Source organism: Oncorhynchus clarkii, chromosome 24 (assembly GCF_045791955.1).
Source record: "Oncorhynchus clarkii lewisi isolate Uvic-CL-2024 chromosome 24, UVic_Ocla_1.0, whole genome shotgun sequence".
Taxonomy (NCBI): Eukaryota; Metazoa; Chordata; class Actinopteri; order Salmoniformes; family Salmonidae; genus Oncorhynchus; species Oncorhynchus clarkii.
Genome location: NC_092170.1, coordinates 13,864,796 through 13,934,090, shown reverse-complemented (window position 1 = coordinate 13,934,090; position 69,295 = coordinate 13,864,796). Strand labels below are relative to the sequence as shown.

The window sequence follows — 69,295 nt, the reverse complement described above, 5'->3', positions numbered from 1 at the left end:
ACACAGTATTGCACTGAAACTACACTGAACGAAAATATAAACTCAAACATCTAAAGTCTTGATCCCATCTTTCATGAGCTGAAATAAAAGTTCCCAGTAATTTCCATATGCACAAAACCTTATTTCTCTCAAATGTGTATGCATACATTTGTTACATCCCTTTTAGTGAGCATTTCTCCTTTGCCCAGATAATCCATCCACTTGACATGTGTGGAATATCAAGAAGCTGATTAAACAGCATGATCATTACACAGGTGCACCTTGTGCTGGGGACAATAAAAGGCCGCTCTAAAATGTGCAGTTTTGTCACACAACACAATGCTAACGAGTTGTCAAGTTTTGAGTGTTCGCGAAATTGGCATGCTGACTGCATGTCCAACAGAGCTATTGCTACATTGTTGAGGAAAAATGTACTTACTATGACTGTGATATGTGGTTGTCCCACCCACCACTGAGATGAATGCGCTAAGTGTCTGCTAAATTACTAAAATGTAATTTAAATGGAAAATGTGAAAACCATCAACTTCAGTTGACAGAGCTGAGCCTAAACAATATTAAAGGCAATCTTCAAAGACCTTAATCAGACCTTAAACAATCTTCAAAGACCTTAATCAGTGTTGCTGCACAACAATAAATGACTGTATCATCAGCATAAAAATTAAAACTAGCATTTGACACCTTGCCATGAAACTGAGTTCTGGCTGACAGGTAACTCTTGAACCATAAGCTACCATACTGTTTTTTTTAAACCTGATTGAAACTTCGATAAAATGTAATTGATACATCAAAACTTATTTAATTGATTAGACACTAGGGTCTCCAAGATTTTATCTAGAATTGATGGCTTAGAAATTGGCCTGCAGTTATTTAGGTTACAGGGTTCACCTGCCTTTAACAGGAGCAGAACACAAGCTGACTTCCAAGCACTGGGGATGACATTTAGCTCAAGGGTGAGATAAAAGAGGTAGGTAAGGGGCTCAGTGATGTAGTCAGCATTAAGTTTCAATAGATATGGATCAAGAGTTTTAGGACCAGCTTTTTTGTTGAGTCTTTTAGAGCTGTAAGTGTCTGTCTGTCGGTCGGTCGGTCGGTCGGTCTATCTGTCTGTCTGTCTATTGTGGTGTCCATAATTATTGACATCCTTGATAAAGATTAGCTAAAATATGGTGGTGGATCTTTGATGTTTTGGGGATATTTTGTTTCCACTGGTCCTGGGGCCCTTGTTAAGGTCAACGGCATCAATAACTTTACCAACTACCAGGACATTTTTTTGCAGGCTGACAATAGGCCGCAAGTGGATCTTCCAGTAAGACATTAACCCCAAGTACTAATCTGTCTGTCTGGGGATTGGGAACACCTGTAACACAATGGGTCTGTTTTGTCTGGGAACACCTTAACCTTGACTGTAGTGGACACTGAGGAATTTGTTTGGACCTAGTGTAAATGTCGTTACGCTGCTTGTTTAGCCAGTGCCTCTTCCTCCCGATACGGCCCATATCTGCCTGGCTCAAACTCGGAACCTATGTCTTACAAAGACACGTGACCTCTCTCCACAAGCATCTTAGCTGATCGCGCCACCTCAAAAGCTAGCTAATGCAAGCGGGACATAAAAGACTGAGGAGTAGGTGTTACTCATGCACTACATTCACCCCTCAAACTCACTCAACAGAGACCCCAGCATTGAGCTGAGCATAACTGTAGATCCAAGTCACTAGGCACCACTGTATAGGACATTGCACTGCACTGCACGCTTAGCAACAACCACTTCCTCCCATAAATGGTTTGAAATCAGGACCTCTGCCTTGCAAACACATGTGAGCACCCCCCTCAAGCGTCTTAGCCGATCGCGCCACCTCAGAAGCTAGCTAATGAGATGAAGCAAGCGAGACACTTAACGCTGAGGAGTACATTTCACATATCCCAATGCGCTACACTAGCACAGGAAGATGAGGAGTTGGCAAGAGTCAATGCATCATCCTATCATCTGTCAAAGAATGCAGTCCCTTGTTTGACCTTCCAATCAGACCTAATTTTGTACAAATTTGAAGTGTTTTCCGAAGCCATCAGCCCGTTTTGGCCATCAGGGTGTTTACATTATCTCTGGAAGTTGAATCAGGACTAATTACTATGTACAGTAACTGGCTAGAAAGTAGCGGTTATACAGTGTTTACATCTCTTTTTGGTATTTTCTTGATAAACAGAAATAACTACTTGTACTGACACAGGTTACCCTCTAGTCGTTTTTCTCTGTCCCCTTACCCTGAAATAATGGCTATGTAATTGACTGTTTTGTCGATGCTGCTTTACTAATTGACACCAACCACTCAGAAGTACTGTCATATTTGTACTTGTGAAAATGTTGGCCTATTATACTATGCAAACCTGTACATTTCTTCACAACAGCAATCCTCAATCAGGGAAATGGTGACCACTAGAGGGCCTCAATGAGTTTTACTGTAATTGACCCTGCGTCACAATTCCTACCTTGCTACTAGCACTGGCATTCCTTTCTTTCTCCCACACATTTAAACCCACTGGATTTGTGTAAGTTCCACTTTAACAGGCCTTTCCTTTTACTGTAAATCAATGAAGGGAAGTGAACAAGTGCACACTTGGGGCAGAAAAGGACACACAATTGGGAAGTGTTGAGTTCAATAGGGCTCAGAAAGGAGAGGGTTGAGAAAAACCCTTGGTGTATAGCAGTAAAACACTGCCATCTACAGGATTTGAACAAGTAGTCTAGAGATATAGTATCACGTCTCCAAGAAACTGTAGGCTGGGTTCTTTGAGTAAATCTCAATTGTATTTCATTGATTCCGCTTGTCCTCCTCGCTGGCTAACAATGCATTTAGCCTACTAAACTACTTCATCATTTGAGTTCTACTATGATGTTTTTGTAAGTGTACATTTGTAAGTGTATATTGTTTTGATTTTACATAATTGTTTCAAATCCCATTGCACCCTCTGCTGTTTGTGATACAGTATAGCCTGCCCTATAGTTACTGTATTACAGTGTGGGACCTTGGTGTATTGTGGTAATTCGTCCATTTCTACACTAGGTGGCAGTAGTGTATTGGAATGTAGCATAATAGGAGAGGGAATACCAATTCATACATTTTTATTTTAGTGAGTAAGGTACTGAAGTTTGAAGACTAAACCATGGTATTTTAGCAGACTTTGCCTGAGCAAGTCGAAGATTGGTGGTTCAGCTTATGTTACTGTTTCAGCTTATAAGAACAATGTCCAATGAAATATTATAGGGATGGGCAACGTTGATCGGGGTGGGGAGCCACGAAACAAATCTGAACTCATGATGAGGGGCTGTGTACCCACATCCAAGACCCACACATGCAGTCAGAGCCGGCCCTAGCCTTTTGGGGTCCCTTGATGTTATATGGGGTTATGTTCAACTTTCATACTAAAATCTACTATGCAGGGATTTAAATAGGCCAAGGCATGTGTAACCAATAAACTGTACTCAGACCATTTACTCAGAACTTGTGGTTGTATTCCTTTCCATTAGGAATGCGGAATTATCATCCCATCACTTCAGAAAACTTCCCAGAAAACTGTTTATGAATGTAACAGTTAAACTGGTTGGTTGAGTGTAGGGAAAACCTACAAGACATATTTCAGCACCTACTGTACCACTACTCATCCATAATTTGCAGAAAGTTCTCCTTGAAATAACACATTCAGATTTACAGTTTGTGTTCCTTGAGCAAATATGTACGTTAGCATTTGACTCGCATTAGCAGGGATATGAATCACATTTCATTGATACTTGGAGCACCGTGAATGTGTTGGGTGGGTCTGTTGGAGAGTGACTTTCTATAGGCACTATGAAACAGGCCTCTACACGCTCTGTTGGGGCTGTAAGTCATCTTTATATTTGTTTCAATAGATCATGTCAAAATGCTTTCATCGAGGATCATACTTTTCTAAAGATGTTTGTCATTGAGTTAACCCTTACAGAAAAACCACATGATTTCACATGACATTTCACATGTGAAAATGTGTTTTTGGAACACTTTATATGTGACATTTCACATGTGAATACAAAAAACAGGTAACATACAGTGTGTTCAACATTGAATAACATTGAGCAGAATAATATACCCCACCAACATTAGACTATACAGAAAACCCTTAAATGGCTGAAATAAGTCAATTAAATCAATGATGAGAGCAGTCAGATTAACTGAAATAGTAGCAAAGATCACGCTCTTTTGCTAAGTGCAAAGATGTATTATAGGTAGGTGATTGCTACAGACTTACTGATGCAACAGAAAGATCAGTGCACCTTCAATCCAGAGGTTGTGAGTTCAAATCCCAGATAGTGTAGTATTTTAGCTGAACAGCGTACCACTTACTTTAACCAACCATACCATTATTTGGATTATAATGGTTTGGGGCCTTAAGGAACATCATGCGATGTCTTGACGACTGGTAAAACAAATGTCTTGAGAACATCTTACAACAATCATAACACAGTCCTCAGCCTTATGGAGAAAACACATGCATTTCAAGTGATCACGTTTTCACGTGTCAAATGTCACCTGAATTGTTCCAAAAACACGTTTTCACATGTGAAGTGTTACATGTGAAGTGTTCCAAAAACAAATGTTTTCACATATGAAATGTCACATGTGAAGTGTTCCATGTGAAGTGTTCCAAAAACAAATGTTTTCACATATGAAATGTCACATGTGAAGTGTTACATGTGAAGTGTTCCAAAAACAAATGTTTTCACATATGAAATGTCACATGTGAAGTGTTACATGTGAAGTGTTCCAAAAAAAAAATGTTTTCACATGTGAAGTGTTACATGTGAAGTGTTCCAAAAAAACACATGTTTTCACATGTAAAGTGTTACATGTGAAGCGTTCCAAAAAACAAATGTTTTCACATATGAAATGTCACATGTGAAGTGTTACATGTGAAGTGTTCCAAAAAAAAAATGTTTTCACATGTAAAGTGTTACATGTGAAGTGTTCCAAAAAACAAATGTTTTCACATATGAAATGTCACATGTGAAGTGTTCCAAAAACATATGTTTTCACATATGAAATGTCACATGTGAAATGTCACATGTGAAGTGTTACATGTGAAGTGTTCCAAAAACAAATGTTTTCACATATGAAATGTCACATGTGAAATGTCACATGTGAAGTGTTCCAAAAACAAATGTTTTCACATATGAAATGTCACATGTGAAATGTCACATGTGAAGTGTTACATGTGAAGTGTTCCAAAAACAAATGTTTTCACATATGAAATGTCACATGTGAAGTGTTACATGTGAAGTGTTCCAAAAACAAATGTTTTCACATATGAAATGTCACATGTGAAGTGTTCCAAAAACATATGTTTTAGAAATGGTGGGGATACAGTAGCATGTTTAGGGCCACGGTCTAAAATACGCTGTATTTGTGGCAACCATTAGTGGAAATGGTGTTCTAGTTTATCGTTATATTGTAGAAGGTTGAGCACCTCTTTTGACAGTGTCAGTTCTGCCATCAGTTCTGCAATCGCTGTACTGTTAAGAGGTTACTCTGCATTTTCCAGTAGCTTAATGGCAGCTGGTTGACAGAAAGTTAATGTTTAATTTTCAATGACTTACTTTCAACCAGTTGCAATTAGATTATTGAATAATTCACAGTAATTTACTGTAGCTTATCTGTCACACTCACTAACCTGATGGTGTAGCAGGGAAGTGAATATTACAATGACATGGTGACTAGCCATATATTAAATATTATATGGCTCTTTGTTATCACATACACTTGATCACTAATAATCAGAATAATTTGATCATCTTCTTGATCATTGATGGCCTGATAAATCCTACCCCCACAAACCGATGTGAACTTTCCTCCACATCTAAATGTGATGAGCTTGCAGCATATTTCAGAGATAAGATAAACATTAGGCTAGGTATCAGTCAAGCAAGACATGATGAGAAGTTTAATGATATGTGCCCTGTAGCTTGCCACGCAAAGGCACTATGAATGTATTTTCCCTGGTTGACACAGACATGCTCAGGAAAGTGAAATCACAACTTAAGCCTTCTACTTGCCTTCTCGATCCTATCCCCATCCTATCTCGATCCTATCCCCATCCTATCCCCCCACCACCTTCTTCAAAACAGTTTTTAATTGCATACAGTTGAAGTAGGAAGCTTACACATAGGCTGGAGTCATTAAAACTCGATTTTCAACCACTCCACAAATTTCTTGTTAACAAACTAAATCAAAAGAAATCCGCCAAGACCTCAGAAAAAACATTGTAGACCTCCACATGTCTGGTTCATCCTTGGGAGCAATTTCCAAATGCCTGAAGGTACCACGTTCATCTGTACAAACAATAGTACGCAAGTATAAACACCATGGGACCACGCAGCCACCATACTGCTCAGGAAGGAGACGTGTTCTGTCTCCTAGAGATGAACGTACTTTGGTGCGAAAAGTGCAAATCAATCCCAGAACAACAACAGAGGACCTTGTGAAGATGCTGAAGGAAACCGGTACAAACGTATCTATATTTATCTTGAAACGTGTCCCATATCGACATAACCTGAAAGGCTGCTCAGCGAGGAAGAAGCAACTGCTCCAAAACTGACTAAGGTTTGCAACTGCACATGGGGTCAAAGATCGTACTTTTTGGAGAAATGTCCTCTGGTCTGATGAAACAAAAATAGAACTGTTTGACCATAATGACCATTGTTATGTTTGGAGGAAAAAGGGGGAGGCTTGCAAGCCGAAGAACACCATCCCAACTGTGAAGCACAGGGGTGGCAGCATCATGTTGTTTGGGTGCTTTGCTGCAGGAGGGACTCGTGCACTTCACAAAATAGATGGCAACACGGGGAAGGAAAATGATGTGGATATATTGAAGCAACATCTCAAGACATCAGTCAGGAAGTTAGAGCTTGGTCACAAATGTGTCTTCCAAATGGACAATGACCCCAAGCATACTTCCAAAGTTGTGGCAAAATGGATTAAGGACAACAAAGTCAAGGTATTGGAGTGGCAATCACAAAGCCCTGACCTCAATCCTATAGAACATTTGTGGGCAGAACTGAAAAAGCGTGTGCGAGCAAGGAGGCCTACAAAGCTAACTCAGTTACACCAGCTCTGTCAGGAGGAATGGGCCAAAACTCGCCCAGCTTATTGTGGGAAGCTTGTGGAAGGCTACCTGAAACATTTGAACCAAGTTAAACAATTTAAAGGCAGTGCTACCAAATACTAATTGAGTGTATGTATACTTGTGACCCACTGGGAATGTGATGAAAGAAATTAAAGCTGAAATAAATCATTATCGCTACTATTATTCTGGCATTTCATATTCGTTAAAATAAAGTGGTGATCCTAACTGACCAAAGACATGGAATTTTTACTCCGATTAGATTTCAGGAATTGTGAAAAACTGAGTTTAAATGTATTTGGCTAAGATATATGTAAAATTCTGACTTCAACTGTATCTGCAGTGGGGAAAGTGCCTGTGAACTGGTAGCTATTGTTAATCACTACCAGTTCACAGGCACTTTCCCCACTGCACTGCTATGGTGAAACCACTTCTGAAGAAAAGTCATCTAGATTCTTCAGTTCTTAGAAATGTTCAGCCAATCTCTAACCTTCCATTCTTAAGAAAAATTCTGGATTAAATGGTTTTCAAACAGCTACGTTCTTTTTTTCAATTCCGATCTGGTTTTCAGGCCCACCACAGCAGAGAGAAAGCCTTAGTTAAAGTGGTACATTATTTTTGTGCCCACACAGATGCCAAACAGCTCTCTCTCCTTGGAGTACTGCATTCAACACTATTGAGCATGGTGTCCGGTACTATTCCGTTTATATATGTCACCCCCTTGGCAGCATTATCAGAAAGCACAGCGTTTATTTCCACTGCTATTCAGACGACACACAACGTTACATTTTTATGTCACCAGAGAGTTTTAGCTCCACGGATAAAATATTAGACTGTATTCGTGATTGAAGAACTTTGATGACTCACAGCTGAACCAACTAAATCAAGACAAGACTGAGGCAGTTATTGTTGGAGCCAAAGCACAGAGAGAGAATCTGGCTACACATTTCACCACCTGAGGAACATTGAGACCTGAGACTCATCCATGCTTTTATTACAAACAGGTTTGACTACTGTAATGCTCTCCTGTCTGGTCTACCCAAGAAAGCCATTGGTCAACTGCAAAACAAACAGAATGCTGCAGCACGGGTACTGACCAAGGCCAGACGGAGAGCACACATCACACTGGTTTTAAGGTCTCTGCACTAGCTGCTTGTGAGTTTTAGAATTTATTGTAAGATTCTTCTGTTGGTTTTTAAATCAATTTACGATTGTGCACCCCAATACATGTCTGCATTATGTACCCAGTATGTCCCTCAGGTCCTCTGGCAGTGGCCTTTTAACTATCCCAAAGCCTAGGACCAAAAGGCATGGAGAGGCAGCCTTTAGTTATTATGCCCCCAGACCGCCAGAGATCTTAAAACAGACCTGTTTACCTTTGCTTTTCCTTAGGGTGCTTTTTAGTAGTTCAGTTTTTATTGTTATTATTTTGTTTTTTATCCTCTTATGTTTGTTGTGTAGTACATATTTAAGTTTTTATTTTCATTTTTATTTTTTCCTGTGAAGCACATTGTATTGCATTCCATTCTATAAAGTTTGATTTGATGTCAGCTTTTAACAACGCTTTTAGCAAAGTGCAGAAATGCACTCTTGCTAATAAGTCTATGGTCATGTCTCTTTTATGCTCACAGACCTGGTGGTGTAGCAGGACATTACCGTTACTAGTGACCGAGAGGTTATACGTCCAATCCCATTTAAGGTTGAGTCCTAAGTGTGGTCACAGTACAAAATGGCACATTATTTTTTACACTAATAAAAGTCAGAATAGAGCGGCATACTGCCATTTTATAGAAATAACACCTTCAAGTTGTTGTATTTACTTTAGACAAAGTGTAAAAATATAGTCTTGGCAATATATGTATAGCCAATCTCAGTTATGTCCACAGAACTAGGAGAGTAGCAGGAACTTGAGGTAACTAGCAATCAAGGGGTTGCGAGTTCAATTCACAAGTGAGGTTCAGTCCCAAGTAATCAGTGTACAGCAGCATACTGTCTTCTAACGTTAGCGCCTTAATTTAGCTGTAAAAATACAGTAACTTGTAGATTTACTGTATTTTCACCGCAACTACACAAAAGCATCCAGGGGACCATGACACAACGTTCTACAAATGTTCTTGGAGACGTTCCTGGAACAAGCCGGGAACAAGACAAAACCTGCAGGGGACCATGACCGTTTAAATTGAATTAATGTCAATTATGCATTTTAAAGTAAAGTAACATATTCTTAAAATAATGACAGTTAAAATGGGTTTTCACATGTTGTTTCATAGTATACCATGTTAAAATATTGCATCCATATGTTGTCACATTTATTTCACATGAGATCATGTTCCCTCATGTGCTCAAATGTTGTCACATGTAGTTTCATGTTATCATATGTTGCACATGTTACCACATTAACTTCACATAAAATCATATTAAAATCATTGGTTTTTAATGGATTTTCAAGCATAGTTTGTATTCAAGGTCAAATCTGCTGCTGTGGGTTATTGTTTCCTAGTTTTGCCAATACTGTCACACCCTGACCATAGTTTGCTTTGTATGTTTCTATGTTTTGTTTGGTCAGGGTGTGATCTGAGTGGGCATTCTATGTTATATGTCTAGTTTGTCTATTTCTATGTTTGGCCTGATATGGTTCTCAATCAGAGGCAGGTGTTAGTCATTGTCTCTGATTGGGAACCATATTTAGGTAGCCTGGTTTGTGTTGAGGTTTGTGGGTGGTTGTCTCCTGTGTCAGTGCTTGTGTCACACGGGACTGTTTTGGGTTTGCACGTTTCTTGTTTTGTAGTTTATTCATGTATGGTTTCATTATTAAAGAACCATGAATTATAACCATGCTGCATTTTGGTCTGCCTCTCCTTCACCAGAAGAAAACCGTTACAAATACTATCTATGTGTGGTAGTATGAATTTCTACTGAAAAGGGCAAGCCCATTTCCATAGTATTTTGCTATTTAAATAAAACAACTCAACTTAAAGACCTGCTCCTGATTTCGACTCCAGCTTGGCCAGCCCCTGCCTCCTGCCTATTTCATAACTTATAATTTCGCTGGCATGCCTGTGAGAAGTTTCCAGTAAATCGGCAGTTTCATGATTCTGTAATACATTAAAATGTTGCTGGTTGAAACCAGCCAATGCTAGCTTGGTGGTGTTGTATCGTTGCAATATTACAGTTAATTATTTATTGTGGCCTTACAGTAGTTCACTTTAGTTGGCCTATGAGCTGTTCTTCTCCCCACTTTCATTGTGTTTTCATTAGTAGCTGTAGGACACATAATACACTCTTTAAAAAAATGGGTTCCAAAAGGGTTCTTTGGCTGTCCCCATGAGATAACCCTTTTTGGTTCCAGGTAGAACACATTTGGGTTCCATGAAGAACCCTTTCCACAGAGGGTTCTACATGGAACCCAAAAGGTTTCTGCTGTACCTGAAACCAAAAAGGGTTCTACCTGGAACCAAAAAGGGTTATCTCATGGAGACAGCCGAAGAACCCTTTTTGGAACCCTGTTACCTAAGTGTCACACCCTGATCTGTTTCACCTGCCTTTGTGATTGTCTCCACCCCCTCCACATGTCGCCCATCTTCCCCATTATCCCCTGTGTATTTATACCTTGTTTGTCAAGTCAACCAGCATTTTTTTCAGCTCCTGCTTTTCCTAGTCTCTCTTTTTCTCGCCCTCCTGGTTTTGACCCTTGCCTTGTCTGTCCTGACTCTGAGCCCGCCTGCCTGACCACTCTGCCTGCCCCTGACCCTGAGCCTGCCTGCCGTCTGGTACCGTTGCACCACCTCTGGGTTACTGACCACTGCCTGCCTTGACCTGTCTATTGCCTGCCCCTGACCCTGAGCCTGCCTGCCGTCTGGTACTGTTGCACCACCTCTGGGTTACTGACCACTGCCTGCCTTGACCTGTCTATTGCCTGCCCCTGACCCTGAGCCTGCCTGCCGTCTGGTACCGTTGCACCACCTCTGGTTTACTGACCCCTGCCTGCCTTGACCTGTCTATTGCCTGCCCCTGTTGGATTATTAAACCATTGTTAATTCGACATTGTCTGTATCTGGGTCTTACCTGATAAAGAGTGCATTTCGAGAGAGAAAATCTTCAGATCTCCTGTCTCCAAGAAAATGTACCTTTTAGGCAGTTCTCTGATGTTGTTGTAATAATGTGACAAATGCAACCTAGATAGGCTATTTTGCTTCAGATGTTTATTGGAAGAAAAATAACAGTGTGAGTGGTCCACTGACTGACTGCTCGCCTGGCTGCATGGCTGGCTGCTTGATTATACAGTAGGCACTCTTCAGTGGAAAGCTGTTGTTTAACCAATATTAACAGAGAAAGTCCCTCTCATGGCACCATTTATCATTGTTCAGCCACAGAATGAGGGAGTGAGGCACTGAAAGGCACTGAAGGGTTTCAATCCAACTTGATCAATAGTTCATTTATGAAAATGAATTCAGAGCGTGTATGCAAACGTGTGTCCATTTTACAGTATCCCAAAATTGCTCAAGTTTCACAGGTGATGTCTTGTTCACAACGTAGAAACCATCATAAGTTGTACAGTACATTGTCATCCTCACAGAGTTAATCTAGTGAATAATCTAGAATAATCTAGTGATTCACAAATCTGTGGCTAGGAGGTGGAGGTCTTGCCTAAGTGTTGTCCGCGTGTGTTTGAGGCCCATGGCTGATGTCTATGAGTGAGAAGATGACAGAGGATTATCAGGGAGAGTGTACTCTACAGCATACTCTGCCAAGGGTATTATGGTACTTGGGAAACTGTGTAGTATTGTAGCATTTTTCAGTGTGTCCAACGGCAGATGCTGCTCAGGTGCATTACAAATGATAGTTAGCTCTGTGAAGGAAATTATCCCCATAGGCATCACACACTTGCTGTACATTTGTGAAATCCTCTGTGACATGACATGCATTAGCCTACAGAGTCACTCGTACAGTAACTGATTTGCCATAACTTGTTTTTAAGAAATTTGTCATCCGTGAGATTTCATCTTTCTTGGGTAGAAAGAGGGGATTTCCCAACGGTTGTACCTTCTAAACTATCAATATGAACATCCTCCTCAGTGTCCTCTAGTTGTCCGTCATGACCATATTAAACATTACAGAACACCTATGATTGACATTTGATCAAAAAGAATGCATCACTCAGACAGACGCACAGAAAATCTGGTTTATCTAGAGATGAAATAAAACATAAAGTCAATGTCTAAAAACTGCTGTCACTTTTAAGTAATCAAGGGCAAAAGGTAGTGCGTTACAGTGAATAGCAAGACGTAGTGGAAAACGTCAATTATTAGCAGTTAAAGTATTTGGCATAGTGTGGGGCAATTTATGTCATTTATGTAATTCGGTTCAAGTCCACCGTTACCTGTGTTGTATACACAATATGCACAAAGGTATGTGGACACCGCTTCAGGTTAGTGGATTTGGCTATTTCAGCAACGTGTATATAATTGAGCACACAGCCATGCAATCTCCATAGGCGAACATTGACCTGTACTGAAGAGCTCAGTGACTTTCAACGTGGCACCGTCATAGGATGCCACCTTTCCAACAAGTCAGTTCTTCAAATTTCTAGCTGCCCCGGTCAACTGTAAGTGCTGTTATTGTGACGTGGAAATGTCTAGGAGCACCAACGGCTCAGCCGCGAAGTGGTAGGCAAGACAAGTTCACAGAACGGGACTGCGAGTGCTGAAGCGCGTAAAAATCGTCAGTCCTCGGTTGCAACCCTCACTACGAGTTCCAAACTGCCTCTGGAAGCAACGTCAGCACAAGAACTGTTTGTCGGGAGCTTCATGAAATGGGTTTCCATGACTGAGCAGCCGCACACAAGCCTAAGATTACCATGCGCAATGCCAATTAATCACGCTTCACCATCTGGCAGGATCTGGGTTTGAGAGATGCCAGATTTTGTGGCAACAGTTTATTTAACCATTATTTAACTGGGCAAGTCAGTTAAGAACAAATTCTTATTTACAATGACAGCCTAGGAACAGTGGGTTAACTGCCATGTTCAGGGGCAGAACAACAGATGTTTTACCTTGTCAGCTCGGGGATTCAATCTAGCAATCTTTCGGTTACTGGCCCGTACACAATGTGAGGTCCATACAGAAACAGTTTGTCGAGATTGGTGTGGAAGAACTTGACTGGCCTGCACAGAGCCCTGACCTCAACCCCATCAAATACCTTTTGGATGAATTGGAACACCAACTGCGAGCCAGGCCTAATCGCCCAACATCAGTGCCCGACTTCACTAATGCTCTTGTGGCTGAATCGAAGTCCCCGCAGAAATGTTCCTACATCTAGTGGAAAGCCTTCCCAGAATAGTGGAGGCTGTTATAGCAGCAAAGGGGGTACCAACTCCATATTGATGCATGGTTTTGGAATTAGATGTTTGACGAGCAGGTTTCCACATACTTTTGGTCATGTGGTGTAGATACTTGTAGGAATAGTTTTACAGCTGTGTTTCTTAACTAAATTGTACAGATAACTATCAGAATATGTACTGTATATTGATTGATATCAACTTACTTCCTGCAGAACAGGTTCCTTAGAACCCTTTTTTCTGTATTTGCTACTCATTTACTCACTCAGACCTGAAGTATATCCTTCCCACACCGGGAAGAACCAGGAAAGTTGATGACCAAAACTACAAATCTATTGACATATTCCATCCCAAATCTCCTGTTGTTGACCATTATATGAAGACTATCAGCTGTGCAAGCATTTCTATAAACTTTACTAAGTGATTCTTTCAAGACGTCCGAAGTCACCCACATTTTGCTCCTGGAGATATGCGAGGGGCTATGTAGTGCCTTATATCCTCACCTGTGTTAGACCCTAGACTTGTTGATCCCATGGCAGTGGGGTTGAGTGGCGAGTAGAAGTGTAAGGTAAATGCACAGCCCCTGGAGCAGACAGATTGTGTTTGTTTTAGCAGGTCCTGGCCTGCTGCAGCTCTCTGGAGAGGTGGCATGTACACACAGGCCGTAAGAACTAGCACAGCCCTCACTTGGCCTGGCACACACACACACACACACACACACACACACACACACACACACACACACACACACACACACACACACACAAACACTGCTCTGGGTAATCTCATCGATACTGCCCTCACACTTCACAAACATGTGCACACACACACACACACAGTACATGCATACATACACACATACACTTCGTTCCATCTACAAAAATCTGTTAGTATTATCTCATTCATTGCCTCCTGAGTAGACAGATGTACTATCTTGATCAGATATGTTCATCAATACACATCGTACACATTGAATCCTGATGCCACTGAATTTGGGAATGTATCCTCATACAGTACTTAAATTCAGTATATAAATATATATATTAATATTATATGGTAGAGACAGTCACTCATTTTTATTCCAAGATTGATCGTTAATTTTGGTGCTTTTGTTGCCTCCTTGTGGTCGTATGGAGAAAAGAGATCATACCGATGTTGCTTACCAAATTTAGATTGGCTCAACTACCTGTTATTATATGTTTAAAGCCCCTAATACAGTTTACACTTCCACCAATGACTTTGACTATAACCTTTGGGCTGAAACAGATACATTAGCTTTACCTTGTGGGCATCCTGAGGAAATTCCCTCTCAGCTCAGCAACATCATGTTACCCCCTCACTGCTCTCCAGCAAGTGAGTGCATGTGACATGGAGACAGGGGCTGAACCGGGGATTAAGATGGTGGGTAAGAGAGAGAGAGAGAGAGAGAGACATACAGAGGAGGTGTGTGTGTGTTCATGTCTGTGTAATTAAGATGTTACGAGTTCCATTTTCCTCTCGGTTCATACTTTTCCCATGTCATCTTCATTTCTGATACCATCAAAACAAAATAAAAACTCAGTGCTGTCCAAGTTTCATTCATATTTCTCTCTCAGAATGTATATTAATCCATTGTTCATATAATGAACCATCAGTTCCAGTAAACTCCTCTGCTTTGTTGAGGGTGTAAGCACTTCTAAATCTAGACTTTACATGTGAGAGAGGAGTAAGTACATTGTCCTAGGCCTACAGAGTGTAAACCCCAGTGTTAAATGGACTTGACATTGACTAATAGAGATACAGAAAGATAAGTATCACTTTCTCAGTTTTTTTTTTTATCCCTACACAGGAGCAATAGCTACAGTGCCTTCAGAAAGTATTCATACCCCTTAACTTACAGTATTTCACATTTTGTTGTGTTACAGCCTGAATTCAAAATATATTAAATATATTTGGTTTTCACCCATCAACACACAATACCCCATAATGACGAAGTGAAAACATGTTTTTTGACATTTTAGAAAATATATTGAAAAATGAATGAAGAAATATCACATTTTCATCAGTATTCACATCCCTGAGTACATTTTTTGTAAAAGCCCCTTTGGCAGTGATTACAGCTGTAAGTATTTCTGGGTAAGTATCTAAGAGCTTTAAACACCTGGGATTGTGCAACATTTGCCCATTATTCTTTGAAAAAATGTTTCAAGCTCTGTCAAATTGGTTGTTGATCATTGCCATAGATTTTCAAGTAGATTTAAGTCAAAGCTGTAACTCGGCCACTCAGGAACATTCACTGTCTTCTTGGTAAGAAAGTCCATTGTAGATTTGTTCTTGTGTTTTAGGTTATTGTCCTGCTGAAAGGTGAATTAATCTACCAGTGTCTGGTGGAAAGCAGACTGAACCAGGTTTTCCTCTAGGATTTTGCCTGTGCTTAACTCCATTCCCTTTATTTTGTATCCTGAAAACTCTCCAGTCCTTAATGATTTCAAGCATACCCATAACATGATGCAGCCACCACTATGCTTTAAAATCCGGAGACTGGTACTCGGTAGTGTATTGTATTGGATTTGCCTTTTTTTTGGTATTACTTTAGTGCCTTGTTGCAAACAGGATGCATGTTTTGGAATAGTTTTATTCTGATCAGGCTCCCTTATCACTCTGTCAGTTAGTTTAGTATTGTGGAGTAACTACAATGTTGTTGATCCATCCTCAGTTTTCTCCTATCACAGCCATTAAACCCTGTAACTGTTTTAAAGTCACCATTGGCCTAATGGTGAAATCCCTGAACGGTTTCCTTCCTCTCTGGAAACTAAGTTAGGAAGGACGCCCGTATCTTTGTAGTGACTGGGTGTATTGATACACCATCCAAAGTGTAATTACAGTTTTTTTCCAACTGCTTACACACAAAATCTTTTCATGTCACACGATTTTTGAAACCTCTCACTCAAAGTGCAAAACTACACACCATATATCCAAAACCATAAGCTATTTCTCAGTCTTTGACTCAGTTGTCAATTGCATAAAACACTTTTTTCAAAACACTACACACAATTCTCTACCTAAAACACCAAAATCTAACAGGAAGTGGCTTGCTTTCCTTTTCCAAACACAACCAATCAAAATGCTACACTTATTCACCAGGTCACACACACACACTCCTCACATGTGCAAACACTAATATCTTAACTGATCACTAACCAATCACTGCTTTACTGTAGTATAGGCCTATAAATAGGTCAAAGGTCAGATTACCTGTTTTGAACAATGGATGCCAACAATGGACAGAGAGCAAGAGGAGTAGGAGGGAGAGGAAGAGGAAGAAGAAGACGGGGGCAAAGAAGAGAATGAAGGAGAGCCATCTATGATGAGATTAGGGCAACACTTGTTGATCATGTGATCAAGCACAGTTTGACCATGAGAGAGGCTGGATTTACAGTGTCGTCCATAATTCGAACCTTCAGAAATGAGAACAGGTATGCAACTATAGCCATCCACTTACTGCACTGCAATGAATGAATGAGGTTGGTTATCATGCTGTACTACATTTTTTTGTACATTGTTTACAGTTCCTATGCTGAACACATACTGTGTTTGAATTCTGTACAGAGTGGAAAGGCAAAGACATATTGGAGGACGAGGACGCTTGTTTACGTATGTACAAGAAACTGTAATTATAAATATGGTTTTGGCCAACAATGCAATTAGAATTCGGGAGATAAAACAGCATATCTTGAATAATGATACCATATTTAACAACATCAATGCTGTAAGACTGTCGACCATACAACGCATCCCCCAACGGCACCGAGTGACGATGAAACAACTTTACAACTCTGACAGAGTCAAGAATATGCGACATGACTTTGTAGAGGTATGTATGCAACACTACTTCCAGTACTTCAGACATACCATATTTACTCATCTGTATATCCTTTTGTCTGTTACAGAGAGTATTGGAGCTGGGTGCCCATGTAATTCGCCATTAATTTATTTATGTGGATGAGGTTGGCTTCAACCTCACCAAAACCAGGCGCCACGGAATAAATGTAATAGGACAGAGGGCAATTACCAATGTCCCTGGACAGCGTGGGGGTAATATAACTATGTGTGCTGCCATCACTCAAAACGGGGTTCTCCATCACAAGGTACAACACCAAAGTACAACACCGGCCATATGCTCACTTTTCTGGATGCAATTTACACAATGCTTGTCCCTGATCCAGATCAGGAGCCTGCTAGATTTGTGGTTTTATGGGACAATGTTAGTTTTCACCGGGCTGTTCTGGTCCAAAACTGGTTTGCCACCCATCCACAATTTGTAGTTTTGTACCTACCCCCATATTCACCTTTTCTAAATCCCATAGAGGAATTCTTCTCAGCCTGGCGCTGGAAAGTGTATGATTGCCAACCCTATGCCCGCATGCCGCTAATCCAGGCAATGGAGGACGCATGTGGGGACATAGAGGTTGCCTCTGTCCAAGGTTGGATACGCCATGCTAGGAGATACTTCCCTCGATGTTTGGCAAGAGAAAACGTATCTTGTATTGTATTGTGGCCAGACCCAGGCCGGAGAAGAGATGAAGCGTAACTTAGCACTGGTGACTGCCCCCCCACCAATTCCTGGACTACCCCCCCAGGACCCCACACACACAATTGTGATCTTTACTGTATTCTAAAGAATATACTTTTGGTTTACATATGTTTATGGTTTTGTTGTATGCTACTGTATACAGCAGTAATGTTTGGCCTAATAAATATTTTTTGTTTCTACATTGCATTGGTGTTTACAGTGTACTTGTTACCCCTCTCAGCAGATTACTTTCACTGTAGAACATTGTATTGAAATGTAGATATAAGCCTATGAAATACCAAAGAGCTTTAGATTTAGAACAACAGTGGTGTTTACATGGTATATCCAAAAATCTACTATTATGAAAGCAATGAAGAAAAGGAGACAGTTTTGAAAATGTGTGTAAGCAGTTGGAAAAAACTGTAATAACTTCACCATGCTCAAAGGGGCATTCAATGTCTGCTTTTTATTTTATTTTCACCCATCTACAAATAGGTGCCCTTCTTTGCAAGGTATTGGAAAACCTCCCTGGTCTTTGTGGTTGAATCTGTGTTTGAAATTCACTTCTCGACTCAGGGACCTTACAGATAATTGCATGTGTGGGGTACAGAGATGAGGTAGACATAAACAAATGATGTTAAACACTATTATTGCACACAGAGTCCATGCAACTTATTGTGTGACTTGTTAAGCAAATGTTTACTCCTAAACTTATTTAGGCTCGCCATAACAAAGGGGTTTCATACTTATCGACTCAAGACATTTCAGCTCTTAGATTGTTAGTGTGTGCGTGTGTGTGTGTGTGTGTGTGTGTGTGTGTGTGTGTGTGTGTGTGTGTGTGTGTGCCCGTGTGTGCACGTGTCTGGGTAGGTAACTGCACGTGTCAGTCTAAGAGGCCAATGAGCATCTTCCTTTGTGAAAAAAGAAAGCAACTTCTGAGAGATACAATGTCAGTGCTACAACTCAGTAATCCTCAAAATACATCATGGTGAATATAAATGTTTATTGTAATCAAAACACTCATTTTGCTTAAAGCCACAGAACACCTCTGTGATCATTTGAAAACCCCTATATAACAGCTTCTTTGCATCAGCTATCTAAATGAAGCCATACTTTGCATCAGTCAGTGCACTCATTCAAAAGCCATGGGAAGAAAATAGAATGAACAGTGATAACTCCTAGACAAGTATGTAGGACCAGCTGGAACTACAGAATTATCCCACCATGACAATGTAAGTTACAATCTATTGATTATGTTCTGGTCAAAATTATAGCAACTGGTAACATGTCATGAAGGTTACAATGGATATGTCAAAGCCTGGAAATGTTGATTATATGTGTCTTTTGGACAACATTGTGTGTGTAGCCTATTGATCTATCAGTTTTTGATGGCTGTAAGGCAAAGTGTTGCATTGTAACTTTCTACTACGAATTAGAGATGATTGAAAATCGGTTTACGCCATTGTTTTCACTAGTCTAGCATAGAGCAATTGAATTGTCTTATTTTTTCCATGACTTTAAATAGAAAAAATAAGAACTCCCAAATTAAGATAATGCTGATGGGTGCAGACATTGTAAGATTAATCATCACATTTTTGAGAGAACAAACTGCTAAGAAAGGGAACATGAGGTCTCGTACTGCGTTGGTGGTCAGTCAACCTCTAAGTATTTGCAGGTGTTTCCTATGCATTTCCTGATATATCATGTAGACTTGCTTAGTTCAGTTTCAGGGTTGGTTTTGAAAGGCTTAATTTAGGCATCAGATTTGTGCAGATGTGCTCTATGCTAATTTGGTGTGACGGCTACAAAGAAGAAATCTTTACTCGTCAGTGTTCCAAACGGGACATTATTTGTCTTTTTACCTAAACATGCAAACACCATCAGATAGAATTCATAGCAAGCAGAGCACTGGATTAACCAGATTTGATGAAATATAGCAGAACAGATGAACTTGAATGACATTCACTCTCACAGGATGGGTTGCCAATAAGAACTAACTTAAAGCCACACCCCTAATAAACCACTAATCTGAGGCACATTTCACTGCTTCTATGGCTTTATACACTACTGCCATTGTATTTGCTCAATTAGCAAATGAGACAGCTCATGTATGACGGACCCTTTAAATTAGCTTTAAAAATGCTACATTTTCTCTCAGCCTCATGGATGGTTAAATGTGTAGAATTGCAGGAAATTAGCTTTAAAACAGCAACATTTTCTCTCAGCCTCATGGCAAAATGTGTAGAATAGCATGAGATTAGCTATAAAACTGCAAATCTTTCTCTTTGTCCCATGCATCAACATTTCTGAAGGCTTTACGAGGGGGAAAGCTGATTCATGTACAAGACTGTGCAGCAACACTTACTCTGTTGTAATCTGAATTTGAATTTAAAGTATGTAAAGAAAGTAGTAACTATCAATAGTCACTATTTGAATTGTGTGGATAATAAAAAAATGTAGCGCAAATTCCTTAGTCCTTATATCGGTACCATTCAAGTCATTTACTGGATCTTTGTGGACACTGACAGCCGTGTTTAGAGTGTAAAAGAGTGTAGTAGTCAAGCTCTCAGTCAATGTCAGTGGAACGTTGGTGACACTGGGACCACTCAGGGAAACCTGTGGTTGGAAGAGATGTGACATCACTTGAGGTTTTGTAGCGGCTGTTATAAAGCAAGTCACTGAAGCCCATCACTCACTATGATTCTGTGTCAAACTCACATCCTATTAAGAAAAGTCAACCAATTCAACAAATTACTCAGAGCTTGAGATATCTGAAAGCCATAGAGCATGCACTGGAAGAAATGTAAGTACATGATCCTTTTAAAAATTGAATCGAAATAGAAATTAGAAACGTTGACACAAACGTTGTGCTATGTTCCAAAACATTATATTTTTACCTCATCAATGTGATCAAACATTGCCAAACAGAATCATTTACATTTTTGACTATGGTATGCCAACATCTTATTGCAGGGACAGTAATAGCAGATGACTCAGTGTCAAGTAGCCTACCTCCTCCAACTAACCAGTCATTCTACAATATGTACTGTAAGGGGGTGCTGTGGAAATGTCCAAATGATTACTACAAGACAACAACACTGAAAACTATGGCACGTGAATTAGTATTTTGCACATTGTCATTGAGGGTCAAAAGTTGGGGTCAGAGGTTGAGGGTCGTAATTGATACATCATCCCTTACAGAAAAAGGATTTACTATTCGGTATTCAGTAAACCGTTCAAGTTGTGTGGCGACATGTTTCAGGCCAGTGTTGATGGATAGTTTCCTCCAAGCCTCGTCACCTTTTTTCACCCTAGTGTCATGGTTAAGATGATTTACAGTGTTTTTTTTTAACTTAGAAAGTTGTTATAAAGCAACAACGCACGAGGAGCCATAAGACTTAAAAGGAATAGAAGATTAGGTCATTGTTTGGACAGAGAGATTTTTACATTCATTAATCTGCGACAGGGATGGTGTTAAAGTAGCTCTTTGAACCAAATCCTAACTTGCAATCCACAATTTTAACTAGAGTAACTTTCTACTTCAGCATATAGACATGCAGTGAAAGGGCTAAAAGCAATGTTGTCATCACTGGAGAAAGTTTTATGTTTGGAAAGAGGAAGACAATCATTTGGAGGTTGGCTATAATCTTGATATGCAAAACGGCCCAAACACCACACCACTGTAAAACATCACAGCTGCATGGCTTCCTCTTTTGTACAGCTTGGAATCTTGTGTGTGTCTAAGTGCGTTCGGCGTGCGCGTGTGCGTGTCATTGTGTTCATGAAGACGAGGACTGAATTCATCATTCTTTTTCAAGTTCTCTTAGATCTTCATGTGTTTCATGTCAATTAAATACGGAGTTTTAACTGCTCGTTTTCATACTAAATGTGGACACCGCCTTCAACATAATTCCCTCACACTCGCTCAAATGAATTTCCATTTGTACAGCTTCTGGTTGCTCCAGTTACATTGAGAGTTTATATTCACCCATAGGTAGTGGAATATAATAATGCATTATAGAAAATAAAAATACTGAGGTCCTCCAAAAAAAAGAAACATTTTATTCAGTTTCATAGTGTTATGCTTTACCTTCCATTGACTGGTTGTAACGGTATGACCTCTGAGTAATCCTTTTGTGCTGTAGCTTCCTTTCCCACTGACATGCATGTTATACATGTGGTTACTGCTTGTCAGAGCCTACAGCTTTCTCAGAGGCTGCACGAGGGCTGCCTGCCTGCAGTACAGACACACTTAGTGTAATTAAAGGGATAGTTGACATTTTAAGATTGTGCTCATCTTTTGACTTGCCTAAAGTTTTACTGTAAGTTCATTAGCTGGTTATTTAATAAAGTGTAATTGTTTGGATGAAACAACAACTTCTTACTGTAGTTAAGTTGAAAAAAAGATACAATTCAGAAATATGACGTTGTTTCTGAATATTTAGGAACGTTAGCTGGCTAACTCATTGATCCTGCTCCAGGTGAAATAACACATTCAGAAGAAACTACTACACTGGGAGGAGTTACAGTCTTTTGCACCACAGTAATTGAAGTGTAAATGTAGGAGGACATTTAGTGCAGCGTTGATGGGCTCATTGAGTGATATGTAGGAATGGGGGCTGTACTGTACATTACAGGGGGGAAAGCATTCTTTGCTTGTTCAAGGATAAGAAGTCAAGCGGCACTACCTTATTTTCAATGAAGCTTTGTGAAATATAGTACAATCTATTTGCTAGAAATAAGACGAAAGGAGCATTTACTGTAAGAACAGACAATGGCGCCGTTTTTCAAATCCTTTACGACGAAACCGTTTTCCACCCAATTAATTTTGTCTGGTTGATTTTAAAAGTCATTTAAAAAAGGCTCATTTGTGATCAACAAAGGGAAAAGCAGGCTGTTTTCCCCCCACAGCGGTACACTTCAAGGTGAATTTCCAGTACATTTTTGATCGAGTGAGCCAGAGTGGCTGCTGACATTAATTACAAGGCCACAACATTCCACACCTCAGTATGCAAACAATGGTCCAGCCACCCCGGTTTTCCTTGGAAGTCCCTTATCTCAGTTGTTGGCCATGTGACAACATATTAGTTACTCTCGATGGCTCAGGAGCGCACATACGCACACACACATGCACACACACTTTTACCTAAGGGCTGTAATGTCTGCTAGTAATTGGGCCTCATAGAGTTGAATAATAATGTGAAGGTCATTTAAAGTTGTTATTTGGGTAGAAAGTTCAATCAGCTGACTGTTCCATTGCTGGGGGGGAGGGGGGAGGGGGTAAATCAATCTGATATAGATTTAGATCTGGAGAGGAAAGTGGCAGGACTCACTCCAGCTAACAACACCGCCAGATCTGAGCCAGAATGGCAGTATCTGAAACCATAGGGCCTCCACCTCTGCATTGTAGATCATCATCAGTCTCTAGACACCTGACAACAGAAACCGGTTCCCACGATTTCACACACCTTGGTCACACACATGTGCACAGACAATCAGTGTCTTATTGTATGTGACAGTCATTTTTAAAGAGAGTTTTTTTAATAAAAATATTAAAACCTGGTGAAATGGATAAGTCAAATACACAATATGATATTCCTTTCCTTAGTCAACCAAATTTGTATTAAATAAGGAACATTTCTATGGACCAATTTCATGAGCCTAAAGACCATGATTTTTCCCTCACTAAAATATAAGCAATTGAGTTCATCTGCAGATGCCTTACCTTAGTTGAGTGATTAATTGATTCATTCAGTCACTGAGAAAGAACTTGGAGTTTGTCCGATAGTGAGTCAAGGTTATAATCAATGTGCATTAAATATCTACTGGCACATATCATTAAGAGAAGATGATTCATTCAAAAACAAATTCATTAAGTGGGAGTTGACAAAGGTAATAGAAGTGAACTGGTAGCAATTCAACTTCCAAAATATCCTTTTCAACAATGACAACAAAGCTGCTCAAAATGTACGTCTCGCAAGTATTTTTCATTCACGCTTAGTTATAAACTTCTGAATGCGTTGTCATTAACGACATGTCTATGGTAAAATGCCTCCCTCTATTTGAATGTATCAACATGAAATTATCTATAGCCTACTCTAGTCTATCAAATTGACAAATACTTTGTCTGTAAAAAGATGACAGTTTATATAGCATGTGAGAAGTGCTGTTCTCATGTTGTTGAAAAGATTTGTTTCACAATAGAGGTGCGTTTCAAATTCCAACTTGGCCTACTTAAAGAGGTCCCCACACTCAGGTCCAGTTTCATTTCAAGCTAGAACTTGCAGAATGTCCGAGGTGTTTCGGTGTCTCTTAGTGCCTACAGACATAAGATTGCTGGGTGTAGCACACTTGAGCTTGAGCTTCTTCTTTTGTTTCTATTATGTTCCTTCCTGTCCACATATGCAATCAGAACCACTATCGGTGGTGCAAATCACATCTATGACACCTCTTCTTAAAGAGTTTTCACTGAACTTTTGCTTCTGTGGATGCTCTCTAACCAAAAGGTGTCTCCTAAATGGACAGAAATATTGTCTTGAAATGACCTCAGGACAGAAAGGGACACACCTCCCTACCACAACCATGAGGCAAACAATAAGCAACGGAACCTCCTTGTTACATCTTTAAAGAGCAATCAATGAATAATAGAGTTCTGTAGTTGCAGACCTAACCCTTACGAACACAGATATAAGCTAACTGCCAGTTTCTCCTTTCTGTGATTGGCTCTATAGCTCCTTCCTCAGGGCAGCCTGATGAAAAGCCATACCAAGGAGTGCGAGTCCGAGACCCAGTCAAAGAGTTGCTGAGGAGGAAACGAGGACTGCTTCTCCACAATGCCAAAACAGTGCCCCCTAGAGCGGTGAGGGAAATATAACAAGAACTATGAAATGAGTGTGAGCCTGTCATCCTATAATAGAGAATTGAACAAGACAGAGTAGGAGACAAAAGAGAACAGAGACCAAGTCAGCGAAGCCACAGGAATGCCATTTGAAACATTTTCGATAAGTGTCAACCTAAATTGTCAACCTGTCAACCTAAGGCGTCAACCAGAATCTTTAGCATTTTTTCTTGTCTTTACAAAATGCCCTAAAAATGAGAGAGAAGACCTTTCGTTGGGCTGGACATGCACAACGTAAACTGAAAGGAGCCTAGAGAAGATTAGATCAGATTCCACGGCAGGGTAGATAAAGGGGATTTTGTCCTTATTTAATACAGGTGTTTTTCCATGACAGTTACAACATGGCTGCAGGGCTGGGCACAGGGCCTATGCAAATCAACTCAGCCCAGCCGTGCCAAGGAGCCCTCTTACCAACCTATGAATTACCTCTGACAACACACAACACACACACAGTAAGGCATTCTCAACACTACACTCCAAACACACAGGCCCTGATGAGATGGAAAGGTAGAGGGCCTGTTAAAAAAATAAGGGATAGCCAACTAAATGGACTGTATTACTTGATAGTCTGTAATCTCAGAGGTACTTGATAGTCTAAAAACAGAGGTTCTCAGAGGTTCAGGGAAAGGTTCAGCAGATCAGTAGAAGAAGTTGGACTGAGTTCAGTTTTTTTGACTAAATGTGTAGTATTTGTCTTTAAAATAAGATAAACGCAAAATTAGGTTAAAGATGAATATGTCATAGAAAATATGACACACCTTTTGCAACAACAATTAAGCAGTAATTCACAAGGGGGTGTGGTATATCAGCCAATCAGCATTCAGGTCTCTAACCACCCAGTTTATAATATACAGTATACAATGTAGTTCTCCAGCTTGGCAATTGAATGTGCATGCCTGGATTCAATTTAAATGTCTCCTGTTCTAGAACTCTCCTGCCATTCTACTGTTTCCTTCCAGCTTCCATATAAGTCTCACACGCAGGCATACACACACGCACACGCACACACACACACACACACACACACACACACACACACACACACACACACACACACACACACACACACACACACACACACACACACACACACACACACACCAATGGATATAATTGACTCATTATTGGAGTGTGAAGTAATAAAAGTTAATACATTGTTCTACACACACAGAGTTTAGGAACATGACCTTATAAGCCAGTGGATTTGTAGCTACTGTTTAAGTGACGTTGGCATTTAAAAATATTCATATCACTTTCCTTCAGGTAGATTTATCATTATATATTTTTCACAGGTTGGGGTACTAAACAACAACTTGCCTTCATATGCACAGCTTGGTAAGTGAATTAGAGTATATATTCCCATCATTACTTTGGATGATCAGTTTAAAGCTGTACGTTACTATTGGCTACTAGTGCTAACCCATTATGATATCCACATAGGGACTTCCGGGTTTGAAGTGGCTAGTAGCCTATCCAGTGACTCCTCCACAGTCAATGATGTCGGCCTCTGTGCAGGTTGGATAGCCCAGCCTGCAGCTACTGCTCTCCAGCCCATGAACCATTGGTCTTACCCAGAGTACCTCCAGCAGCATGACCCCACCACCTCAACCACCACCACCCTGCCCCTCACCACTGACACGTACATGCAGCCCATGTGTCCCAGCTACACCGTGGTGGGCCCATCCTCCATGCTCACCTACACACACACGCCTCTCTTTACCAACTTCGGGGTGAGTGAAAGAGCAACAAATCTTGATCATGTGCCAACTGAATAAAGTGTAAACTCTGTAAACATTGCATCTTGTCCACAGAGCATAGGGCAATACACATTTACCTGTACAAACAATTTGTAACACAACTGGGTTTTGACTACTAACACATCCACTGTTGTTGGTCCAGACCCTAGCACCAACATCCACAGCCCTACCACAAGTGGACCTCCAGGACTCGGTGCTGACTTATATCCCGTGGGCCCAGCCGCTAACCACCATCCCTTCATCGGGTGTGCAGTTTGCCTCTCACCCTGCCACTCTGGCTGGGTCTCAGCTGCTTCCGATGTCCATGCCAGTGACCCCCACCATGCCCCAGCAGGACCCTCAGCCCCAGCCCCTGGAGCAGCACCCTGCTGGGGCTGAAGAACCCAACCCTCTGGAAAAACTTCTGGAGGACCAAGATCAGGATGACAAATACACATATGTGAACAGTTCCTCAATCTTCATCCCCGGTGTCTAAGATATATCAGTGTTGCAGCCAGTCGTAAGCATTAATGAAATGCTTACACAATGCTTATGAATGTGTTATGTAGGTACCCATTATATTTCTATTGCTCAGAATTCAGGTTAATATAGAGTATGTTTGTAGTTATACTATCCTTTATGTTGTAATGTACATTTAAGTACTGTGAATTGCTTTTTTCATGATGAAAAAGGGGACAGTGTAGTTTTACTAGTTCTAATATTTACTGAACAAATGTTTTGCTGAAAAATAACTGCTGTAATGTATTATAGATGCTTTAACTGAAAGACAGGCCTTGATTGATATGTCCCGAATCATGCTAAAAGTTTAAATGTATTTTTTATTTAAATGACTTGTAAGGTATTTATTTATTTTAAGTACCTCATTTCTGACAGCCATAATCGAATACAGTTGTTTTAAAAGTAGTTACTCTTGAGATGTGTATTCAAATATTTGAAATCATTTCCTAAAGTCATTCAATTGTTAAATCAACCCGTGATGAAAAAGGGAACAGTTTTGTAGTTTTACTAGTTCTAATGTTTACTAAACAAATACTTTCCTGAAAAATAACTGCTGTCATAAAATAACTGCTGTCATGTACTATAGATACTATAACTGAAAGGCAGTTAAATCAACCCATATCTGTAATTATCCAGGGTCTGCTTTGAAGAGTATTTGGCATAAAACATGAAAACCTCCTCTCATTTCCTGTTGCCTTGCTCTCTCTTGCTGTTATTTTTTGAAGCAGAAGTTGGAAGTTATGGCTGTCAGTTAACTATGGTACAGGAGTGGGAAAGCCCATGGTTCTCTGTTTATCTGGCTGTCCCATCAGTGTCTCCCCTGTAGGGTCCCCTCCTCCGAAACCGACAAAGACTGGGCTCTGCAACCCACCTGCCACACCCACCTGAAGCACACCAACTACTGCAGGTTTGAGGTCCAGCAAGACTGTGCGCTTGTGTTCTTTCAGTTTATTGGTTTATGTTTGGAGAAATGTTGCATACAAAAGTGTTATGTGTGGTATGTTCAATGTAAAAAATAAATGAAAAAGCCATGTAACATTACAGTATTTAGAAATCCTGAAGCGTGTGAGGCTTCAAAATGTATTATGTCAAACATATAATGTCAATAATTGTCAAACCTCTACTGTTTCTGTTTATTTTTAATTAAAGTTCACTTATAAATTCATTTTAATGCCATGACTCAATATATCTTTAATAGGATACAAATACCTCTCAGAGTGGACAGAGCTGACAGTTCTAAGGCCTCATAGGATAGGCACTGAATACAACTATTACAGAACATTATGATTTTCAGTTGAGGATAAAACAGAAAATGATATCTTTATCTTATCCAAATTATGTACGAAATGAAACACAGCTAGCAGTGGGGCATAATAAAAGTGTTTGAAACTTGAACTAAATCATCAAGGGAACCACAATCAGTCGTATCTGTCAAAGGAAAAATATATTTTGCACATCTTGAAAATCGATCGCCAATGACAACGTGCTCCATCAGGCCATCAACCTCTTATATCTGTTATAACATGTGTTAACGCCCTTAGGATGATGTAGTGGATCTGAGGAGACAGGGTCGTGACCTACCTTGTAGCCTCTTTCTGTTTGTGTTTGCATTGCTTTATAGTACTTCAGAAAAAAGATGACATCAATGTTAGGACGATATGGCATTATTGCTGAACTATTTGATTCTTATCATGACTCTCAACTAATGCTGCCAGTGTATATCCTGTACCCTCTTAAGAATACTGCACCTTTAATGTGAGATGCTCCAACATGCCTGCACAGCTGCCCTGAGACTGAGGCCGGGACATGAGCTATGGCTGCCAGTTTAAAAGAAACGGCACAGTGCCAGTCATGAAGATGAAACCTCAGAACAATTTCACAAGAAGTATTGAGTTAGTTGTAGGCTGGAAGAGAAAATGTTGAGAATGTGATTTGTGTATTTGCTCCTTGAAAAATATTAGACAAAAGGTTTCTAAAGGGGTTCTTTGAGGACAGGTAGGATTGCTTAAATGAAAAGGTTCTACCTGCAGCCAAAAAGGGTTATGCTACAGGGACAAGTCAAACAACCCTTTATGGCTTTAGGTAACAACTTTTTTCTAAGAGTGTATGTTTGCTTTTCTCTAGCTTTGGTTGATATCCTCAACTTCTCATACTGGATGATCTATCCATGTTATGTTCTATCCATGTTATAATGGTTGGGATCTCTCTCTCTTGCTCCATTAGATACGGTTTACCATATCGCACCACATTTTACTACAGGTGAAAGGTTCAGTACACACCACTGCATTCTTTACCAGAATGTAGGCCGGCCCTCTTTGAAATCACATTGGTCGATCCATTGCTGTCTTTTACCTATAAATCCTAACACCATGAATAACCGTATGAGTACGAGTTACCATACCCGTTCTCAGGAATGCCTAACTCTGGAAACCCTTTCGGCCTCCTCAGAGTTAGGTACATCTGCTTTTAGCTTACTTGCACACCATGTATGGAACAATCAGAGTTCCCTACAAATGCAGATTCTGGTGCCTCCTGGGCAGTTCAAAATCTTGTTTAGGGACCTCCTTGCTGAGGAATGTGATTGTTTTCCTTGAATATTTGTATTATATTCTATTTTATTTTAATTTTATTTTGTGTGTATTTTATTTATTTATTTATTTTTATTTATTTTACCTTTATTTAACCAGGTAGGCAAGTTGAGAACAAGTTCTCATTTACAATTGCGACCTGGCCAAGATAAAGCAAAGCAGTTTGACAGATACAACAACACAGAGTTACACATGGAGTAAAACAAACATACAGTCAATAATAAAGTATAAACAAGTCTATATACAATGTGAGCAAATGAGGTGAGAAGGGAGGTAAAGGCAAAAAAGGCCTTGGTGGCAAGGTAAATACAATATAGCAATTAAAACACTGGAATGGTAGTTTTGCAATGGAAGAATGTGCAAAGTAGAAATAAAAATAATGGGGTGCAAAGGAGCAAAATAAATAAATAAATTAAATACAGTTGGGAAAGAGGTAGTTGATAGGGCTAAATTATAGGTGGGCTATGTACAGGTGCAGTAATCTGTGAGCTGCTCTGACAGTTGGTGCTTAAAGCTAGTGAGGGAGATAAGTGTTTCCAGTTTCAGAGATTTTTGTAGTTCATTCCAGTCATTGGCAGCAGAGAACTGGAAAGAGAGGCGGCCAAAGAAAGAATTGGTTTTGGGGGTGACTAGAGAGATATACCTGCTGGAGCGTGTGCTACAGGTGTATGCAGGGTTCCGTTTTAAAATAGATATTGGTCTCAATGGTGACTCATTGGTGATAATTGTATTGTTATGACCTCAGAAGCGAGATAAATGGTAAATGGACCTGTATGAATAAACAGGTATATTTCTCCTCTTATAGCTTTGAGAGATGGGGGAAAACCCAAATCCATTCTCTGCCATGGAACGTGCCATGGATGGGATTACTATTAGCCTGAGATCAGGTAAATCCATCATCCCCTTCAGTTAGTGCTTTTATGGTTGGCCCCTTAGGGCCATCGTAGGCTTACAGAGTAACGTTTTGTGGTTTTACTATGACATTGAACTTGCTGTGAAACCTTGTTTAATAAATCATTTTACTGAAGTGGGCTAAATCAAGGTCACACGGAGTGTTTCAAGGTCATCTTAAACAAATGTACTTTGAAACAAAAGTATACACCCCACACACATGGTTGTGGGCTTAGAAAAAAGAAGAAGACACCTGTACCATGTCAGATATAGAGTTGAAATGTATAAAATGTTGAGTTTGCATCCCAATATTACACTTTATATACAGTGCCTTGCGAAAGTATTCGGCCCCCTTGAACTTTGCGACCTTTTGCCACATTTCAGGCTTCAAACATAAAGATATAAAACTGTATTTTTTTGTGAAGAATCAACAACAAGTGGGACACAATCATGAAGTGGAACGACATTTATTGGATATTTCAAACTTTTTTAACAAATCAAAAACTGAAAAATTGGGCGTGCAAAATTATTCAGCCCCTTTTACTTTCAGTGCAGCAAACTCTCTCCAGAAGTTCAGTGAGGATCTCTGAATGATCCAATGTTGACCTAAATGACTAATCATGATAAATACAATCCACCTGTGTGTAATCAAGTCTCCGTATAAATGCACCTGCACTGTGATAGTCTCAGAGGTCCGTTAAAAGCGCAGAGAGCATCATGAAGAACAAGGAACACACCAGGCAGGGCCGAGATACTGTTGTGAAGAAGTTTAAAGGCGGAATTGGATACAAAGAGATTTCCCAAGCTTTAAACATCCCAAGGAGCACTGTGCAAGCGATAATATTGAAATGGAAGGAGTATCAGACCACTGCAAATCTACCAAGACCTGGCCGTCCCTCTAAACTTTCAGCTCATACAAGGAGAAGACTGATCCGAGATGCAGCCAAGAGGCCCATGATCACTCTGGATGAACTGCAGAGATCTACAGCTGAGGTGGGAGACTCTGTCCATAGGCCAACAATCAGTCGCATATTGCACAAATCTGGCCTTTATGGAAGAGTGGCAAGAAGAAAGCCATTTCTTAAAGATATCCATAAAAAGTGTTGTTTAAAGTTTGCCACAAGCCACCTGGGAGACACACCAAACATGTGGAAGAAGGTGCTCTGGTCAGATGAAACCAAAATTGAACTTTTTGGCAACAATGCAAAACGTTATGTTTGGCGTAAAAGCAACACAGCTCATCACCCTGACCACACCATCCCCACTGTCAAACATGGTGGTGGCAGCATCATGGTTTGGGCCTGCTTTTCTTCAGCAGGGACAGGGAAGATGGTTAAAATTGATGGGAAGATGGATGGAGCCAAATACAGGACCATTCTGGAAGAAAACCTGATGGAGTCTGCAAAAGACCTGAGACTGGGACGGAGATTTGTCTTCCAACAAGACAATGATCCAAAACATAAAGCAAAATCTACAATGGAATGGTTCAAAAATAAACATATCCAGGTGTTAGAATGGCCAAGTCAAAGTCCAGACCTGAATCCAATCGAGAATCTGTGGAAAGAACTGAAAACTACTGTTCACAAATGCTCTCCATCCAACCTCACTGAGCTCGAGCTGTTTTGCAAGGAGGAATGGGAAAAAATTTCAGTCTCTCGATGTGCAAAACTGATAGAGACATACCCCAAGCGACTTACAGCTGTAATCGCAGCAAAAGGTGGCGCTACAAAGTATTAACTTACGGGGGCTGAATAATTTTGCACGCCCAATTTTTCAGTTTTTGATTTGTTAAAAAAGTTTGAAATATCCAATAAATGTCGTTCCACTTCATGATTGTGTCCCACTTGTTGTTGATTCTTCACAAAAAAATACAGTTTTATATCTTTATGTTTGAAGCCTGAAATGTGGCAAAAGGTCGCAAAGTTCAAGGGGGCCGAATACTTTCGCAAGGCACTGTACATCACAGAAGACTGAAATATAACAAAACTGTTTGACATAGAAACACTGGATCAAAAAAAATATTCTTAATTGTATAATAAATAATGACAAATATTAATAACATTCCACCCATGAGAACAAAGAGGGTGATTTTGGTCAATGACTGCAGGAAAACTATCTTACATTCGCCACTCTTTTTTAAGGAGTAATTTTTTACAAGTGATCTTGGAAGTAACAATTCTATAATGCAAAGTCTCCGGTGTAGCAAATGTAATTCTATGCATTGGATTTCATATGCTTGAAATAAATGACTGTATAGTTGTGGAGTAATAAATGAGGATTTTCTGCAGGTGTAAAAGCATACATTTTGGAGGGTGTGTTGTGCATTAATAAAAGTTGTCAGGCCATCTTCTTTAACTCATTTGGGCCTGAAAAAAGCTGATGCATTAACACATTTTAAAACTCTAGTAATGAACAAAGTGAAAGGGGATGGTTGAGAAAGCAACTTGAAAGAGTTTATCTCCTATCTCTTCCTATTTCATATTGATGAGGCCGCAGGTAGCCTAGTGGTTAGAGCATTGGGCCAATAACCAAAAGGTTGCTAGATCAAATCCCTTAGCTGACAAGGTAAAAAAAATATGTTGTTCTGCCCCTGAACAAATCAAATAACCTACTGTTCGCAGGCTGTCATTCTAATTAAAATGTTTTTCTTAACTGATTTGCCTAGTTAAATGAATTAGGTTCTTCAAGAATCAATATGAACATTTCATTAATAAGGAAGTCCAAAAATGGACGATGCGACTGCAGATTACCCCTTTAAGGTCAACTGTATCATGAACTTTACCAAGTACCAGGACATTTTTACCAAAAACCTGGTTGCTTCTGCCAGGAAGCTGACACCTGACTGCAAGTGGACATTCCAGCAAGACAATAACCCCAAGCAATAATCAAAATCTACAAAGAAATGGTTAACTGACCACTAAATCAACATTTTGCAATGGCCATCTCAGTCTCCGGACTTGAACCCCATTGAAAACCTGTGGTTTGAACTGAAGAGGGCAGTCCATAAGCACAGATGAAGGATATCAAGGCTCTGGAAAGAGTCTGTATGGAGGAATGGTCTAAGACCCCTCCCAATATGTTCTCCAATCTCATTTAATATTTTATGTTTATTTTATAGTATTTTTTTACTCACCTTTATCAAGGGTGCCAATAATTATGGACCTGACTGTATATCATTGAGGTACAAATGGACAGGCGATCAACCTTCGAGGGATAATGTCTTTACAATGATAAAATAAAAAAGAGATACATTCAGACAGGTTCAGACCAACCCGCATATTCATCTACTGGGAGAAATGATCTGTGAAAAAAATCTTACATCAACACATTATATTGGTAATGCAATAGCTATGAGCACATCTCATGCTCAGACTTGCCCTCTTGCAACACTGGGAATGTAAAAGTTGCCCTCAAACATCCCTAGTCTTCAAAGAGCAATATGTCATGACACAATTATACTGGGACTTGTTGGGAAAATATGTACTGTGGATGATTAGGCATAATGGCAAATGGAAAAGACCTCTACTGGACACATGAGCTTACAGGGGAACACATACAGCAACAAACACCTCATCACTGCAAAGATCAGACTTCAAATTAGAAAAATCCAAGCTTGAAAAACAGGATAAAAATTTTTTAACACCACATACCCAAAAACCTAGGAGTAAAATATAAATGACACTTGGAACAGGCCAAAAATAAAATCAGCTTGTTTAAAGGAGAAGGGACAAGCCACATAAAAAATAATTGCACAAAGTAGTGAAGATTTGCATCACTATGACACCAAGACCAAGCAAGTTATTGGCCTGAGGCTTAAAAGGTCTGTAAGGACTAAAGAGAACTGGGTAGTAGGTTTGGAACTAAAACAGCAGAGTGTTGGAAAATCTAGATTGTTGACACAATGCAATACTAATAGTAAAAGGGGTGGCACCAGCACATATATGGAGTTTGGAGTTTGGAGTTTGCAGCCCCAAAGTGGAGGGGAGCTCTCAAAACAGAATTAGAATTGCAGGTGTCACGGTGGCGTGTATGGTGCAGCACCTCTCTTCTCTCCCTGCTCTGGCTTCCTGGTGCTAGAGGGCACACTTTCTGAAAGGTAGAGCACAGGTGTGCTAGTCTGGCCAATTATTTTTGGAACAAACATGTATGGCCTTGCTGACCCACACATGTCTCAAAAGGAACAAACACTGTTCGGTACAGACCTGTTCGAAACATTGAGGAATTCATCTAGGGACAATCATTTACCTTTATTTACACAGGTAAATTAATTAAGAATACATTCTTATTTACAATGACGACTTGTCAATACCTAAGGACTGGTCAAAAGGCAAGGAATTGACACTAACCATGCTGAGATGTTCAAGAACAACCCCTGAAATTGCATCGAAAGGCACTGACAGACCGGTTTGAAAACATAGGGGAGTTTATCTTGGGGCACAATCCCTATGGACTAGTCCTATCTGGTTAGTTGTTTTCACAAAAAAGGGAGTGGCTGCATGGACCACATTATGCCTGGAATAGAAAGTCCCTTTATACCTCATCTTGATCTACTTCAGAAATGCCTTCGACAGTGTGCTCAGAAACAACATTTGGAAAGACCTCTCATGGCATCCCCCACAAACTTGTTACTCGTTAGCTACTTCTACAGGGAATTTGAATTTGCCATTCTCGTTAACAACCCTAGAACAGACCGTCATCTGTGGTGTACCCCAAGTATGCGTTCTCTCACCCATTCTCTTAATGGTTGCTATTGACTGGTCCATTAGGATTGGATAGGACTCCATTCCCAGAGCTTGAGGATCTTGACTTTGCAGAGAACATTGCTCTGCATGCTCTTTTCCTAACAAGCCCACATGCAGATGATCACAACTCGGTTGAGAAAGTTTGCTAACCAACTGGGCCTGCAGATAAATGTGGAAAAAGAACCAAGAGCTGAGAATCAACACACCACTTACATCTTTTATGATGCACGGATAGTGAGCCTACATTTGTAGAGGCATATAACTAATTTTTTCTGTTTTCAAAAGCAGAACGGCTAACATAAAAGTCATAATAATATTGCTTTGGCAAACACCTGAAATAAAAAAAAACAAGACTATAAATGTGTTACATGAAATTAGGAGAAAAACATTTGTATGTATTCAAATAAAATCTGGAGACATAATGTTTCTCAGGAACAGATCTCTCCTCATCCATTATTTAGCAAACACTCTGGTCCAGAGTGACTAACAGGATCAATTAGGGTTAAGGGCCCACCTAGACGGCTCGGGGAGTCAAACCAGCAACCCTGTGGGTTAATGGCCAAGTGCTCTTAACCGTTAAGCTACCTGCCACATACCCCGGGCATGGGTGTGAAGGTGTTATCACAGCAACAGATGAATGTGCTCCTCTATTTGATCAGTATTGAAAGGCCTTATGGTTCGAACAGAAGGAACATGTTTAACAGTTTGTGCAGATATCAATCCTTTTGAAATACTTTTATCGGGTCCGCCTTCCTTATACACAAGTAAGGACTTGATAGGAAACATCAACACAATCCTTTCAAGTGACATTGTGTCAAGTCAGCAAACACTCCAACCCAAAGGCAAATAAGAATACGCTGTGAATGAGTATGAACAGTGAATCAGTGCCTGTGACTTTCAAATGTACACATACATACACATACTGTACTGGAGTAAGTTTGTTTCTTATATGCCACGTGCTATTTTATATCAAGTTCTATAATTGTCTGATATCAAAGTGGTACTTCAGGAATTCATATCCGGTGCACTCATGTTGGAATGAGATTCCCTAATAAAGATGACTTGTGGGAGCAGAAAACTATGAGATGTTGTTCACTTTCTTTTCAAACCTTGAATGGTGACTCAGGAGGAAAATGACTCGTTCATCATAAACACATCCCACTTACTTTGCACCTTATTTTCCCACATTCATCAATCAATTATTGCAACTGTTTGAAATGACAGGTACTGCAAGGGCAATTACTGTCATATGATCAGCTCCAGGGTAAACTGTTACAGGCCAGTCCTAAAACAATCACTCTCAATCTCAACAGTATATACACTACCGTTTTAAAGTTTGTGGTCACTTAGAAATGTCCTTGTTTTTGAAAGAAAGCACATTATTTGTCCATAAAATAACAAAACACCGGTCTCAACGTTAACAGTGAAGAGGCGACTCCGGGATGCTGGCCATCTAGGCAGAGTTTCAAAGAAAAAGCCATATCTCAGACTGGCCAATAAAAAGAAAAAACCAAGATGGTCAAAAGAACACAGACACTGGACAGAGGAACTCTGCCTAGAAGGCCAGCATCCCGGAGTCGCCTCTTCACTGTTGACGTTGAGACGTGTTTTGTGGGTACTATTTAATGAAGCTGCCAGTTGAAAACTTGTGAGGCATCTGTTTCTCAAACTAGACACTCTAATGTACTTGTCCTCTTGCTCAGTTGTGCACCGGGTCCTCCCACTCCTCTTTCTATTCTAGTTAGAGCCAGTTTGCGCTGTTCTGTGAAGGGAGTAGTACACATGATATCTTCAGTTTCTTGGACATTTCTTGCATGGTATAGCCTTAATTTCTCAAAACAAGAATAGGCTGACGAGTTTCAGAAGAAAGTGCTTTGATTCTAGACATTTTTAGCCTGCAGTCGAACCCACAAATGCCGATGCGCCAGATACTCAACTAGTCTAAAGAAGGCCAGTTTTTTTGCTTCTTTAATCAGAACAGCAGTTTTCAGCTGTGCTAACATAATTGCAAAAGGGTTTTCTAATGATCAATTAGCCTTTTAAAATGATAAACTTGGATTAGCTAACACAACGTGCCATTGGAACACAGGAGTGATGGTTGCTGATAATGGGCCTCTGTACGCCACTGTAGATATTCCATTAAAAATCAGCCGTTTCCAGCTACAATAGTAATTTACAATATTAACAATGTCTACACTGTATTTCTGATCAATTTGATGTTATTTTAAGGGACAACAATTTTTTTAAATCAAAAACAAGGAAATGTCTAAGTGACCCCAAACGTTTGAGCAGTGGTGTATGTTCCAATCATGAACCTATCAAAAAGAGAACCTTAATATATTTTGTGTACCATAATATGTTTTTTATTAGTTTTACTATGTAGCTGACAGCTAACGCATTTTAAAAGGACAGTTCATCCAAATTACTAAATTGCATTATGGTTTCCTTACCCTGGAAGCGGTCTTCGGAAAAGGGGAGACAGCAATCCATGCTTTGGTTTTGTTTCCCTGAATGCATTTGGTGACTGTCCAAAAACATTCAAGTCAATATTCCTCAAGTTAGCATGTTTCAAATATCATGCTCAAATCTTCCCGATGTGTATGTGTAGCTCACATCATTTAGTTTAGGATGATTTGTAACATACATTTTGAATGAAGAAGTGTTCTTTGGAAATGAGCACTGGCTATGATGACACAGACTCTATAAAATCAAACAGCACTCCCAGAGAGTAAATTATATCTTAGCTTCCCATAAATGCCAAATGTTTTAAATAATATCCTAACAATACTGTATGTTTGGCACGGTTAATAGATAAATTATCTAAAAAATAAAGGCTCAATAGCAGTGTTCTGTCATATGGTCTTTAGTACTGGTGGCTCATGATTTTTGGCATGTGAAAGTGCAGGTTGATCTGGGCAGATCAGGATTAACAAGGTGTAACAGGGGACTTCCACAGAGGACTGTTAATCAGGCACTTGGCATGAGAGTAGCGGGACTTTGGAACACTGAACACACCCAAGAATAAATAAAAAAAACTTTGACACATTCCTAAGTGAGTGTTGACTCTCAGTGAACTGGTGCAGGATAAAATCCCATTTTAAAAAACAACAACAATTACATTTTAATTGGGAAATTGTACGGAACAAATGTTCTGGTACTTGGTAATTGTTTCATTATTCTTTTCATTGTGTCTTTATGTTGCAAATCGAGACTGTCCAGACAAAAGAAGAAGAAAATATTATCCTCAAAATGAAAGATGTGTAAAAAGGGAGCTGTAAGAAGGAGGCAAGGAGGAAATATCATCAAAAATAAAATGTCAATTAAAAAACGGATCATATTAAATGGAGGGTGGTTCCTTATCCCAAAGGGACCAGTATCCCCAATATCGTTCTAATGCATGGAGTTCCTCCAGCCCATAGAGACCTATCTAAATAGAAAAGACTGAGACCAGACAGATGAATTTCTAAGTATGATTAAGGTAGAGATTTCAATATGTAAATGTGTCATTTTGCTGAACTATCCATTTTATGTTAGTGGGGCCACTTTCAGTTGCTTATGAATTATTTGTGAAGCATTCATGGACCTTATAAAGGGTTTTTGGGCTTGAGACAGTTAGATGAGCTGAGCGTGATGGGCGATGAGGTTGCTGTTCTATATTAGGGACGATGCCTGCTTTGTTTATGAAAAGCTACACAGTGTTCTTGGGGAACTACCTTTTCATACAATTAACCTTCTCTGCTTGTACCTAAAATCCTGCCTCCCCTCCACTCCCACCAATACCAGAACTCAAGACAGTACCAAACCACCTTGTCACATTTGTCAGTTAAGTTATAAGACAGCTAATTTAGGCCATTGAGCACCACAGCAAACTTTTCCAATTGTCTGGTATAGAAACCCAGGAACCTATGAGCTGCCAGTAAGAGTTTTACCAGGGTTCATATGTATTTCCTTTCATATACTGTACTTTGAGTATTTGATTGAGCCTGCCTGGAGTGTGAGATGGGTGAGTTTATACTTTTGGGACAATTCCATTGTTTCAGTTGTGCCAGGCAAGCTCAATCAAGCACAGCTAACGTAGCTTAAAAGAATAAACAAATGCTATTTGAACCCAGGTCTGCAGAGGACAGCAGTGATGACATTAGGGCCCAGCATTTACTGTAACTGGGGCTCATAGGCCCTATAGATGTCTTTAATTTTATGTGAAGTTCACCATCAACTCAAGGTCAGGAGAAAGGACCATACTTGAAGACCCCTCTTTCAAATATTTTACTCTCCTTGTTTTCAGTGTTTGCATCTGTCCTCCTCCCCTTCTCCACCTTCAGTCTAGTATCTCATAGGTTCTTCTGAGGATCTCCTGATGACACGACAAACACTAGCGTTACCCTCATTATTAACTCCATTCTAATGAATGAGAGCACACCCAGACACGCTTCAGCTCAGCTTGTATAAAAAGAGAAAAAGGTGCTCTACTGAGGATTTAGAAATCCAAAAAGAAACATCTTACCGAACCCTTCACAAGATCACTATCCCAGAACACTGGTTGGTTCATGAGTTGGACGTCATAAGAGGTCAAGGACCACAGCAGGTACTGGTTGTGCTGCATTATGCCTGCAGACTGCATACAAGACAAGGTTTTGATTTTGGATGCGGGCCTACGCTATAGTAACAATGGCTGCTGCTGCTGATCTAACAGAACATTTAGAATGTAAGACAGGAGAGTGATAGTAAACTTCTGGGGGGAAATGTACATGAATAAATTCTGACCCTAAGGTCATATTTCTGATTTGCGCATGCAATTGGCAGCCACTGGATGATGCTTTATATTACGCAAAACTCGTGCGCATTTATTATGCCCCCTTTGATCTGTTGTGTGTAATAAAAACATTAAGTCCTCATTCAAGTAGTTATTTCCTTTATTTATTCATCTTTTTGGTCATATGTAATGTTTTGGACAGGCAGGCCTACTTCTAGCCCTGCTCAACCCTGCTTTATCTCGGCCTCGGAGAAGATAGAGATCCTGATGCAGAGGAGGGTGCGCTCGGAGGCTAGAGTGGAGACAGGCGTCTCTTGAGTTGGATGTGACCTGATGTGACGTGGACTTGCGTGTGCCTCCATGGGAGACCATTTTCCACATCAAGAACAGTCAATATTAACCTTATTGTTGTGTTTGTCTTCAGTTGTTATAGGGTCTTTCCGATTATTTTTTGTAACGACAAGCACTATAGATGTTAATTATCTATCATTATCGCTTGTCTATTGTCATTTATCTTTCAATCTAGTTAATGTGGTGGCAGGTGTAGTGGTTTTTATTTGGGTCCAACAAGGGGCTGGTTTTAGCCGTAAATATGATTCAATGACTTGAAAAACTAAATTTAAGTTAATGTTTCTAACTAAGTTTCTGTGTACATCTGAACAGGGAAACTAAACATTGAGTTGATGGGGATGATGCTGCTAATTTCCTTTGGGTAGGCCTTTCAATTATTTTACTAAATGAATGCATTCATAAAAAAATATATACTTTCTTGTAAAAAAAGATGTGTTTTCAGTCAGTAACTAACTAGATAGCTGTAAGCCCATACATTTGCAACATTTAGCCAAACTCATGAATTCTAAAAGCATTCTTCCAATCATAACAAAAACAGAAACTCCGAGGAAACTTTGACAGCAAACACTCCGAAATGCAAAGCAGGCCTACATCTTAAAACAAGTGCCACACGTGCAACCGTTTGACATCGAGTTACAGACATTGTTTTCACTGTACATTCTACTGTATTTACACAGAAAACAAAGACCGAGAGTATCTTTAAAGGTAACACATCTCTGAACTTGACAATTCCCGCCTGAAATAGCTGGCATCCACAGGCGAGGCGTGTACACAGTCTGTTGTGCCATAAATAGCGTATTCTGGAGTGGAGATGCTCTCCTGTGTACCCGACCAATGGGACAGGCAGTAGCAGTGCTGGAGGTTACAGTGCTGGTAGTGGTAGTGCTCTGGAACAAATCCATAACTCGAGTCCATCCTGTTCGGAGAGTTGTAACACGACGAAGAGTAAGACTCCTGTGGCGAATAACTATTGTAATCGACCGGACTTGACATATTTAGAGAACCTGATGGTGAGCTGGGAGCCTGAAAAACAATCCAGAGGAGATGTGCATTAATATTGTTGTACAGTATAACCAAACCATGTTTTATTCCGAGCCAACTCCCTGGACAGACGAACAAACAGCCTGAGCTTTGTCAAATATTTCAGCTGACGGCTGGTAATTGCAAAGACAGGTGATTGCGCAAGCGAATTTGAATAAAGCATACCATGCCATTGACGCAATAGTCCATATTCAGGGAGTGATTTTCCTGGGGCCAAAGTTTTGTTGAAGTAGCGGGATGCATAATACCACTGCTGTAGGTCTCGTTGGGCATCATCATGCTTATCAATTGTTGATTATCGAAGCTTTCCATCTGAACGTTGCTGTCTGGAAAGGCCCGCGGCTGAAAGCTGCCGTTGGAATTCATCTCTTGAGGGAAATAATCAAAATAATGGCCTATAGGAATAAACGAGAAGGATCAGTCAGAGGTTGCATACATAAACACATGCAGTGGCCATTGAAAAAAGTGAAGACTCCAGAAGTGATGTCACGGCACCACCAGCCAACAGCTAAAAAACACATTTGAATGCAAGTTTATAAAAAGGTCCCAGTATATGTTTCGAACTATTCTGCTGTGGTCGTTGATTCTCAATGTAAGTGTCAATCTAGATATTTACCTGACCGAATCTGATGTGCAATTCAGATTTTATTTTATAATAGGCTTATGTGGTGGATTTGACAGCTATTTATCTATTTGCATGTATGATGCATAATGCATTGCCTTCTGCCTTTTTGATCGTAGCTTGTTTATTTGATTATGGTTTACTGCAACGCCCCCACTGGACAATTCAAAAGGATTTTACTGTACTTTACTGTAGGCTACATGTATTTTCGTTAGCAGGTTTGGATACAGTCAAGAGCATTACTTTTTTACTATAGAACATTGATTCTGGACTTTCCATGGTGATGCTTTACCATACAATCATTGTGCGATCAAGACAATGGAATGCTGTGTATAAATACTGACTAATATATGGACATATTGGAACGTACCTGGCAAGGAGGAGGAGACGCAAACATCCTGACTCGCCAAGCTCTGGGATTTCTATTCATTTAGGAAAAGAGAAAAGGAAGGATACAGAGAGAAAACACAAGTCCCCATTGATTTACAACAGTTCGATTTTTGGGCTGGTTATTTTTCATAATTTTTCATCCCAGTACTGTATAGCACTGTATAACACTGTATAGCACTGTGTAGCACTGTGTAGCACTGTATAGCACTGTATAGCACTGTATAGCACTGTATAGCATAATAATGGCATTTGCCGATTAGTTTATTCTTCCTCTTCATTTCGGAGGGTTGATTGAGTGTGTGTGTGTTTGAGCCAATTGTTGCCAGTTGCCATAAAGACATCATAAGGACATCTTTTCTGATTTATGCATCTGAATTTACTGTAAAATATCACATAAAACAGCTGGTACAGTTCCTACAGGAAAACAAGTCCCACTGTTACTGCTAAACGATTATCAACTGATAGGCTACTGGAGAGTAGACCTGGTGGTGAATCATTAATGAGGCATGGAACTTTGTGTTTGGGGTAAGGTTGGTAAGGAGGAAGTTACTGCAATGGGGATTTCATGGAGAGAGCAACACCTCCAACTATGCTGAGACTGTGTGTGTGTGTGTGTGTGTGTGTGTGTGTGTGTCCTTGTGTGTGTGCCCCCCGATGCGTGCGTATGTAAGTCCTTGCGTGCCAGTCAGAGCGAGACGAGAGAGAGTGAGGTGATAATTACCATTCTAACTGTTTTAATTGCTGTCTGGAGAGCTCTCTGCTGTTGCAGCAACTCTTTAACAGTTGTCTTCACCCGCACGCCCTGGTACACCTTTGGCTTATCTGTCAGAAGAGAAAAACATTGTATCGGTGTTTACTAACAAAAAAACGGAATGCTCCCAACCCTGCCTCTCTCGAGCACTTTCACTGCCTGCTATATACTTTCACGCAACAATGAATTCGGCCTACTTAATCATTAAAAAACATTGGAAAATCATTACAAATATTAAAATTATTAAAAACACACGGATACAAAATATGGTTTGTATATCACCTAGACTTATTTGTGAATAATATGAACAAACGACTGTCCTTATGCATCCCTCAAATGTTTCCCACGTTATTGTATCAAACTCGCCCGTGCGAAAGCCAGAAATGTCATATTATTGTCCTACCTAGGTCTATAGTCTCTTCCCTGTAGTCTACCTCTGCGAGAACCTCGCACCGCAGAGACCGGGTTTCGAATTTCACTGTCAATACAGTGGTCTTGCCTTCACACTCACTTCAAGCACAACGGAAAAACCTGTGCTAAAATGATTATGTGAGCGTAACTTCTCGATTTTATTTAGATAATATATTTATTTTAATTCTATACATAGGCCTAAAACACAGATTAAGCGTTGCGTTCCATGAAAGGGGCTGATAGTAGCATATTCCGTGAAAGTAGGCAAGTAAAGTTAGGCTACAGGTAAAGCTGGCAAACAGCGGCCTCGTAAGAGAAACCAAAGGACTCCACAAATCCGGCAAAAATGAGGTGAAAGTTGAAGATTTCGCTTGAGAAATACGTCCGATTATAAAAGTAAGTTACTTTTACGCACCGTACTTAGCCTACATATTGTTGCTCGGCTATTGGATAACAATATGAGCTTTAGCCTATAATAAATACACGTTTTTTGATTATATAATTATTCCCGTTTGCCTATTGAAGCTCCAAGCCTGACAATTACGCAGTGAAACAATTCCGTTTTATGTAAAACGCATCCATCGAAGCAGGACTGCATTTTAAATTAAATTGCAGACTAATTTAGGCTGTACTAGGCCGATAGGTTAGAGCCGTTGCCAATACCCACTCTTAACACGTGTTAGTGCAGTAGCATAACTTTGGGATTTTTATGCTAAAATGAACGGTACTCATATATGTACGCCTTCAATTGTATGTCATGGCTTTACTTCTAAATATAAGGGGGTATAACGTTCTACTCCAATGACTAAAGTCATTACAGAAACGACGCCACACAATGGTAGAACTCATTAAGGCAGTCAGAGACTGCAAAGTTGGCGGTAAAGGTGATTATATAATAGCAGCTGCCTCGGCAGAATCTAAAGAGGTGTGCTTGGCTGTCAAACCCATCCTTTTAAATATTCATATACTGAAATGTCAGATCATGATTTGTCTTAAATGTGGCAAATAGTAAAGCTGCCCAAAATACACATCCCACTGATTACTGCTTAAAATGACCATTTGTAAGTTTACATATTGCAGTGTAATTACAATGACTACAATTACAGTTTAATTGACAAAAATAATGCAAATAAAATCGCGTTTGAGTTAAGTTATCCTCACGCCCTAACCTGGGCAAAGTGGCCCAAAGTAGTGATGTTTAAGAAATAAGCAAAACCCTATTTTAAAACGTTGTTCGATTCAATTGAAAAATATTGTAATCGAAAATAGCATACATCATGCAGGTAATAGGCATGGCATTAATCCACATGAGCTCATTGTTGAAGGATAGTTTCCATTACTCTTTAGTTAAAACACGAATTGCATTCTTTATCTCTAAGGTTTTCATCAGAACCTCGCATTTCCCTGAGAAACTAAAACAGCATGTTGTGCAATGTCAATTATTTCCAATCGTTTTGTTCTAACATTTATATTTTTCTTTCTTTCTTTCAGGAAGAACGTAAAAGAGAACCATGATCAGAAGAAAAAGGAATGATGAACTTACCAGACATGTTGTAAAATGTAAGAAAGTGTCCTGGAAGAAAAGCAGTTATGAGATTCCACAATGTCCTTTTCTGGCTCAGTTATATGGGCTATAATGAAATATTCATAAAAATCACACAAATTCTCAACACACAAGTCTTAAAACTGTCTCAGAGCATACAATAATATCCTAATATAGCTAGGGATGTATTAGTTTGTGAAATTTTCTCTCCATGCCTACTTTTTAAAACCCCTAGAACTCAATGATTTGACAATGATTTGATTGCGCGTTACTTTCAATTTGAATATTCAAAGGCTACTCAAAAATACATATTTTTCAGTATAAATCAATACATATGCACTTAAAATAACATTCCATTTAATAGAATACAGCACTATTTTATACCCAAAACGAAAAGAAGTTGATATTTTAAACATTTTATCCATCTTTTGCCAATCTGGCCATCAGTCCTCCTTCATAATGAGGCCCTACAGGAAAGTAACGGTAAGATGCTCTATCTAAACATCACCAACCATTACACATCGCAGATCATATGTATTTCAGGATGCATAAGCACATCAACACGTTATGACCATACATTTTTAGTCTTATTTTAAACAACAAAATATTAAATGTCTCGGCTGTGGGCGTGGCATATAGTAGCAGCCATTTCTGCCATCACTGACTCCATTGCTCCTTCAGCAAGTGCATGCTCCCCATCCCCGGAGCTCACATCACCCATGTGTTACCAATTATATTACAGTGGTTTTAGCATTATTTAGTTTAGTTACATTAATTATATTCATTATTTATAAAACCATAAAGACTGAATGTTTCAGTCATTCACATGTGAAACCTGATTTGACATCCCAGGGCTAGGCTATTTTATAGCCTATAAAATATAAAGAGTCTATAGACGATCTATAAAGTAGCCTAGCATCATTCGAATCCAGAAAGCTTTTTACAAATTAGTTTCAATGCAAAAACTCTATTTACATATGTCTGATACAATTTGAATTTAATGAGGAGACTCCTTGATTGCTCTACTTGTGTATCCTGGGCCTACTTAGATGTCGGCAAAGTATTTTCAATTGATAGACTTATTGGAATAGGGTTACTGTCCTGCCTGTTTTTATGTATAAGAGTTTACAACTTAATACATATGATATGAACAAACAACATGTTATCAGAAGGCAATTTTCACTCAAATATTTTAAGAAAACATGAGCACATTGCCTTAGAGAAAACCGTTTCCTAGAAGTGTTCTTCCATTGCCATTGTTAGCCTACATTTGAATAGCAATTTACAAACATAGCAAACAATAAACACAAACATATACCTAGTTTGAATTAAAATAGCTTAGCTTTCCGTTTTGGGGTATCATATATCATTATCATCATTCATATAATTGAGAAAATACACACACTATATGCCCAATACAATCTATTGCCTTTCCTGATTTATACTGGTAGGGGCCTATGCAATGATCCTATCATGTAGGTTTATAAAGCCCATCATCTCCACTGGGTAGTTGAGTTGGTGTCTTGACCAACTTTTCACCTTCCATAAAGTAGGACCTAGGCCCATTATCGTAACTGCCAAGAATATTATGCTAGTGTTCTGATATAATATCTAACCTTACAATGTTTTAATGTTTTATTTCTGGGGTTGCAATTTCCTCCCCACACATTCCGCTGGTACGGTGAGAGGAAGAGCTAACATGAAACAACTGCGCCCTCTAGAGTAGGATATACGTAAGTGGGCTCTCCGTCTTAATTGAATGTAGAGACAAAATCGTAATTTTAGCAAAAAAATATGTTCCATTTTCATGCATTTATTGCAGTCTCTTTTATTATATTGGATTTATAATACACATTCTACTGCCCAAAACATTATCTATGTTGTTTATTTCTTGAAATGTAAAGCAAAACACAGGAACTGTGAGTATGATAAATCACTTGCATCTATTGACCAATTCCGTTCCTTGCATTGTCTCTGAATGTAAAATATTCAGGTATAGATTCCCACTCACTTCTTGAAGAATCCTGTAGATGGTCATCTCTGATTGTCTTTCGTTATACTCAAGACTTTTCTTTGAATTGTCACTGCTGCCTATTACTAGTAATGAATGCATTGCAACAAGCTCCTAAAATATAAAAAACAGAAGAAAAAAAACAGACACATTCATTACCAAAGCTTCACAGAGTAAAGGCTCACATGAAGTAGATACAGTTGGATAAACTCTGATTTGGTTATTAAAGCTGACAACAAGATGCGATAAAGTAAAGAAGGTTAAAGTAAAACGACCTTCAGCAAAAAATAAATGCGAATTGCAATTGTCGCAATGGCAGCATATCAATTTAAATGATGTTTTCCTAATATAATGACTATATAAAAACACATCTATTTCAAACATTTGAACACAGGCACAGAATCCTAACTGGTCCATTGTCACGTGCCCATGCAAAGGGTTCCCACTGGGCACAGAGGTCAATTCAATGTCTATTTTAAGTTGGTTCAACATAATTTAATTGAAATGCCGTGTAAACAACATGGATTCAACCATTGTGTGCCCAGTGAGTTAGTTCTTACATACCATAATGTCACCAGGGGACTTAGGAGGGTCAAATAAGTAAAAGTTCCACTTTGTACTTCTATAAAAAAGATTAGCAAAGTCTACAAAGTTAATATTTGGACAACAAGGAGCTGAGTCACTTGCATCTGCATTGTTTTGGTTTTCTGTGAAGGACAGGATGTTTCCAAAGGGATTTAATAAGACCTCCGAATCTCATATGGCGACCAAGAGCTTCCACCATCTTCTTTCACCCACGAGTGCGTGTCACTATGTGTGGCGAGGGTACTGTCAGAGTCCTCATTAGCTAGAGGGGCCATCTTGGAGGCTAGGTCGTTGGAGACAGTCATATAGGAAGGACATGTGAAAGTGGAGGCAGCAGGGTAAGAGGTGTGGTAGTGTACTTCTTCCAGAGGGTGAAGGGCATAGGGCTGTGCCGAGGCCATGGAGGAGCTACGAGTGGAGCAGCGGTACTGTGATGGGCTCCCGGGAGGGTCGGGGCTTGGCAGGGAGACTGGAACAGAGGTCAGGCCGTCTGCACACAAACCCTCTCCCTGGGTCACTGGGTCTGCCACTGGCTGCTCCCACGAATCCCTCTGTAGGAGCAACAGCCAGAGAAAAGAATAGAGATGGTGGAGAAATTACTCTTATTTGTTGGTTTTGCCGATTGCAGAATGCCCTAAGATGTATGTGTAACAGATGGTTAGGAACCATGCTCGTGTGATGATTAACCTTGCTGGAGACCTGAAGACATGTTGGCCCACTGAGCTAATGTCTAGGCTTTATCTCAGTGGGCTAATAAAGCCTTGTGGCTAACAAAGCCTTGTAGCGCACAGATCTGGGTTTGATCCTAAATCAGTAACATAGGGACACACTTCTCACCTGTGGAATTAGATTTATTTTTTCCATCGTGCTTGTGTGAAATGTGTGCTCATTTGGATGTACCCTATCCGCTCCAGCCCCCATCCCTATTTACATGCTTTGCGCCATCTCACATCACATAAAAAACAACAACACATAGGGTGCGTTTCCCGGATTTAGCCTAGCCTTGAACAATTCTTAGTCCAGGACTAAACTTTAAACCATGTTTGAGAAACTGGCCCATAATGTAAAGCCATAGCTCAACAGTTCCATTCCATCACTAGTAGTGAACACTGACAGATTGACTTACCAGGAGAAAGTGGGGGGACTCTCCAGAGAAAGGTGGTAGCAGAGTGGACAGGGCTGAGCTGGGGAAGATGGAGCTCCCTCCGGTGGTGAAGGCTGCACTACGGTAGTCTCCGAACGTTTCCGGGTAGTAGCTGTCTATGACGGACGGGTAGCCAGACATGGCCGATGGGTCACAACCTAGAGGCTTGCCACCCAGGGATGAGGAGTAGACCTCGCCCGAGAACTGCTTGGGAGAGAAGTCTGAGTCGGAGATGAAAGGTCGCCTCATGCCGTAGTAGCTAGGGATCATGTGAGACCCTGTTGTAAAGAGAACCAGGGAGAAAACATTAGTAACAAGTGGTCCTATGTGGCTCGGTTGGTAGAGCATGGTGTTTGCAACGTCAGGATTGTGGGGTGCGATTCTGGCTGGGGCCACCCAAAATGTATGCACACACTACTGTAAGTCACTTTGGATAAAAGTGTCTGCTAAATGGCAACACTTTACTTATAGCCTGCATGTAGGGAAAGGGGATACTTAGTCAATTGCACAACTGAATGGATTCAATGTAAATTTATTTTCCACATTTAACCCAACCCCTATGAATCAGAGAGGTGCTGGGGGCTGCCTTAATCGATGTCATCGGCCCCAGGGGTGGAGTTTAACTCCCTTGCTCAAGGACAGAACGGCAGATATTTTCACCTTGCTGGCTCATGGACTCAAACAAGCAAGCTGACCCAATGCTCTAACTGCTAAGCTACCTGCCGCCGCATCTAGGCAACCTGTCGCCCCATCTAGGCGACCTGCCGTCACATCTAGGCGACCTGTCGCCCCATCTAGGCAACCTGCTGCCCCATCTAGGCGACCTGCCGCCCCATTTAGGCAACCTGCTGCCCCATCTAGGCGACCTGCCGCCCCATCTAGGCGACCTGCCGTCCCATCTAGGCAACCTGTCGCCCCATCTAGGAGACCTGCTGCCCCATCTAGGCGACCTGCCGCCCCATCTAGGAGACCTGCTGCCCCATCTAGGCGTCCTGCTGCCCCATCTAGGCGACCTGCTGCCCCATCTAGGCAACCTGCTGCCCCATCTAGGCAACCTGCTGCCCCATCTAGGCATCCTGCTGCCCCATCTAGGCGTCCTGCTGCCCCATCTAGGCAACCTGCTGCCCCATCTAGGCAACCTGCTGCCCCATCTAGGCGTTCTGCTGCCCCATCTAGGCGTCCTGCTGCCCCATCTAGGCAACCTGCTTCCCCATCTAGGCAACCTGCTGTCCCATCTAGGCGACCTGCTGCCCCATCTAGGCGACCTGCTGCCCCATCTAGGCGACCTGCTGCCCCATCTAGGCAACCTGCTGCCCCATCTAGGCAACCTGTCGCCCCATCTAGGCGACCTGCCGCCCCATTTAGGAGACCTGTCGTCCCATTTAGGAGACCTGCTGCCCCATCTAGGCGTCCTGCTGCCCCATCTAGGCGTCCTGCTGCCCCATCTAGGCAACCTGCTGCCCCATCTAGGCAACCTGCTGCCCCATCTAGGCGTCCTGCTGCCTCATCTAGGCGTCCTGCTGCCCCATCTAGGCAACCTGCTGTCCCATCTAGGCGACCTGCTGCCCCATCTAGGCAACCTGCTGCCCCATCTAGGCAACCTGTCGTCCCATTTAGGAGACCTGCTGCCCCATCTAGGCGACCTGTCGTCCCATTTAGGAGACCTGCTGCCCCATCTAGGCGTCCTGCTGCCCCATCTAGGCGTCCTGCTGCCCCATCTAGGCAACCTGCTGCCCCATCTAGGCGACCTGTCGTCCCATTTAGGAGACCTGCTGCCCCATCTAGGCAGCAGGTAGCTATCAGAACAAAGCATACAATATAATCGGAGTACACATTCAAAGCTCTGGTGGTTACTGTTAACATCGAAACAAGCCTTCACAAGTCTTCACCAGTAAATGGGTTTTATTCTACTTTTTCAGAACTTTGCTTGTAAATGTGACATTTAAAAGCTGTTTTCTATAATACTGTACCTCCCTTACCTCAAACATTATTAGGAGAGTTGATAGGTCAGTGGGACTCATCAATAATTACATCATTTTCACAGAGATTTCTCTCACCTGGCATTTGAACAAATGATGATTGGCTGGATGTTCCTCCCTACAAATGAAAGAACAGACAAACATGGCATTATGAGAACAGGTCTGATTCTGGTAACACATATCATGCCACCACACACACGCTGAGGAAGGCACAAGCCGAAGCGTATGTCAGTGTGTGGTCTATTAAGACATGTTGCTATGATATAAAGAAAATTAGAACAAAGCTTCAAGAATTGCAACTTACAGTGCGTTTGGAATGTATTCAGACCCCTTGACTTTTTCAACATTTTGTTACGTTACAGCCTTATTCTAAAATTGATTAAATTGTAGTTTTTTTTCTCATCAACCTACACACAATACTCCATAATGACAAAGCAAAGAAAAAATATAGCATTCAGACCCTTTACTTAGTACTTCTCCCGAAGCCACTGCTGTGTTGTCTTGGTTGTGTGCTTAGGGTTGTTGTTCTATTGGTAGGTGAATCTTCACCCCAGTCTGGTATCCTGAGTGCTCTGAAGCAGGTTTTCATGAAGGATCTCCCTGTACTTTGCTCCGTTCATCTTTCCTCCGATCCTGACTGATCTCCCAGTCCCTGCCGCCGAAGAACATCCCCACAAGGGCCTCCCAAGTGGCGCAGTGGTCTAAGGCACTGCATCTCAGTGCTAGAGGCATCACGACAGACCTAGGTTTGATCCCGGGCTGTATCACAACCGGTTGTGATCGGGAGTCCCATAGTGCGGTGCACAATTGGCCCAGTGTCATCCGGCTTAGGGGAGGGTTTGGCCGGGGGGCTTTACTTGTCTCATCGTGCTCTAGCAACTCCTTGTTGAACAGTGTTTCCTCTGACACGTTGGTGCGGCTGGTTAAGCGGGCAGGTGTTAAGAAGTGCGGTTAGGTGGGTCATGTTTTGGAGGACGCATGACTCGACCATCTCCTCCCGAGCCCATTGGGGAGTTGCAGCGATGAGACAAGATCGAAAAAGGGGTAAAAAAAACATCCCCACACTATGATTCTGCCACCACCATGCTTCACCATAGGGATGGTGCCAGGTTTCCTCCAGACGTGACTCTTGGCATTCAGGCCAAAGAGATCAATCATGGTTTCATCAGACCAGAGAATCTTACTTCTCATGGTCTGAGAGTCCTTTAGGTGCCTTTTGGCAAACTCCAAGCGGGCTGTCATGTGCCTTTTACTGAGGAGTGGCTTCCGTCTGGCCACTCTACCACAAAGGCCTGATTGGTGGAGTGCTGCAGAGATGGTTGTCCTTCTGGAAGGTTCTCCCATCTCCAAAGAGGACCTCTGGAGCTCTGTCAGAGTAATCATTGTGTTCTTGGTCACCTCCCTGACCAAGGCCCTTCTCCCCTGATTGCTCAGTTTGGCGGGTGGCCAGCTCTAGGAAGAGTCTTGGTGGATCCAAACTTCTTCCATTTAAGAATGATGGAGGCCACTGTATACTTGGGGACCTTCAATGGTACCCTTCCCCAGATCTGCACCTGAGCTCAATTTCGAGTCTCATAGCAAAGGGTCTGAATACTTAAAAAAGGTATTTCAGCTTCTTCTTTTTTAATAAATGTGCAAAACTTACAAAATAACTGTTTTCACTCAGTCATTATGGGGTATTGTGTGTAGATTGATGTGGAAAAACATTAATCAATTTTAGAACAAGGCTGTAATGTAATAAAATGTGGGAAAAGCCAAGAGGTCTGAACATTTACCGAATGCACTCTATATCCAAGTGATGGTAACATTTTATTTGGATAGTCCATCTGTAGATGCTCTCCAGACTATCTACACTCTTGGAAAAAGTAGAATCATATAGGGTTCTTCGGTTTGTCCCCATAGATTAACCCTTTTTGGTGCTAGGTAGAACAGGTAGAACCCTTTGCAGAGGGTTCTACCCTGAACAATAAAATAAATGCAACATGTAAATTGTTCCATGTAAAGGGCTCAATGTTTCATGAGTTTAAATAAAATATCCCAGAATTGTTCTATAAACACAAAAAGCTTATTTCTCTCAAATGTTGTGCACAAATCCCTGCTAGGGAGGATTTTTCTTTGACAAGATAATCCATCCACCTGACAGGTGTGCCATATCAACAAGCTGATTAAACAGCATGATCATTACACAGGTGCACCTTGTACTGGGGACAATAAAAGGCCACTCTAAAATGTGCAGTTTTGTCACACAACCCAATGCCACAGATTACACAAGTTTTGAGGGAGTGTGCAATTGGTATCCTGACTACAGGAATGTCCACCAGAGCTGTTGCCAGAAAATGTTATATTATTTCTCTACCATAAGCCTCCTCCAACATCGTTTTAGAGAATTTGACAGTACGTCCAAATGGCCTCACAACCGCAGACCACGTGTATGGCGTTGTGTGGGCGAGCTGTTTGCTGATGTCAACGTTGTGAACAGAGTGACCCATGGGGGTGGTGGGGTTATGGTATGGGCAGGCAGGCATAAGCTATGGACAACAAACCCAATTGCATTTTATTGATGGCAATTTGATTGCACAGAGATTCCATGACAAGATCCTGAGGCCCATTGTTGTTCCATTCATCCGCCGCCATCACCTCATGTTTCAGCATGATAATGCACGGCCCCAGGTCGCAAGGATCTGTAGACAATTCTTGGAAGCTGAAAATGTCCCAGTTCTTCCATGTCCCGCATACTCACCAGACATTTCACCCATTGAGCATGTTTGGAATGCTCTGGATCAATGTGTACGACAGCGTGTTCCCGCATGTATCCAGCATATATCCAGCAACTTCACGCAGTCATTGAAGAGGAGTGGGACAACATTCCACAGGTCACAGTCAACAGCCTGCTCAACTCTATGTGAAGGAGATGTGTGATGCTGCATGATGCAAATGGTGGTCACATCAGACACTGTAAAAAAATTTGTATCCACGCACCTACCTTTTTTAAGGTATCTGTGACCAGCAGATGCATATCTGTATTCCCAGTCATGTGAAATCCATGGATTAGGGCCTAATGCATTTATTTCAATTGACCGATTTCATTATATTAACTGTAACTCAGTCAAGTATTTTAAATTGTTGCATGTTGCACTTATATTTTTGCTTCATTACACAGGTGCACATCTGGTTGATATGCCACACCTGTCAGGTGGATGGATCATTATTTTTGTTCAGTATACATAGAAGCCTCTATGAAGGGTTCTTCCTAGAACCCTCCATAAAGGGTTCTGCCAATAACCTTTTTATTCTCTAAAGGTTCTACCTTGAACTCTCTATGAAGGGTTCTATCAAGAACCCTTTTATCTTTCAAGGGTTCATTCTAGAACACTCTGTGAACAGTTCTACCAAAAACCCTTATATCGCTGAAGGGTTCCTTCCTAGAACCCTCCATGAATGGTTCTACCAGCATTATTTGCTATTTTTTTTATGACAATACATTCAATATATCATAAGTTAGTTATACCCTAACACAGTGGTTGAAACTCCTGGTTTGCAGACCACATCAGGCCTTCAAGTCACATTATGCTGGCTTGTAAAATGATGTGTGATTCCTTTTGGAATCTAGCCAGAGTGAGGATATCCAACAACAGGGATTTTTAATCACCCGCAAACTGCATTCAGAATGACTGCCAGGGTAGAGAAGGTTGATAAAGGAGACTACCTAAATCATCTAAACTAAAACAACCATCTCAGTAATGAGACTACTAACAGATTGGATTAGTTTAGAAAAATGTATGTTATTTATAATTGTGTAGCATAAAATTAATCAACCAATCAATGCAAAAACACAGATTTTGAAACAAACCATTCTGAAAATCATCCTGCAATAAGGTGTGCTGGGAAATATGATAATGATGGGAGTGGGTTTGAGTAAAAATGACACAATCACACTTACACCACTTTACAGAATTAATTAAATTCCTGAATCAACACTATAAAAGTTACACTGAAAAATCAACACTAGGTAACACTGGCCAAGTGGCCAATTTGCTGTGTACCATACAATATACTGCTGGTTCACTCAGACTCCATACTATTCTCCTACTCACTGCTCAATAAAATCACAGAAAATACTTATTTGAAAAATGTTTATCTTGGCAAAGATATCAACTATGTCAGTACTGTATATGTAAAATGATCAAGGGAATACCAGATACATTTACAAATATTCCCATATACTATATTTTTAAACTGATCAGATTACTCAAACTCCTGATGTTAAAGTTTAAACATTGAGGTAAACACTAATTCTCAGGCACTATTAAAAAGAATAATGTAAAAAATACAATTAAAAAAAATCTTATTCAGATTCAGAAGGGTTCTACGTAGAACCCTTCTTCCCTTCCAAAGAATCATCAAAGAACCCTTTCTTAACAAAACAGTTCTTAGTGTGAAAAACGTTCTGGGTAGAACCCGTGGCCTTATAAAGAACCCTCGTCTTCCAAAAAGGGTTCTTCAGAAGAAAATTGTTCTTGGTTTATCCAATCTCTCTGCAAATAACCCTTTTAGAACAATTTTTTTTTACAAGAGTGTAGAGTAACATTTCAACTAACTATCTCCTAACCCCAGCCCTTATTCTAAACCTAACCCTAACTGTAACCTTAGCAAGCAGTTGCTTATCAACAGATAGTCAGGTGCTTATCAGTAGATAGTTTGTTGATAGCATGATAATCTGTAGAGCAGCAACAGATGGACTATCCCCAAAAAGTGTGACCCAAATGAATGCAGGCCATTTTTTCATGTTTGATGTGAACACATAACGTGGACAGTAACAAAGTATACAGTGACATTCTGTGAAATAAAAGTCATGATCATTTTCATCATAGACTGAAGAAAAAAAACTTCATTAACTTTTATAGCAGACAGTGTGTCACGTTTATGATGGCATTACGAAGAGCTTATAATGCAGAAGTCAGAATGATTTATGGGGTTTAATACACTTCTGAATGGCTTTATTATCCTCTTGGGTGCCGCGGAGTCTGAAGTAAAGATATACTGTGGAAAGGACAAGTCTTTATGGTATCTACGGTTATTGAAGACACATTTTGCATGACATTTATAGCAAGCTTGTTAGAATGTATATTATACATGTTTGTAGGGTTAGAAAAGGGATATATGCTTACAGGGATTTGTTTTAAAGAGACACACACACACACACAGCGAGGGTTAGAAAGGAGGACAAGCTCTCTTTTGTTTGCATATTGCAAACATGAAAGAGTTGATTTTAAGGCTGTGTTGGCTGGAAGGCAAGCAAATTTTGAGGGTTGGATTTGAATGCAATTTGCCCATGCCAAGACTTCCCCATGTGGACCAGGTCAATGCCTCAGTGCTTCTCTGAAGGCTGCGTATGGAAATCATGTTGTTAAAGCCTCATGTACTCCCAGTTCACAGCAAAGCACCTGATGGAGAGACACGATAAACCTGCATGGGGAGGCTAACAATTACCCAGGGCCGTTTCTAACATTTTGGGGGCCCTAAGCAAGATTTTGTTGGGGGGCACCAAATAAGAGGAAAACTGCTGATGCACTACCAAAGAAAATCATAATAATTGAGGTTTCGCTAATGCTTTGAAAAGGTACTGCAACTACCAACCAACATCCCCAGCCACAGGTCTTAATAAAGAGATGATCTGTGAAGCATGTTGGGCTGCAATGTGTTGTATGACAGTTACATTTTTATATGCTGCTGTATTTGGTGAAAAAGCTGTCCTTAAGGAAAACCAGTTACCGTCAAAATGTTGTCCTTATAAGAACAAGAATTTGGGGGCATACTAGTGTGCAGATATTTTAGTTCTACATGACTATTTACTCTGATTAATTATTTTAAGTGTGCATACCCGAGTGTTTACAATTGAAAAGTACTCTTTCCTCCACAATAACACAACAGTGAAGGCACACTGGTTGGCCGGCTGGTTCTAATAATGCCCAAACCTCAGTCCGTTTTGCAAAGAGCATAGGCTACTGTAAGTGAGTAAAGAAGAGCTGGCTAATACCATTTCTCTCAGCATTCCTTGAGGTCTAGGTCTAGGATACAACACATATCTTACTTGTGCCACGATATTAGAGTCTAATAATGCAGAAATGAATAGAGCAGTGTATCTACGGTTATATCTCTTTAATACTCTTCTTTATGAAACTTGAAGTTGTTTATTACTTGAGATTGTGTACGATGGTCTTTGTCCTGTCATTGAGGCAGCATGCCTGTTGTCAAAGACATTTCCCTTTGATTTCTATGGGTTCATGTTGCGACTTGATTTGAATCACTTGGTGGCTAAAGTTTGCCAATGTCTATCAATGGCCTTTCTCTCTAGGATAAAAGACTGCAAACTCGAATGAGAGAGAGAGAGAGCATAAGAGAAAGTCGAGGCAACCTTTAGATGGTGTGGCCCTGTTATCTGAATGTGTCTTTAGTCCGTATTGTTCACCCATGAACCTGGGCACACACGTCTCATGTGTGCAAAAGAAGACCGTGAATCTCCTAGATTAAAACATAAATATATAGTATAATTTTATCTTTATTCATACAAATCCAATCTAATTTTGCATTAAGTCAAAAACTGTTGATGGCAACACTGGGGTCTTACCAATCCATCCACAAGATGATATCTGTAACTCTGAGTTAATAGTATTAACTTAATACTGTGAATTAAGAATGACAGAACTCAAGTCTATTACATTTTTGCTTTCAAGCAGAGTTTTCGGTGGTGGCATTGGCAACATCGATCTAGTTTTGTTTAGGAAAACAGTGACTCATCATTATTAAGCAATAAGAGCAGTACTTCCTGGTGTTGTGATCTTTGCTGCAGTTTGCTTTGGACACATTGCCCCATGAGAAATCCTTTCCAACCTGGCTTTGGCAAACCTGTGACATTTTTTTCTACAAAAAAAAAAGATGTTTCTGAAGAGCCATTACAGTCCAGGCATGGAAGGATGGTCACAGAGTGTGAAAGCATGTCTTAAGGCTTACGATGTTGAAACTCATGGCATCTACCTCACAGTTTGTCTCTCCCTTATCAGGATCTGTCCATGAATAGTGTAGTTACTGTCTACTGAGTGCCAATGGTAATGGAAACAGAAAACAAATGGAGTCCTGTAAAGGGCATTGACAGGTAGCTTGGGAGATGAAAAACTTTTCCTGTTTGCTCAGGCAGATGTCTCATAGGCCAATTTCGCTGTGTCTGAGGCAACAATGGCTAGCTTGTCTGCGGCCTGCATGGAGAACAATATCGGTCGGCAGGTGTGCGAGAATCTGACTTTGCATAGACCAACCTGGCAGACCAAAAAGGGTTTGTATTAGCTATCCTCACGACTGCTAGAGTTCATGACCATTAGCCATTGCGTATTATTGTTGTCCTGCTCATCGTGGGGGTTTTCATGGGTCTGCTTGGCTTTGTTTTTCTCTCTTAAACCAATGTTCTGGTATTTACCCATAGGCTTAGCTTTCACTCATGGCTGAGGAGTGGAGAAATGAAGATACACTGCCGAGGGACTTATAGGTAGGCATTATGGGCATGATTCGTTAGTATACAAAATAAGCCCAAATGTAAATAAGGCTGAAGATTGAAGGACAACACCCTATTGTCTCGCCAACAGACATCAATTGTCTGGTTATATGTCAGTGAAAGAAAGAAAGAAAGAAAGAAAGAAAGAAAGAAAGAAAGAAAGAAAGAAAGAAGACAATACAAAAGCGAATCACGTTAGATGTACTTGGAGTACTCACACTGTATCTTGGTCCATTTGTTTGATTTTGTCGTTTCTCTGCCAGTAAATCTTTCACTGTGTGCTTGACCCTCACCCCTTGATAGACCCTTTTAGAATACTCTGGAGAAAAAGAGAAAGGAATATTTCACACACACACACACACACACACACACACACACACACAGAAATACAATTGACTCATAATTTGAGTGTGAAGTAATACAAGTTAATACATGATTCTACACTCATTATTCTGTGGAGGTCACTGAAAACAACCTCCATACAGTACACTCCTAACACAAAGATAGCCTAAATTTGGAGTTATGTTGATACAAAGATTTAACATTTTGCCTCAAGTACATTGCTAGAACAAATTCTATGGACCTCCTTGAAGTATATGAAAAACAGGCTAGAAAAACTATTATATTCAGGAGGCCTAAATTAAACATAGGAAAGGGGAAGGGGGATACCTAGTCAGTTGTACAACTGAATGCCTTCAACTGAAATATGTCTTCCGCAATTAACCCAACCCCTCTGAATCAGAGAGGTGAGGGGGGGCTGCCATAATCAACATCCACGTCTTCGGCACCCGGGGAACAATGGGTTAACTGCCTTGCTCAGGGGCAGAACGACAGGTGTCAGCTCGTGGATTCATTTCAGCAACCTTTCGGTTACTGGCCCAAGGCTCTAATATGCACTTATTGTATTCTCTGTTTTTGGCTCATTTATATTGTAAGTATTTTTTTAATTAGCTTGAAGTAAGTATCTTCAAATTGTACTTACTCAAAGTAAAATATAAATATAACACAAGTACAATATATTGCTGGTTATGTATTTTTCAGATAATATACTGCTCCTGCTTAGTGCCAGTCCTCATTCATTCCGACAAACATGTATTCATTTGAATTTTCACAGTTTTATGCATAGCTGAATTGCCTTTTGGGTTACGTGTAAAGGGCATGGAAATTGTCTTTGGCTTTGGTCAATGCAAATTGACTGTTAAAAAAAGCAATTTAGTACAAACGTCATTGTCTAACAGTGATGGCATTTTTATACACTGGATAGCCACTCACACATTTTAAATAGTCTAAATAGGCCTAGTGATAGAAGTATCAAAAGTATCAATATTTATTTGTAAATACATCATAAATCTCAACAGCAAATATGTCTCCAGCCTGATTTTGTAGGCAAATCCCCCCCTGAACATATTCCTAGTGAGCATACTATAGACGATATTTGCAATTTAACATGCAAAAGGAAATCGCATGCAAAAAAAACGGTACAGTATGTAAAAGATCCCAGCTTTATGAATGGAGTCTTAAGATACGTTTCTATTTTACTATAGCCATCATACGGCCAAACAGTTTTGAAATTCAGAAATTGATGTGGGATCATAATGATATCATTTTCTAGGTGTTGCAGTTTGATATCCAACTGAATTATTTATGAATTGAGAAGAGGGTTTGGATACCGGAAATCCAACACCAAAACAATACTTGCATACTATTCAGCATCATCATGTCCTTTATGCTTTGGACTGGTCACAGCTAAGCAATGCCATCTTTAGATATAAATAATAAACAATCATATTTATGTTCATATGACACACGGTTAACATATTTCCCGATGCAGTCCTCTACAGTACTATACTTTCAGTTTTGTTAGTATGAAAAATACAATACAATACACCAATCCAATACCTTACAAAGTACAATGTCAGCTTCACAGTACATTTCATTCATTCACTTTTTTATACTGAAGGATACTAGTCAATTCCAAAAACGGCAATGGCATAAACCAGATTGTTATGCTAGTTGACAGCATAAACCAATAACAAATAAAATATATATATTTTTAATTATGTCATTATCACCCCCTTAAAGAAGATGTCATAAAATTTCTATGGATGATGATAGTTTTGTCAATACAATATACCATGGAAGTATCTCATAAATGATTAGGAATCAGCGTTATGGTTGCATTTAGCCTTACCGGTTTCCATGATGCTGCAGTTTCAGGTCTGGTACTACAAAGATTGAGAAGGTCAATCCTCTATTCCAGTGAAAGTGTAGCTGTACCAATGCTCAAAATCATACTAAAGACAAGCCTTTTCCACCTCTGGAAACGTTCACGGAATCCTTCGCACACTCCACTGATGGAGAATGTATGGACTTTTTCAAATGACCTTTTTCTCCATGCAAATGATTGGTAGGACGTTTTTCGACTATTTGCATCTACAGTCTAGATTAGAGGAGAGCGTCTAAGAGACTCATCAGAAGGCATTCTATTTCGTTTCACTGAAACATGTTGTAATAGTTCTTTAGGCCTATTTGGGCTCCCACATGTTTACACACTATCAATGTACAGTAAAAGCTTGAAATGATATGCCAAAGAACTTTCAGTCACACTTCAAGGAAAGAAAACAGGTGTAACGCCTTAGTTCCCTATTTTGTTATGAGCATGTTTGAGACCTTATGAAGTCTCATAATAATGTGTTATGTAATAATGCATTATACCTGTCAGCCTTAAGTCAAGTGTTAGAGGTTTGTCTGTTCTTGGAGGATGGTATCACTTAGAAAGTCAGAGGAGAAACAATGCCTGCACAAGCTGCATGATCAGTATAACATACTGCATTTAGGAGATTGCATATCCTCCAAATGACACCTTCCAAGTTCAGAGAATATACAGCCAGGTCCATAATTATTGGCACCCTCTATAAAGATGAGGGAAAAAGTCTGTATACAGTGGGGCAAAAAAGTATTTAGTCAGCCACCAATTGTGCAAGTTCTCCTACTTAAAAATATGAGAGAGGCCTGTAATTTTAATCATAGGTACACTTCAACTATGACAGACAAAATGAGAAAAAAAATTCAGAAAATCACATTGAAGGATTTTTAATGAATTTATTTGCAAATTATGGTGGAAAATAAGTATTTGGTCACCTACAAACAAGCAAGATTTCTGGCTCTCACAGACCTGTAACTTCTTCTTTAAGAGGCTCCCCTGTCCTCCACTCGTTACCTGTATTAATGGCCCCTGTTTGAACTTGTTATCAGTATAAAAGACACCTGTCCACAACCTCAAACAATCACACTCCAAACTCCACTATGGCCAAGACCAAAGAGCTGTCAAAGGACACCAGAAACAAAATTGTAGACCTGCACCAGGCTGGGATGACTGAATCTGCAATAGGTAAGCAGCTTGGTTTGAAGAAATCAACTGTGGGAGCAATTATTAGGAAATGGAAGACATATAAGACCACTGATAATCTCCCTCGATCTGGGGCTCCACGCAAGATCTCACCCCGTGGGGTCAAAATGATCACAAGAACGGTGAGCAAAAATCCCAGAACCACACGGGGGGACCCAGTGAATGACCTGCAGAGAGCTGGGACCAAAGTAACAAAGCCTACCATCAGTAACACACTACGCCGCCAGGGACTCAAATCCTGCAGTGCCAGACGTGTCCCCCTGCTTAAGCCAGTACATGTCCAGGCCCGTCTGAAGAATGCTAGAGAGCATTTGGATGATCCAGAAGAAGATTGGGAGAATGTCATATGGTCAGATGAAACCAAAATATAACTTTTTGGTGAAAACTCACCTCGTCGTGTTTGGAGGACAAAGAATGCTGAGTTGCATCCAAAGAACACCATACCTACTGTGACGCATGGGGGTGGAAACATCATGCTTTGGGGCTGTTTTTCTGCAAAGGGACCAGGACGACTGATCCGTGTAAAGGAAAGAATGAATGGGGCCATGTATCGTGAGATTTTGAGTGAAAACCTCCTTCCATCAGCAAGGGCATTGAAGATGAAACGTGGCTGGGTCTTTCAGCATGACAATGATCCCAAACACACCGCCCGGGCAACGAAGGAGTGGCTTCGTAAGAAGCATTTCAAGGTGCTGGAGTGGCCTAGCCAGTCTCCAGATCTCAACCCCATAGAAAATCTTTGGAGGGAGTTGAAAGTCCGTGTTGCCCAGCAACTGCCCCAAAACATCACTGCTCTAGAGGAGATCTGCATGGAGGAATGGGCCAAAATACCAGCAACAGTGTGTGAAAACCTTGTGAAGACTTGACCTCTGTCATTGCCAACAAAGGGTATATAACAAAGTATTGAGATAAACTTTTGTTATTGACCAAATACTTATTTTCCACCATAATTTGCAAATAAATTCATTAAAAATCCCACAATGTGATTTTCAGGATTTTTTTCTTCTCATTTTGTCTGTCATGGTTGAAGTGTACCTATGATGAAAAGTACAGGCCTCTCTCATCTTTTTAAGTGGGAGAACTTGCACAATTGGTGGCTGACTAAATACTTTTTTGCCCCACTGTATATATGTTTTTTTTTATTATTTACAAACAATGAGTTATTTTGTATGCTCAACAAAAATTGGGAGATTATTTTATACTAATACAATTGTTTAGAGAAAGAGATTTTGTTTAAGAAGTAAAAAATAAAATAAAAAAAATAGGGGTCAAAATTATTGGCACCCCTTTTTTTAATACTCTAGCACACTCCCCTTGCGAGAATAGCGACACTGAGCCTTTTTCTAACATGTTTTATGAGATTGGAGAACGTATTGGGAGGGGTCTTAGACCATTCCACCATACAGAATCTTTCCAGAGCCTTGATATCCTTCATCTGTGCTTATGGACTGCCCTCTTCAATTCAAACCACAGGTTTTCAATGGGGTTCAAGTCCAAAGACTGAGATGGCCATTGCAAAATGTTGATTTAGTGGTCAGTTAACCATTTCTTTGTAGATTTTGATTATTGCTTGTGGTTATTGTCTTGCTTTGCTGGAAGGTCCACTTGCGACCAAGTGTCAGCTTCCTGGCAGAAGCAACCAGTTCCAATCCAAGTGCCAATGCCGTTTATTAAATTCCAGGCGGTGCTATGCTGTTGGGGAAACAGCTTGAGTCACACAAAATGGAATATAACTTTGTGGATACAGTTCAGAATGACACAGTTTCATGTATAGGCCTACAACATTTAAAGACCTACATCACTATACTGAGAGCTTTGCCGTTTAAAAAAATATGGATTTGGGTGTCAGATGAGGCTGGTGGGATGAGCTATAGGAGGACATGCTCATTGTAATGGCTGGAATGGAATACATGGAACAGAGTCAAACATGTGGTTTCCATGTTTGATTTGTTTGATACTGTAAAATGTATTATATTCTAGCCATTTCTTTGAGCCTGTCCTCCTGTAGCTCCTCCCACCAGCCTCCTCTGTTAGGTGTTTTTTGAACGTTTGTTTGTGTTTTTTTAGAACCCCAATACTGCACAACGAGGATCAGGCAGTGAATCACTGTTTGGGGTAAGTTTGTCAAAACAAAGGTGTCTGCACCCTATAACATGCCATTTACATCCAAAATAGATATTTGGTTGTGAAAAATAAAACTCCTTTAACTACCTTGCTGGCTGTCTCCAAGTCCACACAGCCAACAAATAAAAATTGTACTCAGGATACCTACACTTTGGCACAATATAGAGACTGGATAAAGGATTTGTCGACCGTGAATTTGACTGCTAGGTGTGGTGTAGGAAAGGAGCAGCTCCGTCCCTGTCTTTCCTTCTGCCTGGCTAGAAAAGGAAACACCATCTGGAAAGAAACAGATGGAGGCACATTCTCTATAGCAGAGAGGAAGAGGCAAAGCTAGAGGATTTACTCTGCCCAAAATCTGTCCGAGTGAGATAAGCTTTTTTTTGTTTGGAGGTCTATGAGAGTGATGAGTAATGTGAGGCTTATTTGATAGAGTAGAAGTTTTGCAATGTTTAGGCTGTTACAAATGTGCTGATATAAGTGAACGCACGAGTCATTCCAGCAACTTTGAGAAAAAACAACTTAGTTGTGCCTGTTGTTCACACACACACACACACACACACACACACACACACACACACACACACACACACACACACACACACACACACACACACACACACACACACACACACACACACACACACACACACACACACACACACACACACACACACACACACACAGGACATGTATTTCCATTGTTCGAGAAGTCACTTGGCTATCTTGTCAATATAATAGATCATCTTTGCCTACAGTCACAACTGCAACCAATCAGAGAAGACAAACAATTAATTCAAACAGACCAGTTACCTCACCCATCACACTCATATGGCTACCATAATTCACAGAATAGAGGCACCTCATCCTTCTAGCTGGAAAATGGGACATTATTATATATATTTTTTTCTTCTTGCAAATATATATATATATATATATATATATATATATATATATATATATACAGGTAATGAGTTCAAACAGGTGCAGTTAATACAGGTAATGAGTGGAGAACAGGAGGACTTCTTAAAGAAAAACTAACAGGTCTGTGAGAGCCGGAATTCTTACTGGTTGGTAGGTGATCAAATACTTATGTCATGCAATAAAATGCAAATTAATTACTTAAAAATCATACAATGTGAAGTGTACCTATGATAAAAATTACAGACCTCTACATGCTTTGTAAGTAGGAAAACCTGCAAAATCGGCAGTGTATCAAATATTTGTTCTCCCCACTGTATATACATACACACATACATACATACACATGTAAATACATACATACATACATCTTTTTTATTGTATATATTTCCTTTATTGCCCTCCAACCCGACCACCCCTTCCCCAGTTGGAGCAAACTAGTGAACAACAACGCTTAGGCCTGTATTTCCAGCTTACATACTATATTCATTTTATGGACACAGTCTATTTTACAATAGTTTTATTTAGTTTGTTTTTAACTCTTGTCCTTCCTCTAAATTCAACCTCTCCCATATAATTATGATGTCAATCTGGTTTGATTTCTATTTGCCATAGATTTCAAACTGTGCTCTTTCAACAAAGTTCTGAACCTATATACATTTTACAGACACAGTATGTTTTACATTGGTTATCTTGTTGTTATTAGTCCCAACCTTCAGCTCCATTCAACCCCTCCCATCTATCTCTTAGCACCATCCATACTAGATTTATATTTGCCATATATTTTTCAACTCTGCTGTGATGCTTCACAAAAGTTCTGAACCTTTCTGTTCTCATTGTTCCTACAGATTGAAAATTGAAAAGAAACATTTTTGCTAAAAGTATTATTATATTATTTGTCGATTGACTATGACTTTTCAGATCACCCAGTAGTGCGATATTCTTATAGGGAATGTGAAAAAGCATATTGTGGACATTCTCTCTCTCTCTAAATGGATGCAGAAATTATAATAATGAAGATGAAGTATTTCAGTAAAGTGTTACATCACAATTAGCGTATTACTTAATTACTGTAAGCCTAGAAACCTGTTATCTGTGTGAGGGTCTGTTACACTGTTGGACTAAAGTGATGATAGGCTAAACGGCTATGGTTTGGACCTGGCGTTTTTTTCAGACCATGTGACTTTACCAGTAAAAACAGTCTCGTTAATCAGTCTGTCTGTAACGAGATACTACTATGTAACATCACATGGCTATGGTGAGACTGTGTTAGCTCAGCTGGTCTTGCTGTGGTGGGATGATGTTATGCTAGTTGACAGTTGTGTGGTGTTATCAGTGACTCATTGCTACCAGAGAGATAAGCCGGTGGCCTAGCGCACGGCTCTTCCTTGAACACCCCACACCTAATAGGCAACAGGAAGGGATGTGGAAGACCTGCCTGGAATTACTACTGGCTAACTCTCATTCTACTGGGCTCTGAGGTATTACATTAAAGCAAACCCAAGGTAATGCAAACCCAGCGTCTCCTTCCTGTCTGTTTTTGTTTTTTACACACTCAACAATCACCTGCAATTTGAAGTAGCCAAAGCAACCAATATTGTTTTATTACTTGCTCTGAGTACAAATCGTATTATTATTTATTTTTTTACATATCCTATTTTCACCTATGTGAGCAAGTAAAGGCGTACAACATCTCTTGAGTCACAGTGTTGCATGGTGTCTACTAAAGTTTGGACTGCAAACACACTCAATTGTAAAAGATTGTGAAATCTGACCTCCAGTGGAAACCTTTGGACATTACACCTGGAAAGGTACAGCTCCTCAAAGTGGATTTCTTCCAGAGGTGGCTGGTGGGATGAGCTACAGGAGGACAGGCTCATTGTAATGGCTGGAGTGGAATAAATGGAACAGAGTCAAACATGTGGTTTCTATATTTTGTATTTGATTTGTTTTATATCGTAAAATGTATTCCATTCCAGCCATTACAATGAGCCTGTCCTCCTATAGCTCACCCCACCAGCCTCCTCTGATTTATGCAATACAATCTTAAAATCAGATAGATTGGGTCTGTATTTACGTGATAGACATCCATTAATTGCTACGTTTCTAATGCAGTACAAACATTGCATGAGATATGGCAGTTGGTTATAGGTTATTTTTGATACACCAGAGGGCAGTAAAAGTCTACTCGGCAACTGTATCTCCAAATTCAATCTTGAACTTTTTACACACAAATGATAAGATAAAAATTATGAGATTACTAAAACATGGAGTAAACTATTGATTTGTAATATTGAGAAATTGAGAAATCTTTATTGTGCTGACTGTGTGTACAAGCTTGTGTACAACAAATCTTTCAAATGGCACATTGTGTAAAATGGGCATATTTCATCTGTAAAGAGAAAAAAAGAGAAAGGAAGAAGTAATTTGAGAGCAAGGGAGAGATTGTAAGAGACAGAAAATAAAGAAACAAAGAAACAAAGAAAGAAACAAAGAGAGAGAGAGAGAGAGAGAGAGAGAGAGAGAGAGAGAGAGAGAGAGAGAGAGAGAGAGAGGATCATGTTTTCCCTACATCTTCAATGACAGCTCCATTTATGATGCTGGTGAATCATTCATTATCCCATGCCGTGGCTCTGGTCCTCCATGTTTTCCCTGTTTCCCCCTCTTGTCAACAGAGAACAGTCTGTCCACATTCCGCTCTCTCCTCTCCTCAGCTTGTAGAGGGGGAGAAATGCTCCTCTGGCAAAAAGCTTGACATACTCCCCCAACTCCACTGAAGGCCTGGATGCAAGGACTTGGAGATACCTCGGCCCAAGTTCATTGTCAGACTCTGAACTGACTTGTACCCTGCACACTGACTCGGCACTGGTACCCCCTGTATATAGCCTCGTTATTGTTATGTTATTGTGTTACTTTAATTCGTTTTTACTTTAGTTTATTTGGTAAATATTTTATTAACTCTTCTTGAACTGCACTGTTGGTTAAGGGCTTGTAAGTAAGCATTTCACGCTAAGGTCTACACTTGTTGTATTCGGCACGTGACAAATAAAGTTTGATTTGACTTAGGCTGCCTCTCAAATGGCACCCTATTCCATATATAGAGCCTGGATTCTGGTCAAAAGTAGTGCACCATACTGTATAACGAATAGGGTGCCATATTGGATGGATCCTGAGTCTGACTCTCTGAACAGCCCTGACTCTCTCTTTCTCTGCCAGACTTTTTGCTTGTCTCCATTGGCTAATGCTCCAAGGCCCAACTCAAAGCAGGTGCCTTAGAATGTTTGCCCATAACATTTATAATGTGTTAGGATTAGGGCTAACTCGGGGGAGAGGTGTGTAATTGTGAATGAATGATAGGCCTATATCTTCAACTGAAAACTTTGATCTTCAACAGTTGTGTTTGTCATTGTTCATGAGTGAAATACATGAAAAATCATAAAAATCACATTTGACTTTAAAATGAAATTATAAACAGTTATTTTTTTCTCAGTCGCCATTAAGAATAACACATCTCTTATCACAGGACATTCTTTTGGCATCATGTAGTGGAATTTTCCAGCAGGCTAAGTATTATGTCATCTGGGGAGCTCTGTATTGGAATTATAGTCTGTGGTTCCTGAGTGTATCATGTACAGATAGGGATTCTTCTCATAAATTCAACCTTGTAAAGCTTGGTATTTCTCAAATAACTCTCAGCCGAATAACGTATTTTTTTATATTCTGGGTTATATTGCTCGGTCACACTTGAGTGAATACTTTAGATTCTTGAGGAGGTCCGTATGAGGTATTATGCTGAACGGGGAAGTCTAGATGTTTATCCATGTGATGTGCTGCATGAGCAGCAATTCTAGTATATTACAACATAACATTGGAGTAGAGTAGCTGTGTTACTCTGGGCCAATTCATTTTCAATGCAGTAGAAAGTCATAAATACATGCAGGTGATTTGTAGACAAATACAGTACAAAGAGAGTATAAATGAATACAGGTCATATAAATACATAACATTCCTGCAAAGCAATTTTGGGTAAGATAATGATGATGTTCTTAATCAAAGCTTACTAATTCTATTAATCATACTGTTGCATGTAATAATGGAGAGAGAGTAACTACCATTTTTTTTTTATGTAGCACAATTTGACAAAAATGTTACACATGTGAAATGACAACAATCGTTATTAGTGTAAATCTAGTCGGTCGACCTGGTCAATGTAGCGGCTGAACACGTAAATGGATTGACTTCTGTGAATGTAACTGATAGGTAAAAGCTTTCAGTGGCAGGTATAGTGCCACTCATTGCTTTTATCTC

General features: G+C 40.2%; 3 protein-coding genes across 7 annotated transcripts; 1 reads left to right on the top strand and 2 right to left on the bottom strand.

Moving 5' to 3' along the window:
- The first annotated feature begins 19,198 nt into the window (after window positions 1-19,198).
- On the top strand, window positions 19,199-28,353 carry LOC139382473 (POU domain class 2-associating factor 1). 5 transcript variants are annotated; one of them, XM_071126547.1, is made up of 6 exons: window positions 19,199-19,267; window positions 24,767-24,894; window positions 25,268-25,385; window positions 26,226-26,268; window positions 26,374-26,663; window positions 26,833-28,353. In XM_071126547.1, the coding sequence occupies exons 2-6, from the start codon at window positions 24,869-24,871 to the stop codon at window positions 27,163-27,165; spliced, it is 810 nt and encodes a 269-aa protein (XP_070982648.1). In that variant the 5' UTR covers window positions 19,199-19,267; window positions 24,767-24,868; the 3' UTR covers window positions 27,166-28,353. The 5 variants fall into 5 exon arrangements, with proteins under 5 accessions (XP_070982648.1, XP_070982644.1, XP_070982650.1 ...); XM_071126549.1 differs by lacking the exon at window positions 19,199-19,267 and adding an exon at window positions 20,730-20,838 and having other exon boundaries at window positions 26,449-26,663; XM_071126544.1 differs by lacking the exon at window positions 19,199-19,267 and adding an exon at window positions 20,730-20,838.
- Window positions 28,354-40,340: 11,987 nt separating this feature from the next.
- LOC139382807 (lnc RNA pou2af1) lies at window positions 40,341-43,499 on the bottom strand. The gene is made up of 4 exons (XM_071127023.1): window positions 43,288-43,499; window positions 42,547-42,598; window positions 41,720-41,949; window positions 40,341-41,536 (listed from the first exon to the last, which is right to left on the bottom strand). The coding sequence occupies exons 1-4, from the start codon at window positions 43,288-43,290 to the stop codon at window positions 41,213-41,215; spliced, it is 609 nt and encodes a 202-aa protein (XP_070983124.1). The 5' UTR covers window positions 43,291-43,499; the 3' UTR covers window positions 40,341-41,212.
- A 4,419-nt stretch (window positions 43,500-47,918) lies between these two features.
- On the bottom strand, window positions 47,919-60,857 carry LOC139383066 (POU class 2 homeobox associating-factor 2-like). The gene is made up of 5 exons (XM_071127374.1): window positions 60,728-60,857; window positions 58,755-58,855; window positions 51,069-51,108; window positions 48,994-49,289; window positions 47,919-48,418 (listed from the first exon to the last, which is right to left on the bottom strand). Exons 1-5 carry the CDS (start codon window positions 60,735-60,737, stop codon window positions 48,020-48,022), a joined length of 846 nt encoding a protein of 281 aa, XP_070983475.1. The 5' UTR covers window positions 60,738-60,857; the 3' UTR covers window positions 47,919-48,019.
- Between the last annotated feature and the right edge of the window lie 8,438 nt (window positions 60,858-69,295).

Bases quoted from the DNA above. Each gene is read 5' to 3' on its own strand.
- LOC139382473 (XM_071126547.1), top strand. From the start codon at position 24,869: ATGCCAAAACAGTGCCCCCTAGAGCG. The intron at 25,386-26,225 runs GTAAGGCATTCT...TATTTTTCACAG, and splicing joins CAACACACAACACACACACA to GTTGGGGTACTAAACAACAA. The intron at 26,664-26,832 runs GTGAGTGAAAGA...TTGTTGGTCCAG, and splicing joins CTCTCTTTACCAACTTCGGG to ACCCTAGCACCAACATCCAC.
- LOC139382807 (XM_071127023.1), bottom strand. The intron at 41,950-42,546 runs GTACGTTCCAAT...TTATTCCTATAG, and splicing joins CGTCTCCTCCTCCTTGCCAG to GCCATTATTTTGATTATTTC. The intron at 41,537-41,719 runs GTATGCTTTATT...ATTGTTTTTCAG, and splicing joins ACTATTGCGTCAATGGCATG to GCTCCCAGCTCACCATCAGG.
- LOC139383066 (XM_071127374.1), bottom strand. The intron at 51,109-58,754 runs GTGAGTACTCCA...TTTCATTTGTAG, and splicing joins CAAATGGACCAAGATACAGT to GGAGGAACATCCAGCCAATC. The intron at 49,290-51,068 runs GTGAGAGAAATC...TCTTTACAACAG, and splicing joins ATCATTTGTTCAAATGCCAG to GGTCTCACATGATCCCTAGC.